This window comes from Cyprinus carpio, chromosome B23, assembly GCF_018340385.1.
Source record: "Cyprinus carpio isolate SPL01 chromosome B23, ASM1834038v1, whole genome shotgun sequence".
Taxonomy (NCBI): Eukaryota; Metazoa; Chordata; class Actinopteri; order Cypriniformes; family Cyprinidae; genus Cyprinus; species Cyprinus carpio.
In genome coordinates, this window is record NC_056619.1 from 6,413,042 (window position 1) to 6,485,130 (window position 72,089).

Here is a 72,089-nt window from a genome sequence, read left to right on the forward strand (position 1 = left end):
AGAAAAGCCTTGTGGGATGTGTAGTATTACCATTGTGCTGCCACCATTACAAAACATGTCATTGCACAAAAATGATCAGCATTGCTTTTGGTCTTAGTTACTTTTGACTTGAAATGGAAAATAAATGCATAAGCCTCACAGAACTTGAACTGGTAATTTTTTAAACCTTGTGTGAATCTCACTGGTAAGCTAAAGGGTGTCAGAAACAGGCTCAATTATTCATCATATAATCATGTAGTACAGAATGAAATTAATATCTGGATATCTTTTTTTCTCAAATTAGCCATATGTATTTTTCTGCCTTGACAGAGAAGGTGGGTCAAACTGTGTTTACTGTTTCCAGTTGCAGATTAATGGTGGATACTTCAGAGTTCATTAGATTATATCTCTCATTAGATTACTTTGTGTATGTGACCCTTCCGAGACACATGTCTGTGCTATTTTTGATCAAAGCAGCAGGGGCCTGCACAGTGTCTTGGTTAATTTACCTTCATTACCAAACGAGCCGGGCAGTCCCTAATCCAATCACAGAACAACTGTAATTTGTCTTTCAAAGCTCATATGTCTCAGTTTAGAACATTTAAAGCAGCATAGATTTTTTTTTTTAATATAGACCTAGTCAGGTAAACTGCATATTGAATTGTACGCAGACAAAAACAAGGCTGTGAGGGGCAGACTAACAGTCTATTCACCGTATATGTACAATATCACATTTTCATAAATTTCATTCATAACAGTATAAATGTTGGAATGTTTACAACAGTTACTGTAGGTTTTGTCAATGAATTTGATTTGTCGAGCATCATTCCAAGAAGACTGTCCCAGGTATGGAAATTGCCAAAAAAAAAAAAAAGTTACATTTAAACACACTATATATACACTTTTAGGGTGTTTTTTTTGAGGAGATATTGTTTTCGGAAATTAAATTTTTTTTTTTTATGTTATTATATATTTATATATAAGCTCTGTAAAACTTTGCACACTGGGTAATCAAATGGGAATCATGGTAATCATTCACAAGTAAAAGATTTCAAAAGCTGTCCCATTTTATCCTCTTCTTAAAACTGAATTAAATTAACTTCCCTAAAATCCCATTACCTTACAACCCCAGATTTCTGAAATTTTATAGAGAAATATTTAAAGAAAATAACAGTAGATGCTTTCTTTGTGTATCAGTGATTGTATGGTATTGTATAAATGCACTTATTTGTTTCTTTGTCATGTTGTCTTTAGCAGTTTTTGTTAAGGTTGTGTTTATTATAGGCCTGTAACTCTTAGATTTTGTTGACTTTTATCTCACCATAATGCCATCTTTCAGTTGTCTTTCTTTCTGATATTTAATAATAGTAACTATTATTAAATTGTAGTAAGATACGTTGTTTATTGGAAGAAAGCAGAGACCATTTCATAAAGGTGTTGGGCAGGCCCTCAGTGACTCTTTCTGCAGGATACGTCATTTAACCAGTAGAGGGGGACAAACTGTGAGTCATTTGAATCATTTACTCAAAAACCATAATTCATTCAGTAACTAAACAATTAAATATCTTTATGAATGAATAACTGAATAATTTTTTTCAACAATTTGTTCAGAAACACTGATTCATTTAAGATGCACTACTACTGGGGGCAGTCGTGGCCTAATGGATAGAGAGTCGGACTTGTAACCCAAAGGATTGCAGGTGGTGGGAGTGAATAACCAGCGCTCATTCCAAGGCATTGGACCCCCATTGCTCCAGGTGTTGGTTCACAGTGTGTGTTTGTGTTCACTACTGTGTGTGAGCACTTGGATGGTTTAACTTCAGAGCACAAATTCCAGGTATGGGATGTGCTGTTTCTACGTGTATTTTGCTTTGATTTGAAAGCAAACAGCACGTCCTTGTGGGGCGGATGATACAGAAGAGCATACACAGCATACAGTGATATAGAGAGACACAGAGGAGACTGGAATTGTTGAGGAGAAGGAATTGTTGAATAAAGTCATTCATTTTGTTTTCTTCGCTTACAAAAAGTTTTCTCGTCGCTTCATAATGAACAGTTGAATCACTGATGGCAGATGGAGTATTCTGACGATGTCTTTCATACTTTTCTGGACCTTGACACTGTTATTTATTTGGCAGTCTATGGGACAGTCACAAGCCTCCAGGTTTTCATCCAAAATATCTTAAATTGTGTTCTGAAGACGAACTGAGCTTTTACGGGTTTGGAACGACATGGGGGTAAGTGATTAATGACAAAATTTTCATTTTGGGATGGAGTAACCCTTTAATGACAGAATTTAAATTTTTGGGTGAATTAACCCTTTATTGTTGCAACACTTTTAATAATTAAGCCTCTCTATAATCATCAGTGGTTCCATGAAGAACCTACAACATCCATGAGACCTGTTCAATGTACAAAAGGTTCTTTATAATGGAAAAAAGGTTCTTTATATTATTAAAAAGTTCTTTACACTAAGAAAAGGATGTTTTTTCTTACTTATTTTCATACTTGTTTAAAGCCCTGCTAATAGATGTGTGTTAGCCTATATTGCTTTATTAACATGTTGTTTTATTTAGAGAACAAATGTATCATTCATTGTCACACACATCTCAGCCCTCATCCCAATAATCCAGAGGTCAGTGTGGCATCATCTCTCCGAAACAGATGGTGTCTGAAAAACACACGGTATCTCCTAAAATCACTGACCACTCAAGGTTGTTCTGTAGGTCCCACTGAAGTCTACTTACTTCTGTTGTGAACACTCATCCTAGAGTATGATGGGGCCGTATCCTGGCAACAGAAAAGCCATATCCTAGCAACCGCAGTGAGAGGGAGAGTGAGGGAGAGAGAGAGGGAAGACAGGGCATTAGTTGAGCTCATCCTTTGAGAATCACAGAAGAACAGACAATTAGCCATTAAGAGCTCTGCCTTTATTTCTGTAACAGAAGAGCCTAGAATACATTACAATGAGAGTAAATGGGGGTCATGGGAAGAAAAGGGAGGCTGTGAGGTGCTGTTGACCATTTACATAATCTCAGTGCACTAATTTATGCAAGATGAATTGAATTTGAAGCCAGAATACTAATATATATTTCCTATGTTGCCTTTCACTGTGAAGAAGAATGTTTGCATGTTTCTATAAGGAGGCTCTTGTCTCTTCTGGAACAACAGAACGATATGAGCAGATGTGCTGTTAACCCCTAGAGACTGGAAATAAGATAATCACATAATGACATGCTGCCGTGTGTGTGTGTGTGTGTGTGTGTGTGTGTGTGTGCTATTTTGTACCATCCTTTTTGTAGAGGACATTTCTCTTGGGTGGCACTCAGGGGTTCATTGATTGTCGAGACGAGACTGTTTTTAACTAACAAAAACTTCCTTTACAAGGAGAGTTCGCCCGCAAATACTGAAAATATTTACACATGAAATTTCGACTGGAAGAATATATAAATCTTCTGTGTATATAGTACATGAAGTGTTTGAAAACAGTTTCTCATATTAATTTATCAATGAAATACATGGGTTGATAACTCCCTTTATTAACAAAATTTAACAAAAAACTTCTCAGTGATTGTTCAGATGCGTTATAAATAAGTACTCTCAATATAGTAAAGTTAATTTGACAGTACATATACCCAAAATACACTTGAATTATGTTTAATTAAAATTTAGAGCAACTTTTGTGGATTGTGTTACTGTTGCCAGCTGACATATTAGAGACAGTGGTACAAAGAGAGATGAATCGGTTGTATCAGGGATATGTTGCTTTGCACAACCAGCTAATATGATTTTCTGGCCTGTTTTTAAGTGGTGTGCCGCCTGATTATAAAATAATAAAATGGTTTGTTTTATTTTGTTTTTTATAGTTTTGCTTTACAGTAACTGGAATTGGGTGAAATTTGTTTAATTGTCATAAAAATAATGAGCAAAAAAAAAAAAAAAGCCTTAATTTTCTTTTGAATTGTTGGGACACGTGAGATTGTTCTGTTGTTCTGTTATTTGACATTTAGAGACTGCATAGGTGTGTTTGACCACAAGATGGCGCACTTACTCTATTTACAGGAACTCACAGACTTCAAACTCTGATCAACAACACTGAGCAGCGAAACCGATATCACCAGCCAGACACCAGCTCAGTCACCTTACCACATGAAGGACTCCATTTCCCAGCATCCCGTCTGCTTCACACCTGCACCTGATGCCCAGTCAGTACACCTGCCACCATTCACCTCATCACCTACCACATTAGGGGAAGTTGTGGCCTAATGTTTAGAGAGTTTGACTCCTAACCCTAAGGTTGTGGGTTCGAGTCTCGGGCCGGCAATACCACGACTGAGGTGCCCTTGAACAACAAGGGCACCTGCAGCATAAATGGATGCCTACTGCTCCGGTTGTGTGGCGCGCGAGTGCGTGAGTGTGTGCGTGTGTGCGTGTGCGTGTGCGTGTGCGCGTGTGCACACTTTGGATGGGTTAAATGCAGAGCACGAATTCCGAGTATGGGTTACCATACTTGGCTGTATGCCACGTCACTTTTTAAAAGCAGTCGCCCTTCTCTCCCTTATTGTCTGGTCTTGTTGTTACTAGCCACTTACCTGCATTTCCCCAGTCATCATCTGTGTTTCTTGCAGAGAAAAGGGACAAGGAACAATTAGTCTCAAGCTAAGTCTATTGAACTGATCTTTATTTGAACTGCTTACCTGTTGCTTGCCTGCCTCCCATATCTACTGCTAATATATATATCTTAAGTTTAATAATAGCTATATATTTGCAGAAATTTACCAAACTGATACTATGTAACCCCGACCAGTGCACGAGTATAACAAACTTGTTAAAGTTACTCACACTTGAGGCATCTCAAGGAATGTCTGTCAGATCATTTCTCATATCTGATACAAGTCTTGGCATGACGTAATTCTAGTTTCAAGATATTCACAGGCAAAGAAAGTGAGAGTGGCACATGTGTTTTTGGCAGTCTTTATGCTATCTAATACCTGCTATTGTTGCGTGTGACACTGAAACTCTGACAGGGCCTGTGCAGCTGCAACACAACAGTCTTTCCAGTTCAACCACTCACTACGTTTCTGCACCTTTCTCTTTATTTTGAGCTCCCACGGCATGTTATTAATTACATCTGAGGTGCACATCAGTGTTTTGGCTTTTAATGGCTTTAATCCAGTTATAGTGACGTTGACACTGTAATTACTGCATAAGAAGCTGTTGAAGGAGCTTTGTTTGGCCTTTTCGCAGCAGTTTAGTACTTGTGTGTGAATAGTGCCTGTATGCTCTCGAGTCCAGTGACTTTATATTACACACGCAGTTATTAAATAATACTTATTCTTTACTCATTTTATAAATTTACATAGCATATTGGTACATTACAATAAGGTACTTTTTCTTAACATTGGTGACTACGTTAAACAGACAGTTCACCCAAAAATGAAATTTTGTCATCATTTACTCACCCTCAAGTTGCTTCAAACCTGTATGAGTTTCTTTCTTCTGTTGAACACAAACATGGATATTTTGTTGACCAAAAAATGTACACTAGCCATTGACTTCCATAGTATATATATTTTTTCATAGCATGGAAGCCATTGGCTACCGTCAACTGTTTGGTTTCCAACATTCTTTAAAATATCATCTTTTGTGTGATATATACATAACTAATATATAACATAACAATGTTAACAAATATAGTTAACTAATGTTAACAAATGGAACCTTATTTTGAAGTGTCGTCAATTAGATTCACATATATCTGTCAGTTATGTTATGTGAAACTTTAATAACAGTCTATTATAGAATTACATCAACACAATATACTATTTGTTCATTAATGTTTTTGTAAGAGCACAAATTAATTTTAACATGCATCTCAGTATATTATATATGCACACAATACACACTACAGTTCACAGTAATTACTATTGTAAATTTGGATTAAGTTAGATTTGTATTTTTATTATAAAATAAGTTATTACTTTTATTCAGCAAGGACACATTAAATTAATAAACTAATAATGATAAATCAACTGACAGTAATAATAAAATATCACTATTGTTTCATTTAACATAACAGTTATATATCAGTGGAATAAAAAAGCATTTGGCTGCCCCTGAAAAAGAACCACTGCTTTATATAAACCTTTTGGCATTATTTAAATTTTAATTGAGACATTAAGTCAAGCTGACCATTGGATGTTCCCACAGTGTAAGTGATCTTATGTTTTCTAATCATTAGGGGGACATTTGGTCCCCACCTGCCCCCCACACACTTATTCTCTCCCGTGGTCCTCTGTGTCTGTCTGAACTCTGTAACCAGAACACATAAACATCTTCTTGGACTGACAGAGGTTCAGTCAGGACACTCTCTCAAGAACCACCGCCAGGACTTTCATTAATTCACGATGCCCGTATGAGTTTCCAGATGCTGTGAAGCGTGCTCCTCACCACCGGCAACACAGCTGCTTTGCTTTACACACCATCTCCTTCACGGCTGGAGTTGCACTTACTAATGCTGATTTGTTTTATCCATTGTATATCTTCTGGAGGCGACCCGAGGACCCAGAGAGGGATTCTAGCCTGCGATCCAGGTCACTTTGCATGGCTGAGTGCCCTATGAGTTTAAGTTTTGTCTCATTTATTTGAGCTCTTTTTTATGATCCAACATGGTCTGGAAAGGAAAGAACACGAGGGATCCCAGCTAGTCCCTTAATAGCCTGTTCCAGACAATATATTCATCACTGAGCAGGAAACAGACAGCTGGATGCTTTTTTTGAGTGCCAACTCAACGTCAGTGGATGAACTTATGATCCACGATTGCACATCTGTCGACACCGAACAAGAAAACAGTTGTTGCTATGCATTATAAACAGCAACGCTCTTTAATTTTACATTGGATCACATATACTGTACATGAGATGTGTATTTGTCTTGCTAGGTCAGCTTTAAAAAAGGACATTAGCAAAAGCTGGTACTGTGATTTACATGGCATTTGCAGTAGTTCCCCAAATGAGGCATTATATTTTATATTCCAGTACTACTCAAATGAGAGTGTTTACGTTTTAGCCAAGTTGTTTAAAGATGACTAATGTTTTAGGTACCTGGAAGGCTAAGGCGATCTGCATTCTCATTCATCTCAATTGTTTCTTGGCTTGCACAAACAGTTCTGGAAGTATGTGACCTGGATTCTGTGATCGGTGCAGTGCAACAGCTTTGGTAGGGGCCAATGGCTAAAGCTTACAAACACTGACACCCTGGATCAGTTAGTGTGTTGCAAGGATGTAGAGGAAATAAGAATTTGTGGAATTGAATTCCTGTTTTTTTTTTAGACCAATAAGCAAGCCAAAACACATCTTTATATGTAACTTAATGTTGTTGTTTTTGAAATATGGTTAATGTGAACCAACAAGCATTTATAGTAACTAAAGTAGACTTCTATTTCTATTGAAACGTGTGTCATGTATTTAAATATGTTTGCAATCACACATTTGTAATGATAAAATTTTGTCATTTTGAACATTTAAAAAAGTAAATGAACTAATGTTAATATTAAATGTGTAATATTGACATGATTAGTATGATAGTTAAATCACATCAAAATTGTTCACATCAAAAAGTGTTCTTCTTTAAAGCACGACAAAAGATTATTAATACATATTGAATTAAAATGTACTTTGAAGTAAAGCATTTAATTTGACATTTTTTTCAAAGTGCGTTAAGAAACGGTCATGAAATTGAATCTTATTGGTCTTATGTTTTATTATTATTATATTATCTGAAAGTATTTTTTTTTTTTTCTAAATTATATACTTTCTAACACTGCATAGACAACAACACGACACATTTAAGGCCCAGGAACATAGTAAAGACATTGTTAAAATAGTCCATGTGACATCCATGGCTCAGATGTAATGTTTTGCCACTATGAGAATACTTTTTGTGAGCAACTAAAATAAAAATAACGGCTTCATTCAGCTATTTCTTCTCTTCTATTTCGGTCTTCGATGCGCGTTTGGTATGAACCCACATTCCGGACAAAAAGTGGCTTATAGAACTAAAACATATTGCGCTGTTAGAGCATTCAGCAGCAAGAATTAACAGAGCTAAACCTAGAACAATTAAGGCATGGTCAGAATTTATTGGGAAACTTTCTTATATAATTACTAGATAGACTAAAATATAGTGAAAGATAAATAGTTGGTATTTCAGACGTGTATAAATGTGGCTTGTCAACTCTAGAGTTTATATTTCTTTTTTTCTTCTTTCTTTTGATGCAAACCCTGGCTTGTATATAGTTATTGTAAGCCATGTATGCTGGCTTTGTTCTACAATAAATAAACAACAATAATAATAATAATAAAAAAAGAAAGCTCTCGGATTTCATCAAAAATATCTTAATTTGTGTTCCAAAGTTGAACGAGCGTCTTATCTTAAAATCTGGGGATGATTTGTGATAGTGCACTCAAATTTGATAAACAGATAAATGAAATCGTTAGAACGAGTTTTTTTAAATTGAGGATGATTTCCAAAATTAAGCCTTTTTTATCCCAGAAAGATCTGGAAAAATAATTCATACATTTATCACTTCGAGGTTAGACTATTGCAACTTGTTATATTATGGTGCCCAAAATAAAGTTTTAGATAGACTGCAGATGGTCCAGAATGCGGCTGCAAGACTGCTTACAAGCACTCACAAATTCGATCATATTACTCTGGTGTTAAAATCATTACATTGGTTGCCTTTCATTTTTAGGATTCATTTTAAAATCTTGTTATTTGTATTTAAATCTCTGCATGGTATAGCCCCATCTTATATTGCTGATCTAATCCAGGAACAAAAGTCAATGAGATCATTACGATCACAATCTCAGAAACGTCTTGTTGTTCCTCGGGTCTAAGATGAAGTCTAGAGGAGGATCGCGCATTTGCGGTCGCCGCCCCTAAATTATGGAACAGTTTAACTTTTTTTTTTGGGGGACTTTCTTTACTAAGTTAGTTTAGTTTAAATGTGATCTGAAAACATATTTATTTATGATAGCATTCGATCAAGATAAGTGTGAAGTGGTGTTATTTTTTTTTTTTTATAATATATGTTTTTTGACTGTTTTATGATGTTTACACTACCTATTTAGACTTATGGATATGCATTTTCTTTTATTTGTTGATTTATTTTTTTTTTTTCTTTGTTCATTGTTTTATTGCTTGTACAGCACTATGGTCAACTTTGTTGTTTTATTCAGTGCTTTATAAATAAATTTGAATTTGAATTTCTTATGGGTTTGGAACAACATGAGAGTGAGTAATTAATGACAGAATTTGCATTTTTGGGTGAACTACCCCTTTAAGGTACAAAAGCTAAAAGGTACATCTTTGTACATTTATTTACCCCTAAATGGTACTTAGAAGTACCGTACAGTACTTTAAAAATATTAATATGTACCTAACGTGTACATTTTGGTAACCTTTGGAAGGAAACCGCTCCAGTGACAGACTTGTACTTTTCTGAGAGTGATGTTATCCACAAAATCAAGGTTAAATGCAGCTCAGTTCTTTCAACACAGTGTTATGGAAATTGGTAACTATTTTATGTGTTGGTGAGTTAGTGGCTACCTATAATTCATATGAATTTAATCTCATTTCTACATCTTCGTATCTTTTGTTTGTTCTGCTTTTGTGGTTATGTTTGTTGGTTTTACTTCATCCTTGCTTTTTTCATACAAATAAATACAAAATTGCCACCTCGTAAAATAGTTACGTTTTCCACTGAGATCAGGTTGGCTCTTCATGCTAAACTGTGAGTGAGACTGAATGAGATCACGACAGAAGAAGTCTTGCATTGACATACTGAAGTGAGGTGTTTAATAAATAAGAGCATCAACAACACAACAAAAGCTTCCTTTATGTATACTGTATATACACATATATATTCATATTTATATTTATATTCTGACCGTATAAACTATATAAATATGTCATGCAGTCCTCATAACTTAAACGACCAATAATTTACAGAGTGAGGTAGGGTAGGAGGGGACTTGGGTTGCGATGTCATAGAGAGATCTGAAAAGGGGCGGAGTCTCAGATCACCAACGTTGGCAGTGCGGCTGTTGTTATTATTGATGGGTGGGAGGGGCTTACGACAGGAGGCTGCAGTGGATTGGCTGAAACAATATGTCAGTCAATGCCTCCATGAGTTGCGGCTGAGGACGCACACGCAAGCGGCGTTGATTCGGATGAACCTCCAGGCAATCTGGTTTTTGTAGGACGTTAACGCCCGCACAAAGGTGTGCACGTTGGTGCAATAAGAGTTCCAGTGCTTGTTGTCGATCCCACGACAGCTAGAGGTTCCTGCTTTAACGCCGCTGACTCCTTGACCCGGCTTGGGGGCCCCGACGGGCTTCGACACACGGCACGTGGTCTCGTAGAACATCTGCTTCTTCACCACGTTGTTGATGCGAACATGTGGCAGCACCGTGACTTCATTGCCCCGTAAGTCTGTGGCTTGGGTCAGGTTGCCAACCCAGTGCTCTTCGCTGTCACACACAGAGTACTCGCCGCGATGCAAGAAGTCGTTGGCCTTCCGCCGGACTCGCGGGCGCCTGGGGCTCCCCGTATCATTTTCCGTAGGGACCACGTCGCTGAACAGCACACGAGGCGAGCGGTAACGGCGCTTGTTGAAGAGTTTGGGGTCCACGTTGGGGATTAGGTCATCATATTGCGAGTCCTGCTTGGATTGGCCTCGAGGCCTGGGTGAGTGATGCGCTGCTGCGTGCTGATTGGCTGCCCCCTGCGCCTGGGTGTGGCCTCCCATGATGAGTGCAGCCTGGACGCTGAGCAGGACCAGCGTCAACGACCTCATGGGCACTCGTCCTGCTAGCAAAGAGACATTTAAGATAAGAAGACATGGAAATGTGCATCTGTCAAGTTTTTAGAAACAGTTTGCTTTCTGTCAGTAAGGTGGCCTGACTGTTTAAAATGGCAGCAGGAAAAAAAAAAACTGTTCATATGGAAGATATTACTGAGCTATGCATGAAGAATCTGACATCTGTATGAATTTCACAAAAGCTGTCGAAAACATGTCCAGGGCATATTTCAACCAAAAATCGAGAGGAAAAAAAAATGGTTATAGAAAATTAAGCCTCTTTTAAGTATAGTGTAATAATAATAATCTAGATATATTATTACAATTTAAAACAACAGTTTTCAATTTGAATATATTTTAATGTAATTTATTTCTGTGATCAAAGCTGAATTTTCAGCGTCATTACTCCAGTCTTCAGTGTCACATGATCCTTCAGAAATCATTCTACTATAACATTTTCTGTTGAAAACAATGATACACTGAATTTCAGGATTATTTGATTAATAGAAACAGAATATTTCATCTAGTATATTTCAAACAGAAATTTCTGTAAGAATGTAGGTGTCCAACCCAGTTTCATGGGAAATGTAACTATTTTACAAAGTCAATCTTGTATGAATTTGTAATCACACGAAAACACATGAAAAACATAATTTATAAAGGGGTGTTTCAAGCTTTCGAAAATGGGTTTCAAAGTGGAAGTTTTTGAAAATTATACCATCATCAACTGCATGCTACAAAAATGCAAATTTGTGAAAACGGTAATGTCATGCACATGCATGTTAAGTGTGCCCAGATTCGTAGTGTGACATCGCCAACTACTGGCCTGGCATGCATAATACAGCAATTTTAGTCAATTTCACGGATTGTTGAAAATTACAATCACTTTGACAACATTGTTGTCTGTATGCAGAACATTTTAAAAAGTGTGAAGGAAAAGTCTTTAGTCTTTAGTACATCTTTGCTGTGTAAATGTACTTTTTGTAATGAAGGTTGACCCCTAACCCCAACCCTAAAAACATGACCATCAGTGGGGCGTAAGCAGATCGTATAGAAACATATGAAAGAGATTTAATGAACTCATACGAATTACCCACCAATTTACCAAAACATAAAATAGTTACAAATTGAGACGAGGTGATGAAAAGTCCATACTGCCACTTTTGATCAATTTAAAGCATTGTTGCTGAATAACATTACTAATTTTTTTTTTTGTTAAAAAATGAATTTCAGATAGTGTGTGAGTGCATGGAGTATATCTCTGCTCACTGACCTGTGAAATGTTTAGAGTTGAAGTGAGGGCCCAGTGGGCTGCTAGAGCCGGAGTCCAGTGCAGGCTGACCCCCAAGCGCCTGCCATCAGGACTGGCCTGTGTGTCTGCTGCTTTCTGTAAAACACACACACACACATACCATGGCTCTTTAGGTACAACAATATCCAAATATATGCATTCAGCCGGCTGAACAGAATCTTCAAAGCTGCCTACATAAAAATAAATAAGGTCAATGACGCGTAAACTATACACATGCTGAAGTGTTTACAGTCTAGAACAAAAGTCTGAAAAACATTTTTTTCCCTCAGTATTCACATCAGAAATGCACTCTTTGCAGAGAAATTGTTTTTTAACAGTAATGCTGAGAATAAACCTTTCAAGAAAAGCTGAGGTTGTTAAATGATTATATATCGATTATATATGCATCAGTAGAAGTTAGACATTTTAGCTACTTAAATATATAAGTACATTTTTTAATATTGTGAATCACCTCTATTTATTTTTTTATTTTTAAGTCACAGTGCTGCCGTATGTTTGCATCAAATAAATGGAAAAAGTACTTCTTAAACCACAGAAAGGTCAGGGTTACGCTCTATTTACCCATGTACTGAGTCACTTCAGCTGCCTGCAACATTTAACCACCTAAAGTGTCATTCCATTAAACGTGTGATATTTGACACTTCATAATGAGACCTCTGCCCCATCTAAACCAGAAACTAAAAGTGTTTCATTAGAAACCATCCATCAGGCTGAGCTTTCTGAACTCGTATTAAAAAGCCACGTATTGAAGCGTTAATAGAGTTGGAAATAAACAAGGAATTAATTCCAAAAGAGAGCTCAGTAAGCAACAGACCTTATTACTGCATCACCAACAATAAATAAACTAAATTGGATTATGATTAACATTACCTGCACGGCTTAAAAGCAAAAACATCCAAAAGCAATTTCCAAAAGTAATACAAAGCAATTTAGTTCTAGTCCCAGCAAACATCAGCCTCTTCCATATTTACACCATGAATAAGAAACAGCCGTACAAAATTTATTGTGACAAAAGAAATGAAGTAAACAGGTTAATTTAAAGTCAATATTTATCAAATAATTCTTTAGAGACAGTCGCAGCACGATCCTGCTCACCCAGTGCCTATGATGACGTTTACTGTAAAATCCAGTACACTGTGAAACAGAGAGACAAGCCTGTTTCCAAACACTGCCACTCTATTTATAAGGTAAAGCAGTAAACAGGCGCAATGCCAAGTCTGTGCTGGCATAGTCTCGTAGTCTCCTTGAATGCAAATTTATAATGTTTATTGTGCACCAATAGTAATATTGATCAAAATGCATTGCACAATGTCTTTGCTCTTATGCAGCGTTCATAAAGGTTTGATGGTGGGATATTTTAAATGAAATGCAGTTTTCACATTTTTAAGCGTGGTCTGAAGATGCAGCCCTCAACTTTGATATTCAGAGAATAAGTGAGCAGATGGTCTGCAATCTGTACGCCGTGGCTTTCAGCTGATCACGCTTTGTGTGTGATTATATGACTGTGTGTGTACTTGTGTGAAAAAATTAAAACAGGCAAAAAATCATTATGCTTGTTTTATCTAAGCATCCTCCAAAAATATTACATATAATATAATATAATATAATATAATATAATTATATATTATTATTATTATTATTATTATTATGTAATATATATTATTTACACAAAGACCTCTCTTATGCTCACCATAAAATCTCAAATGTATCAAAAATATATTAAAACAGTAATACTGTGAAATATTTTCTCATATTTTCTTTAAATGTTTTCTATCTGAATATATTTTGAAATATAATTTATTCCTGTGATCAAAGCTGAATTTTCAGCATCATTACTCCAGTCTTCAGTGTCACATGATCCTTCAGAAATTATTCTAATATGCTGATTTGCTGCTCAAGAATCATTTCTGAGTATTATTATTATTAATGTTGAAAACAGTTTTTTCATATTTTTTGTGGAAACAAACAAACAAATTTGTGGATAATTTCCTCATGATTCTTTGATGAATAATGCACATCTTCTATATAATCTATGCATTTATGCATTTATTAGTAAAATGGGTTGTGTGTTTGTATTTTTGTTATATTTATTTAAAACAAGAGTCATGACATTACAAGACTATTTAAGGATCACAGTGCAGCCCCCCAAAACTTTTTTTTTTCATTTTAATCTACCAAACTTTGCCACTATCCTTCAAACCACTAGCTTTTACCCATTTGTCAGCAAGTTTTTAATCAATTACAATATAATAAAATTAAGTATGATAATTTATTCTTTTATATATTTTAATAAGTGCAGGTCAGAATAAGTAAGTTACATAAATATATGTATCTGTTACGCTGAATGATGATGGAGCATTATTTCACACATCAAACATATTTTAACATTATTCCAAAAGTTATTTGAAACATTAAGGCAGACACTTTTCTGATTGTGTGTTATGATAAATCTTCTTTAAGCATAAACTTATTTTATTTTTCCTAAATATATAATTGAAATAGTTAAGAAACCACAGATAGAAAAGTGCTTTATTCCCATTCACCACTAGAGAGCAAACCTGCACTAACATTTCATCCACACATCTGGGAGTAAATACAGGCCTTCATTGTCTCTGCACAAGACAGCAAGACATAGACTAAACTCTCAAGCAAACAAACAGGACGGAACCAGAGCTTAAAAACAATAAAGCCATGCAGCATAAGCACATACTGGCTCTCTTGCTGTGTATATGTTTGGCTGTATATGTTTTGCAGCTGAGGATCGGCTCTCAAACTGAGGCCACACCCGGTGTTTGCGTCTGGGGCCGCTCTCACACACACGATACTGCCCAGATGCCACCTAACCTGACCTGACCTAACCTAACCTAACCTAACCTAACCTAACCTAACCTAACCTAACCTAACCTAACCTAACACTGTTCTTTCACTTACACGACCGTCACACGCAGAGAAGAGAATGTGCTGCCTGGCATCTGGATTACACTGCATATGAATGCCAGCATTTTCAGAACTGTATCTAAATAATATAACAATTTAAAATTAACAATAATATTAATATTGAAAATCTTGTTTAGCAGTGTTGCAAACACATTGTATTGGCTGCTGTTTGTGTTTGAGAATTCAATACGAGGTTTTAAATCACACCTGGTAAGGAATATTCCAATATTCTTCTTTATGGAAAAGAAGTGTACATAATTGTACTGAATGTGCACTTGTTGTGTTCTTCAAACCTTAAACCTATATATTTTTTTAAAAAGCTACACTTGCAAATAACATACTATTAATGAAATAAAAAGACCACTTAAGTGCACTTAAAGAGAGTTCACTTTCAAGTCTGTTTCTTAACACACTTTCAAAAAAGTGCATTTTGTGATATCAAAATGTTACTATATTTGAACGTTTTAATAATCTTTGGACTTTTTAAAAGAAGTACACGTATTTAGATTTTTCGACTAACATACTAAAGCACATGTGAAGTACTTAATTATCATTTTAACTGAAGTGTTTTATGATAATACATTTAATATGTTTTAAAAGTACTAAATTTCGACTTGATTAAAAATGTGTAATTACAAATACATGTATATTTAAATAACATACAATTCATACAAAAGAAATCTACATTAAAGTTTACTTATTGCATATTAAATACATTTGAACTATATTTCAAAGACAACGGATGTAATTATGAAATTACATTACATGTAAAGATGTACTTAAATCCTACTTAAGTCAAAAAGCACTCTTAAGTTCAGCTAATTGCATTCAACATAACTTTTGCTAAACTATAACACTTTAATTTAATTGTACGTAACATGTACGTAACATGTGTTGAAAACATCACATTCAGTTCAGTATATTATATTCTTTTAATTCTAGTTAATGCAACCAGTTATAAACATTACAAATAAAATACATGTGTGTATATGTTTGTATATATATATGTGCACACACACACGTAAAATATGTGTATTAACATCCCATTAAAATTACAGGAAATATCTTATGGCTCAACTGATATACAGTTTAAAACCAATGTAATTATTAAATTACAAGCTTCACATTTCTGCTTTTAAATACTCCAAATATTGGTCCATGTTGCAGTTTTACATATAGCTTAATTTGTTTTGAAATTAAAACATTGCTTGAAAAGCACTGAAAATATTAAGCAAGTTCTCTCATAACCTTTATGTCACAGTTTGAAGAAACATTTTGACTCTGACCTAAACTTTTGACCCCAACACACTTTAAGTACCCTGATTATAAAATGTTTTGATTCTTATTTGGAAAGCTATGGAGCTGCTGCTCTCTAGTACTGGTACAAAGATCTCCATGAAGGGCCACGGCGCTCCTCACCAGCACATGTGCAGCATATATAAACACACACTCATCAAACTGATACACAGCCACTAGCCCTCTAGTCCTGCGGCTCGGAGTACACTTTGTTTCTGAATGCTACATAAATTAGCTCCGAACTCCCTTTGGTGAAACCTTTATAAACACACCGCGCAGCGCAGCCACCGAGGGTCAAAAGGGTTTACTGAAGACCTCCATCCTGCGCCGCTCTCAGTGCACTTTTTCTTCACTCGCAGACTTTCCTAACGTCTAACATTCATCACATGAGCGCAGATACAGGCTGGTACCTGAAACAGTCTCTGGCAGAAATTGGTGATGACAGGAGGGGTTTCTGAGAGATTACAGTGGTTTGAGGTTTGTGGTTGTTATCCATTCTGTTTATTTTAATGGTAAAAATAACACAAGGCATCATGGTCTACCTTCCTGTAGAGGGGAAAAAAAAGAGGGAAAGCTGAGAGGGAAGCTGATCTGCACATGTAAAAGCAGATATTTACTTTGTTTTCACTGCGAATAAACATAAAAAGTCACTCAAGATCCAAGCACATGTGGTGCTTTGTCTAAAAATATTTTCCCGCCAAAACACTTTCCTAATTATTATTCATGAGCTCATATTTCATTAAGCTACTTCTTTGATTATTTGCACTTAAAAAATTATAGCATAAATAAATATAGGCCAAATAAAGCTAATTAAAACACTCAAAAAAGTTAAAATATCCATTTTCCATACCTTTAATAGGAATTCCTGAAATCCTTCCGTCCCATTTAACTACAATAACGGCATGTTTTCATATGAGCTTTAATTTATGCTTAATGACTTGGGGAAAGCCACAAGTGAGCCTCATAAAACAAGGCTCTTAAATCTATTTTGAGCGATTCATCTCCATTAATGACCAGCAATGCTGAAGCAGACATTGTTCAATTCATTCTTTTTTACGAGTATAAACTTTGTGCTAATTAACGTTTAAGTATTTTGACATCATAGTTCTCACAGTAATGTCTGTTTGTTTTAGCGACACTTTGCTATATCTGTTTGTATGTAAAATGCCATAGAACAATCGAAACAATTGTGTTCATGTCAGATGATACATTTTCTGCCATGTAAGCTACAAGTACTGTGTTATGGCAAAAGTAGTATGCTAGTACACTTAAAAAAGAAAAGATGTTCAAAGAATTTTCACTCAGATCAATCGGCAAGTAACACATTGAATTAAAATTAATATTTTGAAGAAAGACTGATATGGTAGTTTCTTGTAAGATAGTAAAAAAAGATGTAAAATAATCTGTTTTGTTTACAACTTTGAAAAATCTTTTTTTTTTTTTTTACATTTCACAAGAATAATAACTGAGAAACTCTAACACATTGAATTGAAATGTGGAATTTTAGTAGAAAAATATAGACAACATAACATAAATAGCATTTTATTGTAAAACTTTAATGATATGTGTTATTTACAACTTTGATATTTCTTTTTTATTTTTACAGTATAGGTTTAGTTTCATACATTTTAAAATGGTACAGTATGTATTTTTTCTCTATGTATACAATATCTGGATGACTTAGTACACTTATCAAAATGTACAGTATACAACAGAGTATACTGCAGTAGGTACTGTGAAATTAATGTAGTAAGGGCATGTGACAAACATACAGTATGGTGTTTGAAAAGTCTAACATTACGTAATGTGCCCTATTATATTTTTTTGGATTGTTTTTGATATAGGTTAATGGATTAGTTTAGTGTGGTGGTAGCTTTTTTTTGCCTCTGGATATTAGGATAATTGGATTGGAATTTTTTAACGGAAATATAAATTAAGTATAAACTTTCAAAAAACAATAATAAATCAAATATTACAAGATGTCAAAGTTCTAAATAATCATAATAACATTGTCCCCCAACCCCAATCTTTTAGGCTTCTGTAGTATTTTAGATTGTATAATAATATAAAAACTAAAAAGGAAACAATATAATGAAGTGCATGATGAATTTGTAAATTACAAAATCACATTCTACACTATTTGCACTTGTGGTCCTTGAAATAAATAATGTAACATAGCATCAAGGGTAGATCAGACAAATTTCTTCTTTCTTTTTTACTGAATGCATGTCAGTAGGTTTAGTGACCAGTTCAAAGATTTGGTTGTGAGTGTCAGCATTGTGTTTTGTGAAAGCGCACAGCTCTTCTGAGGTGCTGACAACACATCACAGATAATGAAGCAGTGCTAAAGACAGACGGCCTCTTTTTATCAACAAATGACAAAAGAAGAGAGGGGGAGACAAAGAGAAACGGGGAGACTGACAGAAAGAGAGAGAAAGAGAATGAGATGAGATATAGCCGATGAGAAATAGCCAAGTATTTGTCCCACAGACTTCACAGAGTTATTCAAATACCAAATTACATTTCAGAGCTCTTGCTGGCACAGAACATTGTTTGTATCCTAACTAAATGCTGCAAATGCATGCGGTCTAGTATGTGTGTGTGTGTATATATATATATATATATATATATATATATATATATATATATATATATATATATATATATATATATATATATACTGTGTAGCAACAACAATATGTATTTTGCAATGCACATGCAGTATCATACACACTATACATGCATCTTAAGCTGGAATACTCCTAAATCTGTGTGAATGCAAATTGATCTGATTTCTGTTTTGATATTTAATCCTAGCAATCTTCTGTAATGATTGTAACAGCATTGCACAGCTGTTTTGGACTCAGCACAGTTTTCAGAGTTCTGTCATTTACACACATTCATGTTATTACTTTCTTTCTTTTGTGGAAAGAGAAATAAAAAGAGACAACAAAGCTTCAAAACTTCCAAAAAGCACAATTAAAAATTTCATTAATGTTGTTCATGTGCCTGTTGTTTATATTTTAAAGCAGGTCAGGAACTTCATGAGGATGAGTAAATACTAAAATTACTTTTATTCCCATTAATAAGTAATTGAACTAAAATAAATTAATTTAAGAAATTAAATTGTGAATTGTGAAGATGTGCACATACACACAGACAATTACAAGTGCATGATGATACTCTTTAAGCACAGGTTTTTTAACTGTCACCTGTGTGCTTTTACAACTTTTGTCTTCAGTATCTCACATTCTTGTGTAATGTTGTGCAACTCATCCTCTAATAATGACCTCTAATTGTGTCTTTTCTTGTTTCTTGGTTTTGCTTTTGGTATAAAATAGGATGGTCAAAATTGGTAAAACTGTAAAGTGGGGAAAGAAAGAATTAATGGGACATTATATAGTTTGCACTTGAAACTTCATCCCCACCAGAGTACCTCAGCTCTGAGAGTCTCTTTCCAAACACAATATATGTCACGCATCAAATCATGCTTGCTGTGCCTTGAGATGAACTTACTGATGATAATAAACTGAGCAAACAGAGTGGCAGCACAACAAGCACTGTCACAACAGTCTTTACTTCAAAGGAATAGTTTAAATCTTCCTCTAATCATGAACTGTAATTGTGGATAGTTTTTTCATGATTGAGCAATAATAAAGGAACAGTTATGTAGTAACAATGCAGCAAGATAAATAATATGTTATAGTCATTTAATATAGTAATAACATGGGAATATAAGGAATAGTTTTGCATTTGTATTTACATTTAGTCATTTAGCAGACACTTTTTTTGCTTTTTGTTAATTGTATAATAAATAAAAGAAAACAAATAGACAGAATAAAAAAGAATAGAGAAGCTAGGGTTTTTTTTTTTTTTAAGAAAACAAGCAATTAGTAAATGAATATAGTGCAAGTCTAAAAGGGGCAAGTTTTTTTATTTTTTTATTTTTTAGAATAGAGAGTGCTAGAGTTAGAGGGTCAAATAATGATGGAAGAGATGTGTTTTAGCTGATTCTTGAAGATGGCTAAGGCCTCAGCTGCTTGGATTGAGTTGGGCAGGTCATTCCACCAGGAGGGAACATTTAATTTAAAAGTCTGTGAAAGTGATTTTGTGTCTCTAAGAGATGGCACAATAAAGTGATATTCACTTGCAGAGCGCAAGCTTCTAGAGGCACATAAGTCTGTAGTAATGAATTTAGGTAAAGGGGTGCAGAGCCAGTGGTGGTTTTGTAGGCAAACATTAATGCCTTGAATTTTATGCGAGCAGCTATTGGTAGCCAGTGCAAATTGATGAACAGAGGTATGACGTGCGTTCTTTTCGGCTCATTAAAGATTAATCTTGCTGCCACGTTTTGGATTAATTGTAAAGGTTTGATAGAACTGGCTGGAAAACCTGCCAAGAGAGCATTGCTATAGTCAAGTTAGGGTTAGCCTGGACAGAACAAGAGCTTGAACAAGGAGTTGTGAAGCATGATCCGAAAGAAAGGGTCTGATCTTCTTGATGTTGAATAAAGCAAATCTGCAGGACCGGGCAGTTTTAGCAATGTGGTCTGAGAAATTCAGCTGATCATCATTCATAACTCCAAGGTTTCTGGCTGTTTTTGAAGGAGTTATGGTTGATGTGCCTAACTGGATGGTGTACTTGTGATGAAACAATGGGTTTAATGGAACCACAAGCAGTTCTGTCTTGGCAAGGTTGAGTTGAAGGTGATGCTCCTTCATCCAGCAAGAAATATCTGTTAGACAAGCTGACATGTGAGCAGCTATCGTCAGACCATCAGGATGGAATGAGAGGTAGTTTTGGGTGTTTTTGGAGTAGTTGTTGTTAATGTGGCTATGTTTGTTGATGGTGGTGGTAGTTATTCCATGTAGAAATGTTAGAGAAGATGTCCAAGAACTGAGCCCTGAGGCACCCCAGCAGTTAGATGATGTTTTAGCATAATTTTTACTCATGTCATTCTTAATCATTCTATATTTTTATTTATTCCACAGTGAACAAAAAATTTGAAAGGAATATTCTTTTTTCTAGAATGATACTTCATAGTGACAGTGTTTGGCAAGCTAAAAATTTATAAAACTGTATCATCCATCCATCCATCCATCCACCCACCCATCCATCCAATCTTGAGGAAAAAAACATAACGCATCTGTGGAAGCATGTAGATACCACAGAAAAGTGTTGCCCTAACCTGTGTCTGCACCATGATCTGAGGCAACCATCACACACTGCATAAAGTAAATCTTTCACGGTTATCTTTGGGAAATATGCATGAAAATGAGACTTCCGCACACAGAACTCATGAGAGATGTGTCTGAAAGCCACACTGAACTTGACGAGTGATTGTTTTTATTTCTGTTGAAGAGTTGAAGAATAACATTAGAGCCTCCAGATGGAATACCAACACTATTATGTTAATGATGAGTTGCACAAACACATATGGCCACAGATACATACAGTACGTATACACACATGGATGTCTGTACATCGTAAATTTGGCAAAAGACAAAGCTGCCATTGCGACATCTGTGAAATTGTATTTTAAACACAGCTGCTGTTTTATAGACAGTACAACAGTGGACAGGAAGTAGTGTGAAATTTGTTTAGGATGTGAGAGCACTGTGGTAAAAATCATTCTGCTCAAAAATTCTCATCGTCTGAAAACCGTTACCTGCAAATGTGTCCAGATGCCTTAGCTGAGAAAAATTACAAACTTTTTATTATTATTATTAATTTTTTTTGACTGGAAATTATATACATTTTTAAGATACAATAAATGAAACATAGAGTCAAAATGAATTGTATCAATTTCTGCTAAGTTTTAAGGTGACATTGGCTGTTTTTGTATGTGGCACATTCTTTGGCTCTGTCACATGATGTGATGGTTGTACAGGCTGTTGTCTTTGTCAGAGCTCACATGCATGAGAAATCACTTGAGGTGAGCTCTCCAATAGCTCACAGGACAGCCAGATGTTTCCCAAACAAACCTGAAGACTTCCTGGATAGGCTGACAGCTAAGATCATTTAGAGCCTTTCCTCCAAACAATTTAAACAGATGGAGGCGAATGGACAAGGGCTGTAAGTGAGCATTGTAAAACATTTGTGTCCCCTAAGTCTTGGTCAGAATTCAGTGCTGCTTTTAGAATTATATAACTGTTTCTTGATTGAATCTAAAACACCAGCACTGTTGCAATGCAAAACTCCCACTCTGAACAGTTGATTTTATATGGCTTTGAGCCTTGTGTTTGGTGCCAACACTAAATAATGGGAACATTAGTTCATTTGTTTTTACATTGTGCTGGAGCCAAATCGGCCCATTGCTTTTTGATTCTGATTTTAAATACTACTGATTATGTTACTGAAATCTACTGGTTGCTAGGGAATAACATTTAATTAATGAAGAAAATGACACATAAGTAATTAATAAAATAACACTGAAGTAGCTAATGCACAAATGAATCCTTGAATAAGCCAAATTTCCTCACTGGAGCTGCTTACTGAAGGCTGAAGCATTTCTCAAAGGTGATGTGTGTAATTTTGTTCAGTGCCAAAGTATGTTCTAATATCATAAGCTTAATATACAGAGACATATTCAAATAAGCAATTGGTAAGCTGACTACCTAAAAAGTATAAACACTGTGGTCTGTTTGTTTGATAATCCCGACCTGGGGTTCCTTTGCCAAAAGTATCGTTAGCCAGCTATGGGTGCATATTTTGTTATTGCTAACATAATTCAATGATTCTGCATTTCCTGAAAATGAACATTTGCTAACAGCAAACTTGTGTGGTTGAACTACAGTTCCCAATCTGTGGTTAGTATGATGTGGACTTAAATAGATCATGCTTTTGGACAAAATAAGCATGCTAACATGCAATTCATTCTATATATATATTTCTTTTTTTTGCATAATTTAATTTTGTATTGGTAATGTTACAGTTAAATACATATGTTAATATTTTCAGATTATAAATATATTAGCACAGAATATTTTTATGAAAACACTCTTAATCTTTCATTACATTAAGTAAATATACATTTTAGTCTATAAATTTGAGTGTTGACAATCAACGCTGTTTTTTAAAAGTATGCATGTGCTTACATATATGAAGTATGATGCAAGAAGGAGCAATGAATTAAATCAAATAAAAACAGTGAATTAGTTGTTGAATACCATGTTAACCTAGTGATGTCATGTAGACAGAGAAGAAAAGTGGTCCAAGAACTGAACCCTGAGGCACCCCAGTAGCTAGATGTTGTGACTTGGACACCTCACCCCTCCAAGGTACCTTGAAGGACCTATCTGATAGGTAAGACTCAAATGACTGGAGTGCAGTTCCTGAGATGCCAGTAGGTTTGACAGGAGGATCTGGTGTTTAACCATGTCAAAAGCAGCAGACAGATCCAGTAAACAAGGGAAGAGTTCCATAGGTTAAAACGTACAGCATACTTTTATTGTGCTTATTCCAGTGTTCTGAAGAGCAAGTAATTGGAAATGTAATGACTGGTTCTTCAATATTATTAGCTAGTGGATTATATATATATATATATATATATATATATATATATATATATATATATATATATATATATATATATATATATATATATATATTAACCATTTGCTAATTTGTAGACAAACTGCTGATTCCTATCAGGCAAATTAAATTACATGGTTTTCTAAATAAACGTTATGGTTTTCAAAGCTACTCCTTTTCCCACACTGTGTATACCTCTGATCTCATTTCAAGAGGAAATGTAGTCACTGGTGCCTAAGTTAAACATTTAGCATTGTTAGTTAGTGCGTATAAAAAGAACTTTTCCTTTTAAGGAAAGAAAATTCTACTAGAGCAGCAAGTCCTCTAAATTAACAAACCTGACTATCCCTATTCACCGAAGCTCTGAGAGGAAGCTGTAATTAGCAAAGGGTGAACAGTAGCGGCTGAATTAAACTCATAATGACAGACATTTTAAGCCCAAGGCAAATGTTTTATCAGTTTGTTTCAGGAGATTTTGGCATGTCTCGTTAAGAGGCTGTTATGTTGCTAATTGAAGTCTGAGTGATGTTGAGATTGTACGGTGGCATGAGGAAGTAGGAATCATTTTTCATTGACAACTCAATGAATATCACATTAAGTGCAATTATGCAAAGAAGACGAGCTAATCCAGCACGATTTAAAATATTATTCAAATGGTGGCTGATTGCTAACTATCTTTCCATACGGTACAGGACATTCAATCCGACTTGTGCTTCAGTCTCAATTGAGCCATGATATTTAGTTTCAAGCATGATTTTATGGTGCCTTAATGCCACTTCTGAATTAGCAGTAGTTGCTTTAGTGAGAACTCAGCTCACAAAACAACAAAAGTTTGGTATTAATTGACGTACACCAGGGCTTAAACACTCATACACTGGAGGAATTCAGTAAAAATGAATTACACCTGTTGATAACGTCATATATTTGCACTGTCTTGGAAGCAGCAGACTATCAATGGCCATTGATAATGACGCCACACTGTGTCATTGCTTTTAGTTGATTAAACTTGTTAAACTGGATTTCAGATGGTTAGTGAATAAGATGCAGGTGCAAAACCATGTGCAACTGTGAGTTCACTCCACTGAGCTGCCAAGTTTGTTTGATCCTTCAGCCTACTATTGCTAGAGATTTCTGGCTCGTGTTCTTTGGGAACACATTTGTTTGTCTCTCCTGTCCCATGTGGCTCATAATGTCTCAATGGCATGTGAATTTAAGAAGTGTGACGGTGTTTAAAGTTCTCCTAATGAACTCTCCCAAACTATCATTGGCAGTCAGGCCTTGAGAGACCTGAAAGAGACCAAAATTTTTTTTATTTTTTTTTACTGTTCGACATTCATAATTCTTCCACTTGTTTTTTTTTTCCAAGTCCTCAATGTTTGTTGGTGGGAAAACCTTGAACGTCTGTTTAACGGTTTTTCCATAACATTGGAGTTTTACAGCCTTGACATTCAACAATTTCTGCATGACACATGGCTATTTTTTAGTCAATGCTATGCTATATTTCCCCTCAGTTGGTGAGAATTGATTGTTCACTCTGGAATTAAAGATGGGCTTGCCAAGCACGAATTCTTGTCGTTACGCTGTTGGGAGGAGAGTTGTACTCGTTCCTCTTGACTTAGTCTCAATGGGTTTAACATCTTTCATTGTGGCCGTTCCTGTTCAAAACAGTTGCTTTAAACTTGACCTTCGGCTGTCTGCACTCATCTTAACATAATTTAGCATAGCTGACAGCCAACAAATATATATGGCTTCATGCATAGCCTTCTACCAGACGGCTGACAGAAAGATTTGTGGTCAAAGAACAGTTTTAAAAAGTTACTTGAAAGTGAAAGGTGTCTAACTACTACACTGCAATAGTTTCTTTTGCACCTTTACAACTCTTTGCTACTCATAGTGAAAATACTGCATATCCTCTTTATGTCAGTGGATAGAAAGATGTGATGCTTTTGAACAAAAATATGTCCCTGCATGATGATCTACTCCGTAAAAAAGATGCTTTGAAACAAGTGCAAAAAAATAATTTTCCCCCCACACTAAATTGTACGTTATTTGCAATTAAATGAAAATTTGTTATAGTTTGATTTTATAATTAATGCAATTAGTTGACTAAAGCACATGTAATGTCATAATTATTTCTATAGTATTTGAAATATGGTTAAAGTGTACTGCTGAATGTACTGACAAGCATTCTCGGCAAACTAAAATATATTTTAATGTCATTTCTATTAAAATTTGTATGTTATATCATTAAATATATTTGTAATTGCACATTTGTAATGGTAAATTTGCATTTTAGTACATTTAAAATATATAATCTTTAAAAGTAACAGTACTTTACATTTGCTTTACTATGTTAGTAAACACATCAAAATATGTGAAAAATATTATTAAAACAGTGATTTAAAATGTACTTAAAGTAAAAGTTTTATTTTGACATTATTACAAAGTGCCCATTTTAAAACCTAAGTGAACTGTAGATAAGTGTGTCGAGAAACAGTTACAAAAGCAAATGCTCTTCAAGTACAGGCCTTAAATTTCAATAATATTTGCAAATACAGTTTTTATTTTTATTCTTTCAAGAATGGAAGTATTAATACAATGAAGCACACTTCTTATTCACAAGGGCTGAACCCAGCTGTTCATACGTACCCCAACAAATATGAGATAAAGTGATGTGCAACAGATGTGCTAATTTCATCCTGGCTAATTCTTATCTTTATACACACATACAAATGTGATTAGATGTTAGATTGAGGTGTCAAAGATAATTGCATTCTTATGTTGATTGGAAAAGTCAGTTATATTCACACTCAAAATGATCGATCAGCCATGCAGTGGTTCACTGAAAGCAGTAAAAAAAAAGAAGAAAAAAATATATACAATAATTTTTATATATATATATATATATATATATATATATATATATATATATATATATATATATATATTAGTGCTGTGAAACGATTCATTGCAAATAATTGCATTCAAAATTATTATTTTTTTTGCTGTGCATATATATTATGTATATATACATACACTCACAGCATATATTTTGGAAATATGTACATGCATATACATTTATATATTTATATTCTTATATTTTATATAAATGTATTTAACATATAACATATTTTTTCTTAAATATATACATGCATTTTATTATTTATTTTTTTAAAGTGTAATTTTTCCAGCAAAAAAGGTACTTTTTCCCACAGTGTAGTGTTGTTGTTTTTTTTGTTTGTTTATTATTGCATGTGCAAATTTAAAATTTGCAGCTGAGTAAATAGAGTCCATAACTAAATATCCAAAACTGTCTTTTCCACTTCTCATATGTAGCTTTGTTAGAGAATTGGTTTGTTTGAATGCTTCATGTAATTGATTAACTTCCCAGTGTTTTTGGTTAAGAAATATTTAGACTAGAAATTAGATTAGATGTTTGGAAATGTCCATATGTTTTTGATTCAAATAAATGCATTGTGCTTTTGTGCAGACTCCTAAAAAAATGGTGCAGAATTTACTTTAAAACAGTATTCAATTAGAAATTAGTAGTAAATATAACAAATAATTACAAATACATGGCTAGAAACACATTGAAAGCAAGAACTCTTGAAGTAGGAAGACTGAAATAGAAGTTTCTTGTAAAACACACATCTGAAAATATTTTTTTTACAGTGTACATTACAACAACAACTCTGGAATGAGCTTCAAAAGGTGAAAAAAAGCCTATAAGATTTAGTCAAATCCTCAGAAATTGCATTTGTTATACTTGCTATACAGTTCCAAGTCATTATACAAACATAACTGACCAATCAGAATCAGGTATTCCAGAGTGCCACAATAACATCAAATAAGCAAACAAGATTTGATGTTCAAGCTGTAAGCAAGGATTATTGGTGCTTCAGAAAATCAAAATAAAAGTTAAGCTATAGATCTGTTTTACTGTGTATGTTATGAGTCATAAACCTGTTCTGTGACCAACCTGTCCAGACTAAACAATATCTAAACAATATCTGAGCATAGATAATGCATACATAACCCTGCTGTAGGAATGATCTCAGAGGAGAACACAAGATGAGGCTTTTTGGAATGAGGAGATTTTCCAGCTAGTGAAAACTAGCTAGTGAGCCGTTGGTTAGCGTGACTAACACCGTTCATTCAGGTCTTAACAAAACCAAAGCTCATCATTGCAACATCCGTTTGAGGGATTTAACATCAAACGTCTCTTCAAATTACGTGGAGCTGAGAGCAGGTAAGATGGCTTTGCATCGCCGTCTGCCAGTTGTTGCTAATGAGTGTTCATGGCTGCAGGAAATGGACTCTAAAGCCGTATTAGCATTCATGCTGAGCAGCTGTGAGTGCCAACAGAATGACTCTAACTAGAAGTTCACGCAGACACGACTGGCCAGACATGCTCTGGAGAGGTGCGTGATAATTCTTCTGAGGCCACACACAGCGGAAATGTGAGAGGTTGTACTAGATCCCATAGATCTCAAGGCTGTAAATCCAATGTGGAATTCATTTTGTGAGAAGTTACAGTACCAAGTGGTCACACATAAGCACAGACACTATGAAGGAAGTCTACCAGCTGACGAAAGCAATCGCAAATCCTAACCGAGAAAACCCACTCGCAGTTTGCAGTTTATGCTTTTGAACTTTTAAAAGCATGGATTAATTGAATGTCTAACAGTAGATACATAGACATTACAGGAGATCATTTTTAGTCTTATTTCTAAAAGTCATGAAATTTTTAATTTACAGAGTTATTTACATCACATCTGCATCTCAGATGATGTTTTTTTTTGGATACAAATCTGATGTGGAAATTAAAAGACCACCTCCTTTATCTTCCTAAGTCTAATTCATATAGCGCGTGGCATTTTTTGTGTCCTAAACACAGACAGTAGCATAGTAGTTTTACACTTTGCACTTTTGTTTCAGAAAATTACAGCTTTATTGGAAATGATGCAGCATAATATTATGTTATTTAAAGTTTTATTTACCTTGTTTTCCTTCAACGAACTTAAAACATCGACACCATGCCTCATATTTCATTTCAATCTCTTAACTAGAGGTCAACGTTAACTATTTAAAAAAGTTTTTAATTGTGGCAGAAATGATGCCACAATTTGGGTCAATTGTACATTTTTGTATATTAAAATAATAGAAATAATTTTCATACAAACACTAACATATTGTTCATTTTGTTTGGATTATCATATATATATTATATATATATATATATATATATATATATATATATATATATATATATATATATATATATATATATATATAATTTTTTTTTTTTTTTCATATTATACTTCATATTTTTCTTAGGATTTTTTTTTTTTTTTTAAGATCGAAAGTCTAGCTCTGGGACATAAGCATAATAATAATAATAATACGTCTGACAGTAAATAAATATAAATGATTATGGAATTGTAAAAAAAAAACAAAAAAAAAAAAAGAGAGCAAAAGTGACCTTACTTCCTTACTTTAGCAAAAAGAAAAGCTGAAATCTGTAAATTTTAATCTAATCTCTGGGTTATAAAAGTTTCGAAAATTGAAGAAACACTTAATTACTGGTCTTCTGGATGAGTTGTTTAGGATGCAAAAGATATATCATTTGATCATTTTATTAAACTGATGAACAACTTTTTAGTGAATTCGCAACTTAGTTTCCCACTGTCAAAATAATTTTATAATGGCATTTGTTTGCAATTTTCAATTTTATTAAGCAAATAAAACAAATTGCTAACATCATTCTTATGCACGCTTTTGCATTGATTTGAATGATCTGAATCATCCACAAGATTCAGTTTCACTGAAAGCATGATGGGAGCTTTTAAATAGGAAGTTCCGCTCAGTGGCAGATACGTAATTTTTGCATACTGAACTGATTTGAATTTAGCACAGGAAAGTGTGGGTGTTTGATATTGTCTGCGGCATCTTTTGTAATTATCATTATGCATTGAGTTTTCTGATCTCATATTAATTGGATGATTTGGACTTTTGTAATGTTTTATATTACTTTTAATATTTGTACTTTTAAAAATAAAAAAGTGAAAGTGATTAAAAATGGTCAAAAAGAACTAGTGACCAATTAAAAGACTCAAAATACACAAGTACATTCACATACTGTTTAAACCTAAAATCCTCATGTTGATAAAAAAACAATGTCCATGTCCATGTTATGCAATAGCTACAGTACCAGTGTGCACACTGAAAGCGAGCCATACATTAAGCCACACGGTAAAAGTAAATATTCTCACAGCTGTCTGAATCATCTATTAATCTTAAACATGAAATTACTTGTCTACTTACCCACCTGCAGTAGCAAAGGACAAAGTAGTAACGTAAAGTCAGGGCCCACAAGGGGAAAGTGGTTGCGGCAAGTTCAAAGCCCGCTGATTGTGTGTGTCTATTCTGTGTATGTTTTGGAGACAACCTCATGTAGAGACAAGCACTGCAAAACATGTCATCTGTCTATGAAATGCAAACAGAAATACAATGGGTGGGGTTCAGGTGAAGGCATCATGCTCTGCGGTCGAGCTGAAATTAGGGCATATCACATCTGTTAAGCAAACTTCTTCCAATTGTTATTTTAGTGGCGATTGTCGACCCGAAATGAGTCATTAGTCACTTGTGTACATAAGTCCAAAACCTCAGCTCTCAGGGATTGGATGAAACATGCTTGTTTGTTAGCTGAACGAAAGGGAAGATTCAGATGTGCAAGAGGCATAGATTTAACCTTGAATATACAGCAAGAAGAAAATGTTTGCAAACTATAAAAAGGACATAAAGTATAAACAGTGCATGGAGGTCTGAAAGCCTGAGGCCACATCGCAAAAATCTGGGATTTAAATTAGAATTTAAACATGGACTTTAGAGTTTAGAACTTTAAAACAAAGGAGTGTTGTGATGCAAAACAAATATTTCAGAATCTGTACAAGCAAAATGATGAAAGCGAAATTTAAGAATATGCACTATTTCTACATCACTAATTAAATATCTAAATTTGTGAATTAGGGCATGTGAATCATCTTTATAAAGAAAATAGATGTTCTTGATTCTTTGAATTCATGATGGATAAAAATCAAATGCCACCCGACACTACTTTAGCTGCCAATTGTTACATTCCAGCACTATTAAAACATTTACAAACTTTCTGCTGTTGTACACTCTAAAGTATCAGTCAGTACAACAATTGGATGTAAATTAATCCATCAAATCAAAGGGAATTCCATCAAAATAATAATTTGGATATTTCACACCAATCACGATTCAAAATTTACATTATGTGAAATTGCTTAAAAAAAAAAAAAAAAAAACTACCACAACTTTCATCTTATTGTAAAAAAAAAGTGATATTATTAATATATAGAAATGCGGAATATTTCACTGAATTTTCTGTGCAAATATATTATTTGTTAACACTTTAGTTTAGGGACCATTTCTCACTATTAACTATTAACTACGACTTAGTAAGGTAAAATATGGTCATGCAGAATAAGGCAATAATATGCATTTTATAATTAGTAATAAACAGCTAATATACAGTCATATGAATGCTAATAAGCAACTACTTACTAGTGAGAATTGGTCACTAAACTAAAGTGTTACCATCATTTTTAATATAGAAAGCAACAAGTATTTTCACTATGCTCAAACTTTTTAACCCCACTGTAAGTTGGAAAACAAAAATATGAGATCAGTTATATGATACAGAAAAAAGCTGTGTTTAAATTGTGTGATTCCTGCAAAAAAAAAAAAAAGAAAACAAAAAGTGCAAGTACTATCAACCTCTTTGGATGAAATCCATAGCTTGACAAAGAATTTTATGATGTATTTGGAACAGACGAATAATATTCTATAAACATTTCGACAGAAATCGCATCAGGGTTTTAAATGAGAAACAGATTTTTGGAGTGAGTTTATAGGTTTCTTACGAATGGTTTCAAGATTCATGAATACATTCTAGCATCTCTCTGGGCATGTAAACGGTCCTCTTCATCGTACAAATATTTTTATTTTTTTATTTTACATTTGCACATTATTGAACAATCTAACTGATCTCAGAGAAAGCGTTGGGGTTAAACCGTTCTATCAAAGATTAAAGAATTCTGGCATTGCAATGACCTACCAACAATTATGCTTAAACTTTTAATTTGCAGCAGTTGTCTGACTTCACCAATACCAACAGCACATGTTTTTGATATCTGTTAGCGTTTCTTTACTGACGTTGATATATTCCAGCATCGCACCTCATTTTACAGTCATTCAATTAATTTATCACTTTCACTTCCCTACTCAAATGTTGCTGAATTACCATGGGAACAATTTTCAAGCTCTTGTGTGGCCATAGGGGGCATTAAATTTTGCTCTCCGTCGAAGGTCGGTCTTCTCTGCACAAACAAACACAACTTATCCTAAACAGAAGCGCGCCGAAGCGAGCTCAAATACTCATAAAACTGTCTCGGCAGTGCATACAAGAGCCCCAGGGCTGTCCAAACTCTGAAAGCCATCTGAAGATGCTATATATTTCAGATCGTTTCAGCCAGGTGCCAGAGACAGTCAAACAGGACCCCGGAGTGCGTGTTTGTGTCGGGTTTCTGCAGAAGTATTTTGTGTGTGAACATGGAATGTTGAGTGAGTAAAACTAGATCCACTTCATCTATTTTGTTTGGCCAGATGGTCAGTGTGGTCTTATCGAGCCATATAGTCAACGGGTCATTTTATATATTAACAGTCAGTGCCCAGACTAAGCTATAGGCTCGAGTCGTCGGCCTGGGTAACTTAAACACCCAGGGGAGTTGCTGGCAGTGGCCCACCTGCCTCATTAGAAGCCCTCATTACCTCTCATTACCACAACGGCACGCTACGCTACGTGAGCACAGATCTACAGAGAGAAACCTTTAATTCAGGCTCAATGGGAAACCTGACCCTGCTCATGAATAATAATAGCCAACATCATTGTATGGAAGGAAAATAGCACTGTCCATCTGCCTCAGGACAAGAGAGCATCTGGGAATTTGAAAGGCTTCACTCACTCAGTGTCAAGTAAACGTTGGGTTCTATCCAAAGCGACTTCAAGAGGGCCCTCCACCTGAATTTGAAAAGGCAAGCATACGTATACAGTTCTGGAGGATGCATTATGCAGTACATAATCGCACCTAGGATTTTCTCATTTATATTCAGGTGACTTTATCTTTTACAGATGTTGACTGAATTGCCCAATCTGTACTGGACGGTATTCAGTTCCTTATGTGTTATAAAGCACATCTTATTTGTATATTCCAACTTTCCCGATCTATTACATCATTCTGCCAAATATTCATAAAATCCCTCTGCCTTCTCCCTCCCGTTTGCATATTCAGACTTCAACTTGAACCTGAAGCTGGCTGACATGCTAACCACAGCTCCTGCCCAGATGAAAATGATACAAATCTGTAACGCGTTCCATGTCTCGGAGAGGAATGAGGCAAAGATAGTGAGACCCTCTGGTTGTGTAACATGAGTGGTTTGACGGATAGATGGAAAGAAAAAAGAGGTTTGATGTTTTAGGGGTCTCCAAAGTCTGGTGGTCCCCAGAACCTAGCAGACCTCCAAGTTTATCTCTTCATGCTTCAACTACATGTTGTCTCACACCCCAGAACGCTTTAGTTTTCATAATACCACAAGTTATTCTTGTTCAAACCACACAATTTGGTTTGTAATTCATTCAGAAACAGTTTTGATTTTTCTTCTCTTTACTATTTTTGTAAAAAAAAAATTGGAGTGGATAAAATGAACTCCACTTCTTCTGGTCCTCTCCCCTCCAGATACCATCTAGTATATCACTCAAGTTATTTCTTTTCAGTGCATGCATTGCTTTTCTTGTCAACAGCACCTTTAGTCTTCCTGTCATAGGATACAGGCTCATTTCAGATTAAAAGCTTCCCTTTTGCTTGTTGACAGGTAGCAAGACCATTCACAAGCATTCCTCGCAACTCGTAATTCAAAACATCAGCACTCAGTGCTGCTTACCTCACAGCTGCTCTCCTCTCACGTTTGTGAAATGTCAAAACCCCAAGTTGGTTGTATTCCAGCTCTCAAACTCTCCACAGGTTTATCCCCAATGCCCGGTCCTGTTCGGCGTTACAAAATGCGAGTATCCAGGTCCTGTGCCATCCACTCCAGCCCTGCTCCCACTCTCTCTTAAGGGAAATTGATTGTTCTGAAAGTTCTGAAAGTCCCACAGCTACTCCCCTGACCTCCACTGCAGGAGCCAACAGGTCCTAGTGCCTCCCCTTTCCCGCCCTCTCTGCCCCTCCTTTCTCTCGTCACGTCTATAGGCTACAGAATCCGTTGCGTAGCGCTGAGAGTAACAGGAAAGTGGAGCTTTGTTTAGGCCCCATTCACGAGATGATTCACTGCCGTGATTTGCTTGGCCCGTATCAGCCATCTTCACATTTCCCTAGTCCTGTTAGTCATCGTTGGAATTACTTACCTCAATAGTTGTTTCAAACTCTTTTCTTAAACCATTCAGTCACGATCCATTTTGCTCTAGAAATGCAAGCGCCTCGGGTATTTGCATAAGAAAATATGAGGCGGCTGTATTGCAGATGCAGAAAATGAGAGGCAGAATAAAGGAATGACAGAAATGACGTTTCTTTTTTTAGAACAACTCCCACAAACAAGACCACAAAGGAGAATAAAAGCCAGCAGATGGAACCGCTTCGATTGGGGCTCCAGCTATAGAGGCCCTGAGTTGAATTGAATTTAAAGAAGAATTACGCTCACAGGAAGCGCAGTTGGCTGACTACACTAAGTGAGTATGACATGAAGAGTTTTCTCATATCGAACAAAAACCTGGCATTAATAATTTTGATGGGAAATTCCCACACAGAAATGTACATTTCTTCAAATTAAAGTTTGTCCAGTGGTTCTATTGTTTTATTCATGTCCCTGTTGGGTATTGAACTTAAAATGCAATTTGATATTTGATACACAAAGCTTTGAGCTTTGAAATTGGACTGATATATCTTAACAAGGGGTCTCATCTCATTTTTACCACTGTGTCTTTCCTTTACCTCTCTGACTTTAGTGAAAACAAGGTTCAAATACTCATCTGCCGCCTTGGTGCAAAGAATGCTATACTTTTAATGAAGTTGAAATTTTACTGCTGTACATTATTAAATTGAAATTGCCCTTGCTCGCTTCTTACATAAAACACTTCAACCCTGTTAAAACCTCCCTAAAGTGATTGCTTGTCCTTGCTGGCCACCAGGCTTGTTTCTACTTGTTGGACTGGTCTGGTTTGATGAATTTAGTGGTGTTTTTGTGCAATTTTTTAATCGTTAAGTGAAGACAGCCTCAAGCCGTTGTGGCGTGGTGCGACATGACAATGGTCACATCTGGTGTAGAATTGATGTAGGTGGAAATATGTATGGTGCTATTGAGAACATAACACTAATGATGCTGTCCTCTGAGACTATAAAACGCTCAGAGCTGAAGTCAATTAATAACAAATATACAAGAACGAGCACTTAAAAAATGCTGGTAAAACCTGGAGGTGCAGAGCCACAAGCTTTATGCATTGTCTTTCATGATTTGCATGTCCAAGGCAGTGTAGGGGAACTGTTCTGGGCTAAGCATTCAAAGATGTGTCTATTGCTTTGTCAGGGGCTGTCCTTACAAAACCAGTGTTGAGTTGGAATGCGACCTGGTAGCCACCCAGACCTCTTGACCCTTCTGACTGCTTCATGGATGGAGAGGTAGGAGAGAGCAAAGGTCAAGTTGTATTTCAGTTTTGCTGAAGCCATAACTGTGTGCAGTGCACCAGCTGCGGTTGAAGACTTCCAGCCATGATTTCTTTCACATTAAGGGCAATGATATAGTGCTTAACTTTGATAACCCGTCCAGGCATTACCAAGGTCTGTCTCCATAGTAATGGACCCAAGATGGCAAAACACACACTATTTATTTTAGCAAGCATTCTTGAACCAAACTGGTACTCTCATGTGGCTGACTTTTTTCTTTTCTTTTTTTTTTGGTAATCTAATGGCTTCATGTTAGAACATTTGGTGTGGACCCAAGTGTATTTTTTGTTAGAGTTCGGTTGGTTACATTCATGCATTTGGCAGATGCTTTATGCAAAGCAACTGAAGTTGCATTAAAGGTGTACATACATTGCATCCCCAAACCCTCTTGCTAGCTAGCACCGTGGTTTACTGTTTGAGTTAAAGGAAATGGGGTGTGCATTGAGGGGTGTAGAGTTCACTCGAATTCAAGTATGAGTTGCAGTTGTTATAAATGCAGTATGTTCTAAAAACAAACCACTATTGATGATATTTAATTTGCATCTTTGCAGTATAGTTTAATGCACTTCTCACATCAGAATATTTTAGAATAAATAGCACCCAGAGAGCAGCTCAAATTTTTTGCATCTTTTGCAATACCGTGGTTTGGACCCAAAAGTTCAGTGTGAAGACCAGTGGGACTAGTGGAAGGGGTGGAACTGAACTCAGGACTGGAAGTGTAAAAACAGTCTTACATGCAGATGGTCCATTAAAACATGGATGGAGATTCAATACACAGAAGCTTTATTGTCCAAAGTCTTATCATCCACTTAACTGCTATACCTCAAGGAGTATGTACTATATTCCCTGCGATGAGGGTTGTGGTTAATGGAAGTGGTTGGACGGGTTTTCCCGAATGATGTGGGCGATGCACATTGAAGTCTTCAGGGTATGTGATCCTGAATGCGCCCTTTTTTCACTATGTTGTCGAGCGTGCAAATTTGACAACCTGCCAATCATCTTTACTCTTGAACCTGGAGTTCTTTCTAGGGGGTTTACCTAGTATGTCACTGATTGTAGTCAAATACTGTAACTCCTGTAGGGCCATGAGGTGGAGTCACTGGCTGAGGTTGGAGCAGTTTGTAACGTCAATGGGGCGTGGAGGCACAAGCCCTCTGATTCAAGGAGCACTGCAGAGGGAGAGGCCCAAGGTGTTTTCATGTTTATGGCTTCCATGTGCTGGCTCTGTGCCCAGAAAGCTGGAGGCAACGAAAGGAAGATTCTGAGAAAAAGACGAGTCTGTGATGAAGATCTTTCACTCTCGATCAGATCTCCTGCAGTTCTTTCTGGGCTGATGTCGGCTCTGGAATCGTGATTGATTGTGAAAGAAACTCCTCTGTGGATGAACGAGCTAAAATGCAAAGATGTAGATAGCTTTCTAAGCAATGGCCGTTATCTTTTTCTTGCAGTATTTATTCTTCTGAGATATTCTGGTCTTTATATGGTTCTTTGCAAATGCTTGGCAGACATCATGTGAGCATGACATGAGATATAGTGCTGTCTGATTCTTTCTAGTTAAAAACAAGCATAAATAAATAAATATTAAAGTGCACTTTTACATGTAGAACGTATTGCGTTTTTATTTTTTATTTTTTATTTTTTTACACAATAGCCATAGTTTTCCTTCCTTATAAAGAAATGGGATGCTCCTTAAGGTAACTTAAAAATATATTAGATAATTTTGATAAAAAAGTGGAATAAAGGTTTAATTTGGTTTTGGACCAAAAATAGCTAAGCCCCATTGAATAATAATAATAACAATAATAATAACAATAATAATAATAATAATAGGGAATAATTATTTATTTATTGTTAGAAAATACCTTATATAATCAGGGATTCAAATTATGATATATTTTGGAATCAGGGCTGCAAACTTCTTAGAATGGCTACAAAATAATGACTGAAAATTATATGATGATTGTCACAGTGCTACTGTGCGGGAGCGAAGGAGAACGAAGATGAAGGAGTCTCACCAATAACAGTCTTTAATAATCCACAACCAGAGTAACACAGGGCAGGCAGGAACACACGTAGCACTTGTATAGAAGACACCGTACAAAGGAACCAAGGCACAGACAGCACTTTAAAAACAGAACTAAATGAGGATAATTAACGGGACACACCTGAATCAAATGACATAATGAAACATGAGGGAATACTATGTCACGGAGCACATGGGGAAGAAAAACCCACCAAAACAGGTCCATAATCCTGACAATGATATATTATATGAAGATACTGTATATGATTAATATGATTAATTTTACGTTAATTTAATTACTAAAACTGTTTCAATGGTTTAATGTCACCTTACTGTACCTTTACAGTGTAATTTCTCATCACTTTTTAGCAGAATCTACAAATGGTTTACTAATATGGCATAGATACAGAACATTTTAATGCTGAAGAATGCACACATGTCATCTCTAAAAGAATCAAATAGGAAACTGACATTTGTAGCAAGATAATTAGCAGGACTTTATCCCATATTGCAGTCCTGGGCTGTGCAGTGTAATTGAGTCAGGCCTCCTACAGTCATGGTTGGGTCAAGAGCTGACATATCGCTGCCTCCTCTTCACTCATTGACTCCTCATCTTCTTCATCCCACCACTCTGCGCTTCAGAAGCTCGCTATTGTCCCACCAAGGCCGGCAGCAGAGAACAAACACCCTCCTCCACACACCCATCCAGCTCTTCATATAATCGTCTGCTCTCCAGACACTGCCGGATAGAAGGATTAAGCCGAATAAACCAATACAACAAAGACAATAACAATCCTATTCGTTTTCTCCAAAGAGAAATACAGACATTCCATGAGATCTGAAGTTTTTAATCAATGGTATATGGCTTGTATTTTTAGATTTTAATTTGTTGTTGTTGTACAGTCTGTTCCATTGCCCCCATTATTTATTTATTAAGTTATTTATTTAAATAGCCTTTGATTTCTAACAAAGTTAGTAATGTTGTGATCTGTTTTAGAGTTTGGCGGTTTGGTTGAAGGCTTATAACTGTTTACAGATTTTTTTTTTTTTTAAATCCCTATGTAGAAAATGAATGGAAAGTATATTTCCATAACCAAGAAAAAATGGGCCATCTCCGTTGTGCTCTGTGACATCTAGGAATGACATTTCTTCATGGTTTTGAAGGTAACCACAAACAATTGCAGCGGAAATTAAACTTGTGTTTTTGGTTGCTATGGATTCAATACAGTGCAAGAATGAAGTTAGTTTATTCAAGTAGGCAGCACTTTACTGACAGAGCCAATTATGAATTCTCATTTTTTAAAATGATTGTAGACCATGAATTGTGAATTACAGTAGTTATTATCAGTTATTAAATGATAAGCTCTGCGTTACATACAGGGGTTTTGGCATATTTAACTGCTTCAGAACAGACAAGCCGAGTCAAAGTGACAGCAATTAGACGCATTCCTCAAATGCCGAGTCAGCCCACAATCCTGCGGGGCAAGTAGGGAGTTCTCATTCAGTACTGTGTGTGGTGCCATCACTGATTTACCCACTACCTAAAGTCTTCCCGTCAGAGGGATAATGCTTTTTTAAAGTCATGTATTTAAAAAAAAAGGCATGTAAAAAGCCTTTTTAGTCATACAATGCGGAATATTCATTGATTTAAAATAAATGGTTAATTGTACTATAAAAAATATTGTGTGAAATTCCTCTGCAGTGGAAAAGAGAACACATTAAGCTAAAAAAAAAAAAAAAGTGATTCTTTTTTAACTTTCCAGTATCAAATAAATGAATGAATCATTAATGAAAAAAATATATTTTTTTAAATTTTCAAGTTTTTGTTTTCTCATTAATTTTTTTCATTGTTAATATTTTTTTGTTTGCATTTACTTTTTTTTGAGTTTTTGGAAAAAGACCATAAATCAAATTGATGAACAACAAAGTAAACGAATGAATGAATGAATGAAAGAATTAATGAATCTCAATAAATTTTGATATAATGCTGCCTTCATGTGTATTCTGAAATGTCCTATTTCCCAATTATGAAGTCGTGATTACGAGCTTGTCATGTTCAAGTGCTTTAATGTCAGAAAGAATTAAATGTAGCATCCATTGGTTAACTATCATAAACATTTACCTTGCTACACATGCATTTTGCTAACAATTCTGGAATTTCGGTCACATACATTCGGTTCCCTCCACCATGTTTAAAAATTACTTGCCCAACTCGGAAACTCTGGTATCAAAATTATTTCAGAATTTCCCAGTTGTAAATACGAATTGAGAGGCATTCACATCTAATTTCCGATTAGGAAATTCGTATTTTACGATAATTCCGATAGCACGTGAAGGCAGCACTAATACTTTTTTTCAAGTTCATATTTTTCAGTGTGCATCCAGTTTTATTTCCATTCATAAATTGAAGAGAAAAATGACCTTTAATAACTAACTGAATGAATGAATCCCCAGATTTTCTTTTTGTCACATTGAGATTTTTCAGTGCACATATGCTGTTATTTCCATTCATAAAATTGCATGTTATGGCTGTCTGATAAAATTTCTGATTGTTTCTCAGCAGATGTTTCTCCATGAGACTATTATTGCTCCTATATTCCACCAGCAGGCAAATCTAAATGTGACGTTAATGCACTCTGGCTGTTTGTGTGTAGAATATGTTGGAAAAAAAGTAGAAGAAGATGGAATTTTCCATTCCATGAGCCTGTTTGCATCTGAGTCATTGTTTTTAAGGTGCAATCTTTAGGGTCTCACTCTCTTCACTTATTTATAAATGACAATAACAACTGCATAACAATAACAACAAAGCAACAGCATCAATAACATTCTCGTCACCAATGAAAGCAAAAGCTAACAACAAAAAAAGCACCCTGCAGAAATAAGGGAATCCAGTGACATCTTGGGTGAATTTGCTGGTTGGGCTCTTGTCAAGGAAATAGCAGGCCTCATAATTTTCTGCTTCTTTATGTGGTGTTTTGACAACGGAACGTTTTCAAAACATGAATGGAATATTACCAGACCTTTAATCCATCCCTGAGTTTTGACAGCTATTGGTGTGGTAAGGTAAAATATAACTTAAATTTATATTTTTTGAAAGTATGAAAGAATAACGAAGCAGTTTAACGGTTTTACATGTGCTTCATGGGCAGCGTGCAGCCTAACATGCTTCAACAACTTCATGAAAACCATTAAAGTGAGATTTGTCTGAGGCTTTGTTTACTTTGCCACACCTGCTATCAGGGAGAACCAGAGGAAATCCTGATGGTTTATCTCACGTCTGATTTAGACTGCTCATTTTTTTTTAATTATTTATTTCACATGCCCAACACAGCCAACCCAGATAGCAGATAGCACACATACATCTCCAAGATGTCTGTTGATGATCTGTTGAGTAGCATACTAAAGCACACATAACATTCTGAAGTGTGTTATTAGGGATAGTTCACCTGAAAATGAAAATTTGCTGTTAATTTGCTCACCCTCAGGCCATCAAAGATTTTTTTCTTCAGTAGAATAGTAAATAATTTTTTAGCTGAGACCGTGGTCCTTGGTGATTCATAAAATGCAAGTTAGCGGCTACCGTCACTTTTAGAGTCAAAAATGCATATTAATGAAGACAAAATTAATACCAGTGGCTCCTGACGATATATTGAGGTCTTATGAAGCGAAACAATCAGTCTGTGCAAAAAACTGAACATTATTTACAACATTATTATCTGTAATCCAGAGCCTCAGGCAAATGGTCCAGATTAATGTCTGGTTCACAAATGAATCATTCTTTTGAACCAGTTCTTTTTAGTGAACTGGATAAATCAGTTTAGCAAATCAGGCTAAACCATTAGAAACAGTTCACGACTTGAGCAGCACAGATATATACATTAAGTTACTCAATTCACCAACATCTTGGATGACCTGAGGGTGAATAAATTTGAACCAAATTTTCATTTTCATCACTTAAATTAATATACTGCAAATTTGTCATTAAAAAGGTGTAATTGCAAATTTATTTTCAAACATGACATGCACATTTCAATAGAAATAACATTCGATTATATGTTAGTTTACCATAAATACCATTGCATTCATCAGTACACGTCAACTATATTTCAAAGACAATAGAATTGTGTAAATAAATAAAAATGTGTACTTAAGTGGGTCAAAACACACTCTCATTTGCATTTAATATGTAATGTAAACTACAATACACTTTCATTTAATGGTAAACAACACACACCATTAAGTGTCTGAAAACGTTAAATTCTAAACATTTAATTCATTAAATATCTGTAAGAACTTTATTCAAAACTTCAAACACAAATTAAGATATTTTTGATAAATTCCGAGAGCTCTCTGACCCTCCATAGACAACAAGGTTACTACCACGGTCAAGGCACAGAAATGTAGCAAGGATGTCATTTAAATAATCCATGTGACATCAGTGGTTCAACCGAAATTTTATGAAGCTACAAGAATTTTTTTTGTGTGTGCAAAAAAACAAAAATAACAACTTTATTTAAAACTTCAGGGACCCGGGGTGCCACCATTTTGGAAAGTTTTGCGACGTATGTGGGTGCTTTCCTCTGCTCGTAAACAAGATGCAGTGCAACGTAAGCAGCATCTCGTGCATGCGTCATAAAACTCAAACGGGTTGAGGAGGACAAGAATTGTTGAATAAAGTTGTTATTTTTGTTTTCTTTGCAAAAGAAAGTATTTTCATAGCTTCGTAAAATTTCGGTTGAACCCCTGAAGTCACGTGAACTATTTTTACAACGTCTTTGCTGCGTTTCTGGGCCTTGATCATGGTAGTACCCTTGTTGTCTATGTAAGGTCAAAAAAATCTCTCGGATTTCATCAAAAATATCTTAATTTTTGTTCTGAAGATGATCGAAGGTCTTATGGGTTTGGAACAACATGAGGGTGAGTAATTAATAACATATTTTTCACTATCCATTTAATACTATTAGTATCTCTCTGTAGCCTAATACTGTAGCTTTCAAAGAACTGCATTGTAGGGTTTATGTTGAACGTCACCTGAACAAACCCAGAAAAGAGGTCTCATTGCTTCCGCTTGTCGGAGAACATGCTAACAGTCATAATAAATAATAGTGATATCTATGGACTTTTAAGATAATCATTTAAACTAGCTAGCTGTTTTTATTGTTGACATATTTTAATTATATATATAAATAAATAAATAAATAAATGTTAGTGAAAATAATAAAAATAAAAATAAAAACTTTTAGATGCCATTCCGCATATGTGATGGACATTGGTTATGATAATCATTGGTATCTACTTTGAAGGCATCTTGAGTAAAACTGCTTCATATTTAATGAAGCATATGCAAAACGCTTGAACCAGAAGCGGCAAGACCAGGTTGACAGAATATGAAAGTCTGTTGCGCTTAACCCCTATTATAATACATATTTAACAATAAGCATAGCTGACTTGCAGGTCTTACAGCGTGCAATTAAAGGCAGAGTGCAAGCATCAAGAAAAAAAAAAAAAACTTTTAAGATCAGTATCATGCTAAGATTATAACGTACTAAAAATGAATAAAAGAAATATTCATTGTGGGTTTTTTTTTGTTTTTTTTTGTCACAGGTATAGACAATTAAGAATTTTTTTTAATTTGACCCTTTTTGAGAATTTTATCTTCTACTTCTCACAATAAGGTGGAGACAGTCCACCTAGCACTAGCATGCTTTAATCTAATGATGTTTTAATCTAATGATGGAAAATGATCATACTGCTGAATCATAAACCATTGTCTTGCCTGCAAGTGCACACGTCCAGTTGATCTCTATACGTTTTATGTGAGTAGGCCTTAATCCTTCCCTTTACAATTCAGATGGAAGGCAACTGGGAGAAGTTCTGAACAACTGAAATACACAAATTACTGTTCATAAACATTTCTTACCATCCACAAAATAGTTATCTTTATAAAATGATATTTAGTTTGGTCCTAATGAAAATGTGTTAATTTGTTTTTTCTTCCTAAACCGCTCAGGCCATGGTGTAATTTGCAGCATTACTTGTCATAAAATATGAAAAAGACACATTGTGATTTTTTTTATAGTACTGTATATTTGTGTTTTGGTGGCTTCATGTGAGGTATATTCTCTATATGTGACTTTATAATGTAAAAGTCACCAGACACCTGGAGAGTAACTGTTTTATTTCCCCACTTAATCAATTTTTTTCTTGCATTTGGCTTTTGGCTGCAAGTAACCAAAAGGTTCACAGATGGAATGGCTTTAGATCTGGAAATGCTTATGCAAGGAGGTGCAGGGTTAAACACATACACACACACACACATGCACGCACGCACACACACACACACACACACACACACACACACACACACACACACACACACACACACACACACACACGCACACACACACACACACACACCAGTCAAATCAACTTAAGCAGTTGGACTATAAAACCAGCCATGTGGTTTTAAAAATGAAAGAGCTGAATCATCGGGTCTCCAACAAAGCAGTGAACATTCAGACAAATCTCTGCTCAAATCAGACATACTGTAACAGTAACATGATGATCTGTTCACACCCAATATTATGCTAAATTACAAAGAAAATGGTCTGTTCACACCAAAAATGTGGTGAATGAAAAACAAAACTGTTGAACTCTTACACATATTTTTCCTTATCTTAAAAAAGAAAAATCTTCAATATAATACATTAAATTATATCACCATATTTTAATATTTTGACAAACTTAAAATGTATTCGATAAAATTCTGGAAAAATTCTTCATAAGTTCTTATATGATCTTATTTTTTTTCCTAAGAAGATAAAGAAGTCTTCATCTGATTAAATAAATGGCTTTTCTTGATGAAGACTCACTGATAAACTAAAGGAAAACATTTCAAGGATTGTCTTTTTGCGCTACCTACAGATTTTCGTAATACCCATAATAAGCACACACAAAAATATAATAACAATTTGTTTGAAATAACCCAAATCCTTCTTACAATTTGGGATTTAAGAAAAGTCTGAGGTTCCCTTCCGGGGGAACTTCGAACTGTGTCCTCTAGGGGTCGCTAAGGGGGAACACTTTTGGCGTGACCGGTGTCTGAAGCATACTGCCCCGGCCAGGACGCGCTACTCATGTCTCGCCCCGAGGGGTCTCCTGAGATTTGAGTCATCCTCTCAACCATCATGCATGTAAAGGCTCCTCTCACTGAGGCGTTGAGGGGCCTAATACTCTTTTTCCACTCTGCAGTTGGATAGACGGTCAGGCCTGCGGGACCTGCGGGACCTCCGGGACCTCCCTGTCACACTCCCCTTATGGTCGAACCAGTGTATCGCCCTTTTGCGGAGTGGGCTTGAGTGCATTGCGTTCCCTGAGGTATGAGTGAGATGTGTTTCTGCGGAAACCCTTCGTGAGTGATTCGGCTCCAAGGAGCAGTAGTTCTTCATGCATGAATGTGTTAATGGGTTCTCATTGGACCCATTGAGAACCCAGATTGAGCAGCAGCCTCAGGTTGTTAGGCCTCTCTCGGCCACCCTGTTAGGCTGCTCTCTTTTTTGGTGGGTTTAGCAGTGCTCCCCTCACCTTAGAGGGTTACCTTTGAGTACACGACTCCCAATTGAGCGTCTGAGGTCCCCTCTCTTTGGGTCCTCCGCTCCTTGGAGCTCCATTCAGCAGCAGCCTCAGGCTTATAGGCCTCTTTCGGTCTCCCTGTTAGGCTGCTCTCTTTGTTGGTGAATTTAGCAGTACTCCCCTTACCTTAGAGGGTTACCTTTGAGCACGCCACTCCCAACTCAACATCTGAGGTCTCCTCTCATTGGGTCCTCCGCTCCTTGGAGCTCCATTGAGCAGCAGCCTCAGGTTGTTAGGCCTCCCTCGGCCTCCCTGTTAGGCTGATCTTTTTGTTGGTCGAGCTTAGCAGTGCTCCCCTCACTTAGAAGGTCATCTATGAGCATGCTGCTCCCAGTTTGAGGTGACTGCTTTTTTAGTTGAGTTGGTGATTCTCTCCTTACATAGAGGGTTTTTCTATGAGATGCACCTTTTTCTATCTACATGCGCTCTGAGCATGCAACCTCCTGCTTGAATTATTGTCACTCCTTGAGCAGTCCACAGTCACTTAGGGTCTAGGCCTGTTTAGGGGACAGGTTCTTGGTTACCCTTTAGTGACGGTGTTTCTAAATCCATGCTATGGTAAGTGCAAACGCTCAGCTTCTGTGCACTTTTAAAAAAAAACACATTGTGGTAAGTGTGCACACTAGAAATTTTGCGCACTTTCTAAAATCCTGTATTGTAAGGGTTATGCATTGTAGCCTCATTCCCTTTCTATGAGTTGGTTAGGCCCCAGTTTTCACCTTGGGCTCCATTTAACCGTTGGCTCATTACGGAATTTCTAAATCCATATCTATGGTAAGTGGTCACACTAGTTGGGTTTTGTGCGTTGCCGAGCCATATTCATGGCAGGTGTGCACGCCAGCCTTTGTGCACCTTCTTAAAAGCCTTTATGGTAAGGGTGACCTGCCTCGTCCCCTTTCTCTGAGCTGGCTCTGGCCCCGGTTACAGTGGGCCCCACTCTCTGCATATTCACTTTCTAGACAGGGTATTACTACTAAGTTTCCCTGGGTATATATATAGTATGTTGAGATCCTCAGTAGCTCATTCTTAGAGCAGGAGGTAGTCTCTGTTTGACAGGCCAGGATATGGGTTTGTAAGCAGTTCTGGTACTCAGCCTTATCCCCTTAAAAGAATCCTTTGTTATTTTTTGATTCCAGGCTTGAGCTTTGCCCTGGGCTCTGGCTTTATACAATCCAGCCCTTACAGGTAAGTTTGGTGCACAGCTCAGGTCTTTGGCCGTAGGGGCTCACTGACAGCTGTCAAACGCCCTAGGGGCAGCTCCTTTGACTTGTTGAGTTGGTACTTAGTGCTCGCCATGGTATTGGCATGCACTCCCCTCAGCATGGCAGCATGGGTATTATGTTCCCCATAACAACCCCTAGAGGACGCAGTTCGAAGTTCCCTTGGAAGGGAATGTCTCAGGGTATGTATAACAATGGTTCCCTGAAAAGGGAACAAGACACTGCATCCTTCAGTCTCCTCGCCATGCTTCGGACGTAAGCTTCAGACGTGTTCTACCAGTGCCCTTTTATACTGTGGTCGTGCCGGTAGTGACGTCATAGGCTGTAGCCGGCCAATATCATTGTCGTGTTTAGATGTATGCTCAAGACACCAGTCACGCCAAAAGTTTTCACCCATAATGACCCCTAGAGTACACAGTAGTTATAATTTTAAGAAGTTATATACAATGATTTTTTTAAGAATATTCTTTTCAAGAATTTAAATTATTCTTAAGTTTTATCTTCAGAACAATCTTAAGAAAAAAATAAGAATTTTTGGGAATATAAAATATCCTGAACTTTTTTCTTAAGTTAGAAAATAAGAGAATGGCAGTTAAGAAGAAATTTCTTCTTAAGAATATTTTGTGAATCCAGCCCCAGGAATCCATGTTCAACATTTTTTTTTTTTTTTTTGCCCTGAACATTTGCGCCATTTAGGGAATCTTCTTTTGAGATTTTGTCCGTACATCAGAAGTGAAACAGAAAATGGCAATGGTGTTAGAAAAAAGAACTCTGGCTAACAGAAGATGTGAAAGGGTGGAAGAGGCTGGTAATGAGAATATCTTTGACTACAGTGTTCTACTGTAGATCAACTGGACTCATGGACAGTAGACTCATGGAGGCTTGAAAGAGGCTGCTGCAGATTAGGAAGGAAATGAACAACTTCAGACGATTTTACAGTAATATGTTGTGACTGCTTATATCTAAATAACATTTACACCAGGCCAGTCAAACTGATGATTGTGTTGAATCTGCCAAGGAAATAATGTGTTGGAAATCTGGAAATCTGTTAAGTGTTGGATTATGCAAAGTTGGAAGGAAGATGTGACCTGATGGGTTTCTCCTAACTTCCACCTAATGTAGTTATTTCAGACAGTTGAAATTGATCAGAGTTACCACGGGTCATCATTGGGCCAGGCTAATATTCAGAAATATTAAATAAATAAATAAATAAAATTATAAAAGTAGAGATGTTAGCAGAAGTGATGTCATGCTTGACTCCATGATATAACAGTTAAACTGTAGCCGGGTTCCATCCAAAGTTGTGAAATTAACAATAATATCGCACAAAACATTTGCGAATAAGCATTGTTACCATCCAACAAGTCAAAGAGAACAAAATCATCACTTCCTGATAAACTGGCACTTTATATCACTAAGAAAAAGTAGGAGAAGCCAATGAATATAAGAAGTTTAATTTATAATAAATTACTTGCACTTAATAATAATTGTGGTCATTGCTTACGGAGGCAGATTCCTGCTGCTTGGGAATGCAGTCATGTAAGACAGTTCTGGGAGTCAATAATACAGAAATACTTTGATGACAGACTTTGCTTGGGCATTTCAGAATGACCATAACAACATTTCAGATGCTGTGGAATGAGATCGATCTGCTGGTTAGTCAGGTTTTGCCAGTCCATAGTCGCATAGTGCCAAGTCACATGACTTTTTTGTTGCACATGGAGGAATTTATTTGGCAAATACATTTCTATGTCCCATTATTCACATTAACCATTTTTCGCACAAGTAAAAAACCACCCCAAGACCGCATGAAAGCTTATTTGCAAGTTAAGGGATTTTTATTTAAAATTAGCTATTTCCATCACTTGTTTCTAATGCAATACTTCAAAATGCGCATAAAAACAGGGAGATGGAAACATACTGTAGCTAATAAGACTTGTCACAAGTCTCAGACACTTGGACGAGTTTTAGCTTCTCCAAGCAGCTCTGGGCCAGATGCACGAGGAAAGTCTATTTGACATGTTTTGCACTCACTCTGATTTAGATGACCAGCCCTTCCTATTGCATTAGGGTTGGTAAGGTTACTAGGGAGGTCTGGGCTTGGTCTTGTGAAGTACCTGACTTGAAATTGCTCACTCTGTTACTCTCTTTTCATCTGGTTGTCAAGACAGAGGGCTGGATCAGTAATGTTCTCAGGAACTGGCACAGAATTTATTGTGGTCGACTCAACCTTCAAAATCCACAGAAAGTGTTTAATAGTAAGGGGAAAAAAGTTGTGGTGGTTGTGGCTGTGTAGCCAATGTCTGGAACTCAACTACATATTTAGCCAAAATCCAACACCTCTGACGCAGGTTGAGAAGACACACTGAGCCCCTCCCTGGCTTTGGAAAGTGTGATTTAATGCTCTCGAGTTCTTCAATGAGACAATGATATCATACTGCTCCCAAACTGCAGTAGCACAGGCCAGTCCCTGTCAGTAGATGATATAATCCACCTTTTGACTGATTGTTGGGAAACTTGAACTCGACATTCAAAGGCTAAGATATACACTCTTGAAAATAAAGATTCCAAAAAGGGGTTTTCTCAACGAGACCATAGAAGAACCATTTTGATTCTCCAAAGAACATTTCAGTGAACAGTTCTTAAAAGATAAATTTTTCTGGAGCTAGTACCTGTAAAAACCTTTGGGTATAGTGGGTTGTGTTGGCTTGGCACCTACTGTATAGTGATCCCTCAGCCTAGACCTGAGGAGTCTTTGACATCTTTGTTGACCATTGTTAAGGTTTGTGGAATTTGTTAAATAGTCTCGGAGAGGCCTTGTAAAAGCTTATTTCGTCATAATCTGATGGAATACCTTTTCATGTCTGTCCATTGTTTCTTTAATCCTATGCATGTTTATAAACCAAACTTAGGTTTCAGTGTTGTTTGGAGTTTCCTCCCCTACAATGCAGTCCAACTTGCTAGGTTACCCAAAAGTTGACAGCCAGGGCTTAAAAAAGTTCTTTAATAACAAAGGGTTTCAAAGTTGCAAAGAAACATTAAACTCAATACCATGAAGTGAGCCAACAAAATCAAGAGAAATTAAACAGGGGAACTGGCAAGAACAAATTTAACACAGCTCTGCATGATAATTGATAACTCAAACAGGGCTGATAAACCACCATATTATGATCCATTGTTGTGGAAATGAACTAGCTAGTCATGATGTTTCACGAACACGGTCGCATCTCTGTCATTTCAACCACATTAGTTCAACAATATAGGGCCATTGTTAATGATGTAACATGCATGTGGTGGAGTAATAACTTCTGCTAATTAATTGATTTGAAATCTCTGACATGTTGTTGTATTGAACATGGCACCTGATGACTAATTTACTTTTTTTTTTGTTTGTTTGTTTGTTTCCAGTAATTTTGTTTTATTTGATCTTTGATTCATCACAGGTTCCGTCTTACAGTACTTCAAAAGCGGTGCTTGTTGAGGACGCACAAAAATATATTGATTAAAATGCATATACATTCATATAGAATGGAAGCTATAGATTGTACTGCATGGTTTCTTGCTTATTGTGCCCAAGAGCATAATTTATTTAAGCCTATGTCTTACAAACAAGAAACTATGCATTTAACTTGTAGTTTCAACCATGTAAGATTGCGATGCTGTTTGCGAATGTTCATTTGAACTATGATTTCGGCAAACACTGAATCATTGAACTATGTTGGTAAACAATGGCTAACATTACAATGCTTTTGGTAAACTCATGCCTGAACCGGAGCTAATGTCAATTAATCATCATTAACATCAACAACAACAACAACAACAACAAAACACTTACTCAAAACTGTGGCCTCTTGTGGCCTTCATTGAAAATTAGCTCTCTATTAATAATCATCACATTCTGTGCAGCCAGGTGTGAAGGATATAGTTAGAGAAGCTGTAGATAACATGAACGGAACAGAAAATTAGCAACTTAACCATTAAGTAAGTTTTGGCCAAGGCAAACAATCTTATAAGCTAAATCAAAGGTCTTCAACCCTGCTCTTGGAGACTCACTGTCCTGCAAAGTTCATTTCCATCCTGCTTTAACACAACCTGTGATTTTTTTCAAGCAATCCTGAGGACCTTGATTAGCTGGTGGAGGTGTATTTGATTTGAATTGGAGCTAGAATCTACAGGGCAGTGGGTCTCCAGGAGCAGAGTTGACATTTTAAACATGTGGGGATTAAAGAAGCAGCACATTTTATTATTGAACTGATATCTGTGATGTGTATAGACAAACTGAAAAATATAAATTATTATGCAACCTTACCCCCCCCCCTTTGTAAATGCCCAGGAATTCTATGTGGCATTGTGCCAGCAGTGCTTTGGGAAACAGGGTGACTCATTCTGTCATAAAGAAGTTTTGACTTTCTGCTCTATGTGACATTCCCTGAGGGCAAGAGAACTGATCCAGGGAAACCCTTTGGAGAACATCCTATTGAAAAACACTCACAGAAGCTATCCCCAATCCCAAACACTCAGACTGTAAAATAGCCTAATACGCAGACCATAGGAGTCTTGCCCAGATCTTGTCATGGAGCAAATCTTCCTATCTAGTGATTTTACATGTCCTTCCCATTTCCTTATGTTTGCTTCCTAAAAGGTCCTTCAGGATTTGAATGGAACTTTACAAGCTTAGTTTAACCACTTTTGCTATATTTTGCTATAATAATTGGTTTCCATTCATTTTATTAGCAATGCCATCAGCATTGAAGGGTGAATTGTGAACTTTACATACTGTATACGTTTGCAGGAATACATACAGGTTAAATGCATCTATTGATAGCGCATGTGTTCACTGTAGTAATTACCACTGAATAGCAGAGTTTTAAAATGACTAAACATATTTACAGTGGAAGAGTGTTCAAGATTCACATTGGAAAGATGTTTTGAAACATCAGGACATGTCTTGTTTTGTCTGTCCATCTGATGTCCTCAGCCACCCAGAGTGCTGTTTGGGTTTTAAAAAAGGAATTGCACAGGTTGTTTAAAATGGAAGCACAACACCCGCTTAACTGGAAGACTGTACTTGAAGGTTCAGACTAAATTTGAGAGCAAAATGATTAAATAAATCACTGGCATAAACACAGCACGACTGATGATATACAGGGCAAAATATACCGCACTGTTTAGTATCACCCACAAAACGTCACCACATCTTTGGCAGATGAAAAGCCTATGTGTCTATGTGGTTTGGAAATATCAGCCTGAGCTGCTTTAGCACCATTGTGCACCTTATTTCTTGAACGTATGCCTGAACAATGACATGAAGCTCTGCTGAAAAAATATGAAGCTTGGATGTTCAGAGCAGCATCTGTTTTACCAATCGTTGGCTCTTGGGGAAAAGACTTCAATGGGAGGAAAAACAGGACATGCTTCTTCTTCTTCTTCTTTTTTTTTTTTTTTTTTTTTTTTGCAGGGGAGTTTCTCATTTCTCCCTTTAGGACACCATTCTAAGAGAAACATCTCTTCCTTTCTGTCTGTTTCTCTGCCCCTCACTGCATGAGCCATAAACTGTCCACCCAGACTTCAAAGATCTCTGCCAGAGCAATGTAAGGGCAGATGGCTTTTGTTTGAGTCTTGGTGGCGTCATGGAAAAGCATTGCTTGAGTTCTAGCAAGTTCAGGGATGATCAGAGAGCAGTTCTTGACACCAACACTAGAGAATCATTCTAGTGACCCTGGATTTTGCAGGCCAATTGAGCAAGATAATACTCCTAAATACATCTAAATTGGCTTGTCCCAAGAGTTAGAGATCTTTTTCCCAGATTACCTTTTAACTACATTGGCTTGACCCAATTGATATTACTCTTCTCAGAATTCCAGTTCTAATTTATTATACACATCTAAGCAGTTTGAAAAGACAGCTTTTTTTGTCAGCATACAACGATGCAGAGACCAAATATTATAGCGACAAGGACTGACTATATCAAAGTCTAAAGCAATTCCACAACTGTCACAAAATCTCCAGTTTCTTCAATTACTGTGACAATTTTCCAGAATGAGATCACTGTCTGATTCACATTTACAGGACATGTCAATCAGTGGAACATCCAGCGTGGGTTATGTTTCTGTGTAGCATCAACAACAACAAAAATAATAATAATAATAATAATAATAATAATAAATAAATAAATAAAAAATTCTTGGAGGGAAAGTTATTTTTTTTTATTAAATTTTACCATAAAAAATAAATGCACATCGACTGTGTTGAAGAAATCAGACCATAATAACCATTATTGTGTTTGTAAGAAAAATGGCAATTCCCAAAGCAGTCATGCTGGCCAAAAACAACAGAGCTTTGGGTTTTTCAAAATACCACTTGATAACTTGCCTGAATATTTGAAATATGGTCAAAGTTACTCTGAAAGAGGTATAACTGAATAAACCAAATTAAATGATTGTCATTGTACTTGGATTTAATAAGCATAGCATTGGTGTCCAAGTGTGAAGCTACGAGCCAAGATAGTAGGACGGTTGCCACACACAAATAGAATGAGTGTTTTGGAACTCCTAACTGAAAGGAAAGACGAACAGTTGCCACGCTATTGACATTACAATCATAACCATTTACGTTCTTGTGGTTCAAAACATGATACGTGCTCCTTTCCACATGCCCACAAGAACTTTATCTTGGATTTCCAACAGCAGACTATCCTTAATTGTTCTGGTCTCCACGTGGGAGATCAGCAAGGGAAAGCTACAGAACTCCTGAGTCACTCTATCCTGAAATTAAGCAGTCACACATCATACAGGAATTGAAGTCTACTGTGGGTTTTAAATTCCCCCGCAAATAATGGCTATGCAAAAACCTCTACAGTCTGTTTCTACTTAATATTAATATTCCTTTGTCTCTGCAGTGAGGAGAGAAAATTGCTTGTTGTACCACATGACCTCAGTAAGCATTTTCACACAGACTTTATGGAACACATGAACTTTAACAGTAATTGCTTTGAGTGATTCCACACTGAGGCTCTCTATTCTACTGGCTGAGCTTTACTCTCACACTCACTGGGTTTTTGATGACTGGGCTAAAACCAGCACCGTCAAAGACTTTGGCGAGACATTGAATTATGGACAATTGCTTGCTGAGAGGGATTTGGACAACAGGTATTCTAATCAATCCAAACAAACCCCATTAATCATCAACCTTTTAACTCCTTGAGGATTTGCTATTTGGCTGTCACCTCACTAGTTAAGTTTTTTAATGTAATAATTCACAAAAAAAAAAAAAGAAAAATGTCTTCATTTACAAACTTTCATGCTGTTCCAAACTATGGTTTTCTTTTTTTCTTATGAATGCAAAAGAAGATATTTTAAAGAATCTTTAGTTGTTTTTGTCCATACTTTAAAGCTGGTTATACACGGGGCAAACCTTTGAGCTATTATGCTGGGCAACTTTGGGAAATGTTGCCTTTAATGGACAACCAGATGAGACACAGAGCCCGTGACCAGTCTAAAGTATCCAGATTGACCCCCCCCCCCCATTCTTAATGGGAAAGTGCCCAAGCAACATTGCTCAAAAAAAAGCTGCCCGGCAAAATTACTCAAAAATTTGCCCCTTGTATCATCAGCCTTATAATCATCAATTCCAGCGTCTTTTGCTCATTTTTGCCCATTCTTAATGTTGGATTGGATTTTCGGAGGTCAGCAGTAAAGACATTGGCTAATAAAATGGGATTAAATACATAAATGTTATGTGTTAACATATTTAATTATGTTTGCATTTCACTGTAATGAAATGCATTACTTTACTAGTTTACTTACTAGAGAAAAAAAAAACAATCTGATTATGTTACTTGTTTTACTTGTAATGTGTTGCCCCTGACACTGCTTCTGAAGTGATATGGGTATCAGTGGAAATTAAATTGCATATTGCAAAGGAAAAACATAATATAATTGATTTGATAGTCAGCTTAAGACAAACTTATTAAGAGCATTAGTAAGCAAAGCCTGGAGGAAAGGTAAAAACAATGGATGGGAAAAAAAGGAAGGGCGATGGGTTTACAAAGTCGAAGGAAAGGGGGAGAGATGAGATATGTGGGAAGGAACAGAAGAGATAACAGATTTTGACACAAGACTAAACAGAGCACTATCAAAATAGGAAATAATACGGTAGATGTGAATGATGAGGGCAAGAAGAAACAGTGAGACATGTTATGCTCCACTGTCAGAAATCTGAGGCTGAAAGAAGGAATTTGATCCAAAACATAAGGAAGATAAGCTGATAGGATCAGGAAATGACTGTTATTGAATCCCATTTCATTTTCCTTAGATAATGAAATTTGATTGAAGATATAAAAATTTGATTGAAGATATTCATTTGATTGAAGATATAAAAAGGCAAAGAGAGTAAAAAGAAATGAACGCTTGAATACTTCAAATACCAGATGTCTTGAGCCACACTCCACTCCACAGTCCATTTAATGCACAATTTTTTTCTGCATACTGCCAATAAAAATTAAAAACCACCGATGATGGTTGCGCCCTTCAGAAGCTTGCTTTCTGCAAGTGAACGGCGCCTTGTGGTGCCACCCCAAAGAGGTTCAAAATCACTCTCACGGACCTTTTCCTGGACTGTGCCCGGCTGGTGGAATGACCTTCCAATCTCAATTCGAACATCCGAGTCTTTACTAATTTTCAAAAAACATCTAAAGACTCATCTTTTTCACCAGCACTTGACCAACTAATACTAGTATTTACGTTTTCTTTTCTTGTCTATCCTATTCTTGGAAAAAACAAAAAAACAAAACAAACAACAACAACAACAACAACAACAACAAGTTCTGTGATTTATTTGCTGGGATTTGTGATAGTTGTTGTATAATTTTTTTACTGTTGTTGTTCTCTCGTTGGTCTGATTGCTTCTATTGTTCTCATTTGGATAAAAGCGTCTGCTCAATGATTAAATGTAATGTAAATTATATAATTGACATGATACCATATTTGATTTGGCCATGAGTTGATCAATATATTATAATATTGTTTTTTTAAAAACTTTGATTAAACCAGCAAAGTTGCATATTTGCTTTTGTACTTTATGTTCTTTATGGAGTGTGAAATGTTTGGACGTGTGTATGCACTTTCAAGTAGCCAGATTCGCAAGTGTGAGTATTAGGACAGGCCCTCTGTACATGCAGATTTCAGTAGGAGCCAAGTCAAGTCAAGTCAAGTCTGATTTATTGTCAATTCTTCCACATGTACAGTACATACATACAGAGAATTGAAATTGCGTTACTCTCAGACCCTTGGTGCATACAGATAACACTAACAGTAGAACATTAAATACAGATAATAAAATATAAAGTACAACTATACAAATTTACAAATAGGTCATGTAAAATAGAAAGATAAGTAAAGCAGCACAAGGCACGTGGTAGATAGAGTGCAAACCAGAAAAGTAAACAGTGCAGATATATTAGTTATAGTGCAAAAGTGCTTATTCAGTCTGATTAAAGTGTCAAAAATCTCAGAGAGCATTTCTTTATTTAAACTGATAGAAGAGGTGGTTGAATGAGGTCAGTTAACTGCTGAATGAGGTAGAGAGCAAACTAATGCTGTGCAAAGTGTCTGGTGCATGTCCCAGTGTGTTAGTGGGAGCTGGGGGCGGGGGGGTAGGGACTGAGGTTCAGAGTTCAGTGGTGCATGGGGACAAAGAGGGGAGGGGGGGCAAGGTCAGGAGGGAGTTCAGCTTCCTGACAGCCTGATGAATGAAGCTGTCCTTCAGTCTGCTGGTCCTGGCCTGGAGACTCCGCAGTCTCCTCCCTGATGGCAGCAGACTGAAGAAGCTGTGTGACGGGTGTGTGGGATCACCTGGGATGCAGATGGCTTTACGGGTGAGACGGGTTCCATAAATGTCCTGGAGGGAGGGGAGGGAGACACCAACGATCTTCTCAGCTGCTCTCACTATGCGTTGAAGGGTCTTCCGGCAGGACGCGTTGCAGGCGCCATACCACACAGTGATGCAACTTGTCAGAATGCTCTCGATGGTGCCTCTGTAGAAAGTGCACATGATGGGGGCCGGAGCTCTGGCTCTTCTCAGTTTGCGGAGGAAGTAGAGACGCTGCTGTGCTGCAGTGTTTTCAGTCCAGGAGAGGTCCTCTGTGATGTGCACACCCAGGAACTTGGTGCTGCTCACTCTCTCCACAGACACACCATTGATGGTCAGAGGAGCCTGCTGAGTGTGCACTCTCCTGAAGTCAACAACAATCTCCTTCGTCTTCTCCACATTCAGAGAGAGATCGTTGTCACTGCACCACTAGGCCAGGCGGCTGACCTCGCTCCTGTAATTTGTCTCATCTCTGTTGCTAATGAGACCCACCACAGTCGTGTCATCTGCAAACTTAATGAAGAGGTTGGAGTTGTGTGACGGTGTGCAGTCGTGGGTCAGCAGTGAAGCAGTGAAGAGGAAGGGGCTAAGGACACAAACCTTGGGGGGGCCCAGTGTTCAGTGTGATGGTGCTGGATGTGTTGCTGTCGGCCCGTACTGCCTGAGGTCTTCCAGTCAGTAAGTCCAACAGCCAGTTGCACAGCGAAGTGTTGAGCCCTAGCTGGACCAGTTTGTGAATGAGCTGTTGAGGGATGATTGTGTTGAATGCTGAACTGAAGTCAATGAACAGCATTCTGACTTACAGTATGAGTCTTTTTTCTCTAGATGTGTGAGTGCTGAGTGGAGGGTAGTTGAGATGGCATCATCGGTCGAGCGGTTGGACCGATATGCAAACTGGAAGTGGTCCAGGGAGGGGGAGGGCAGACATGATGTGTTGCATGACTAGCCGTTCAAAGCACTTCATGAGAATAGGGGTAAGTGCAACTGGACGGTAGTCATTGATGCAGGAAGGACATGGCTTCTTCGAGACTGGAATGATGGTGATAGCTTTGAAGCATGTGGGGACATCAGCCTGACTAAGTGAGATGTTAAAAATGTCTGTGAAGACATCAGTGGGTTCCGCTGCACAGTCTCTCAGTACACGCCCAGGGATGTTGTCAGGACCCGGAGCTTTTAGTGCGTAGCTCCTGCTGAGGGATCTCCTCACGCTGTCTGAGGACAGTGTCATCACCTGGTCGCTGGGAGGGGGAGGAGGTGGAGTCTTCTGTGCAGTGGAGCTGTTTTGTGCCTCAAAGCGAGCGAAGAAGGCATTCAGCTTGTTCAGCAGGGAGATGGTTCTGTCACAGGTACGCGGTGGGGGCCTGTTGCCCGTAATGGTCTGTATCCCCTGCCACAGGCTCCAAGTGTCTCTGCTGTTGCTGAATCGATGGACTATCCTCCTGGAGTACTGTCTTTTAGCCTCTCTGATGCCGCGGGACAGGTTGGCCCTGGCTGTCCTCAGGCCCACCTCATCTCTAGCTCTGAAGGCAGCGTTCCACGTCTTCAGGAGTCTGTAGACCTCCCCTGTCATCCACGGCTTCTGGTTGGCCTGGACAGTGATGGTCTTTGTGACTGTTACATCATCAATACACTTGTTGATGTAGGCAGTGACAGTCTCTGAGTACTCTTGGAAGTCTGTGGTGTTATTGTATGTGGCTGCCTGTTTAAACATATTCCAGTCAGTGGTGTCAAAACAGTCTTGAAGAGCCTCAGACAACCCTTCTGGCCATACTTGAATTTGTTTGTGAACTGGTTTGGTGACTTTAATGAGCGGTCTGTATTCAGGCATTAGCATGACAGTGATGTGGTCTGAGGCACCGAGGTGGGGGAGGGGGGGGGGGGGCTTTGTAAGCTCCTCTCTGTGTGGTATAAACAAGGTCCAAAATGTTTTTACCTCTTGTTGGAAAATTAATGTGTTGGTGTATTTTTGGGAACAGACTCTTTAAGTCTGCGTGGTTGAAATCCCCAGCCAAGATGAGAAAACCATCAGGGTGGACTGTCTGCTGCTCACTGATGTGCTGGTACAGTTCATTCAGTGCCTCACTCCTGTTGTTGTTGGAGCTGGGGGGAACGTAAACAGCAACAAGCAGTATGGCTGAATATTCCCTCGGCAGATAGAACAGCCGGCACTGGTGGTAGGATGCTGTGGCACTCAAAAAGGCACTGTACACAAAAAAAAAAAACTGTACACAAACTTGATGTCATATGGACAGTTATGTGATTGGTTAAAAAACAGTTACTGACGGCAGATTTTTTTTTTTTTGTTGAATGAACCAGTCCTTTAAATTAAAACAATTCTTATGTAATACTATAAACATGGGAAGCAAAGCTCCAAGTGGTCATCACACAGGGAGGCCCTAGCTTAGCAATGATGCTTATAACAACCAAAACCTTTGTGGCATGTCTTTCATAACATTCAGCAAATCACAGTAACACTGAGCAACAGCAAGTGTAAACAAAATGCATAATAACAATTAATTGTGTGACCTTTAACTGTTCACTGCTCACACCTACCTCCACCATTAATGATGACATGATAAATGGTTTTCAAATGATGCATAATTACATTTTGTGAGAGTTATTTGCTTTTATTTTTAGTTTAGAAAAGGAAATTTCCTAGTAACTATTTATAACCATAACATTTTGTGTTTTTTTTTTCTTACAATGGAGAAATTCTCCATCCACTTTTCACCTTCCATGAAGGATGGATTGTCAGGATTTATTTTTTATCATCCTATAAATTCAGCTGTGCTACACACCAAAAATGTTTTCATTCCCTCGTTTTATAGGCTTGTAAAGATTTTTGCACTGAGAATTTTAAAAGCCAATGACAGTCGGTTGTCCAAGAGATTTAATCACTGGAGTTTTACAGCAGTGCAAATCTAAGAACAAAGCTGTATGTTTGACCTCTTTTGACATGCACAAGTGTGCATTGTAATGCTTAATGAGTTTGTAGACCTAAAATAGCTTGTGGGTGCCTCAGCCAACCACAGAACCACAAACTAATCTCTCTTCCCTCTTGCATTCTTATCAGCTGAATGTTATGCATCATTTTCCATTTTTGTGACATCATTGTGACTTTCTCAGTCCTTCAGGGGTGTGAGTCACTGATTCTGTAGTTTCTTTCAATGACATTTTAATGGGACATGTTAGACAAAAAATATATGCATAGACAAGTTAAACATGGCTTTTGTGGTGAAGAAATCATTCAAATTTGGTGGTGATTCTGGAAGCAAAAAAAAAACATAAAAATCGTCTTGGTTACGTTTGTAACCCTCATTCCCTGAAGGAGGGAACAGCGATGTCATTTCGGTGGCCGACGAATTGGGATCTCGCTTCGAGAGACCAATCTACTTCGACTGTAACTAAACAAGCCATTGCACATTGGCATGCGATGATTGCATCCAGCTGCCGCTGATCACAGCGTGAGCATAAAAAGGCAGCAGGTGCAATGCAAACCATGTTTTCACTGAGGAGCCTAGCCGGTGACCTGGCCGCTTAGCGGTGGTACAGCATTCGTGGCAATGGGACGTGACGTCTCCGTTCCCTGATTCAGGGTTACATACATAACAGAGATGTTCCCTTTCAGTCTGTCACTCTCAACGACATGTCGGTGTCTGACAAATTGGGATCCCTACCAAAGCGGCATGGATGCTGCCCCTTTCAGTGTCCTGTGCGAGCCGCCTGCACCTCTTTTTAGTGTAGGCTGGGGCTTGCAACAAGAAGACCAGTCACTGTTGTCATAGCACTACCTACTCAGTGTGATTGGATAACACTGGGAAGACGTACCCATTCCTCTGGGTACAGGAATGTTGTGGAAGCCCCATCCTTCCCGAAGGAGGTTTTGGAAGCACTTACACGTGAACATCTGTTTAGGTGCATATGGAAGATTAGAGGCGATTGTTACCCTCTTGGAAAAGGCAGAAGTCTGCGGTGGAAACACAGGCTCTGAGGCTATACTGTGGACTTTACACATTTGGGATCCACTTAGGTCTCTATATATGGAACCCGGCATTCTACCGGTTCTTAAGGATTCAGCGGGGCCTGGCTCTGGACGTTCGGCCATGTATGGTTGCCAAGGGGACGGAGGAGCTTGACAGGGCCTACAGTAAGGAACCTCTAGAGCAGTTTTCGCAAGCCAACACTAAACAAGGGCCTCTCAGTGCCACTACCCATTTGAGGTGAGAACACAGGAGGATACTGGCTCCAGACAAAGGCTATAGAATCTAGCGAATGTGTTGGGGGTCGCCCAGCTCGCAGCTCTACAAATATCTGTCAGCGAGGTGCCACGAGCCAGCGCCCAGGAGGATACAACACTTCTAGTAGAGTGGGCTGGGCACACCCCGTGCCTGACAAGCCAGGGTGATGGCTTCCACAATCCAGTGGGCCATCCTCTGCTTAGAGACAGCATTCAAATTCTGTCGGCCTCCGTAACAGACAAATAGCTGGTCTGAGGTCCTAAAGCTTTGTGTCCGGTCTACGTAGTAGTGGACGGGAAAGAGCAAAGCTAGGGCTGTGTCTGTCTCACCTGGGGGCAGCGCTTGCAGGCTCACCACCTGATCCCTGAAGGGAGTAGTGGGAACCTTGGGCACATAGCCGGGCTGGGGCCTCAGGATTATCTGGGGGTCAGCCAACCCAAACTCTAGGCACGAATCGCTGAACGAAAATGCATGCAGGTTCCCTACTCTCTTGATGGAGGCCAGTGCAAGCAGGAGCAGAGTTTTCTTTGAAAGAAACTTTAGCACAACTGACTGCAAAAGCTCAAATGGGCCCTGCTGTAGTGTTTCAAACTCCAGAGACAGGTCCCAAGAGGGTATAGAGGAGGGCCGTGAGGATTTAACCGTCTCTCCCCCCTAAGGAACCCGATGACCAGGTCATGTTTCCCTACCGACTTCCTTTCCACAGGGGGTAGTACAGCCAGAAGTGTGCAACCCACTCGACACAGGAACGACCACAGCTGAAGCACCGTCCGCCAACACAGAAAGCTTCCAAGAGCGCGTTGAACTCGTAGTTCACTGAAGACACTGGTATGCGTTGCACCTCCTGCCTTTTTATGCTCACACTGTGATCAGCGGCAGCTGGATGCAATCATCGCATGCCAATGTGCATTTGCTTGTTTAGTTACAGTCGAAGTAGATTGGTCTCTCCAAGTGAGATCCCAATTCATTGGTCACCGACGTGACGTCGAGAGTGACCGACTGAAAGGGAACTTTTTTGATAGTACTACAGCACATTTATCGAGACCCAATATAGAAACAAATAAAATAGATATACCTAAATATATACCTTAATATAAATATAATAAATAAAAAAATATCACCTCACTTGTGCAATTTTGTACGATTTCTGTGAGGGGTAAGTTTAGGGGTGGGGATAGGGTTAGTACTTCATACAAGTTCTTACGAATACATACGATTTTTCACAAATCTTGCAAATCCATACGACCTCACTTGTACAAATTCATCCAATTTGTGAAAAATTAGCCATATAGTAAAATATGTAGGAGTTGCTGTGAAGACCGGGTTTTAAGTTATTGAAAAGTGTTAGTAAATTGGAAAATCTCAGGGTCTTCAAGTAAACATTTTAGTTTAAAAGGGTTTGGCCGAGAAAAAAAAAAAAAAAAAAAAAAGTTTACAGTATAAACCTTTGCATTACATGAAACAGCAATGATGTTACACATCCTAAATTTTCCAGGTCTTAAATATTTTTGTCCTGATTAATAATTAGTGAAGATCCCCAATATTTCACAGCTATATGTCAGGAGTAGTAACTAGTAATTTGTATAATTATAAATCTCATACAATGTCTAACTGCTTTCATCCACAAATTTAGAAGTGTGGATCACAGATAAATTCTCATGTTATTTAAACGGCCATTCTATAGCCATAGACACAGTAAGAATTTTTAAAAAGGAGAGAAAAAAGAAGATTGACTTAGAATCAGTACATGGTGAATAATTTACTGCCATTGTGTAATCAATAAAAAAGTAACTGTAGTCTGATTACAAGTATATTAAAACACAACAATCTAATAACAAGTACTTACTTTTTTTAATATAATCAGTTATTACCCAGCAGGAATGATTTATATTTTAACTCACTGTGTATTAAGATTATATTTATTAGGCGTGGGTGGTATGACCAAAGTCATTTTTATTACAGTAACTATAGAACATTTGGCCACAGAATAAAATGCCTGAACAATCAAAATGAAGTATTACTGAGTGCCAAGTAATGACAGAGATAGTATTAAGAAGTCCTAGTACACTCATTTTTCTTCCATATAAAGTTGATTATCTATAGAATTCTGTCATCTATCAGAGAATTCTTACATCTGTTGCACATTTTTGACAATGAAAGTCTGTTTGAAAATCAAAGAAAAGCTTTTTTGTCATTTAATGTTTACGAGAAAAATTACTTTCAGAGATGAAAAAATATGATGATAAATGGCGTAAAATGTATGTACTTAAGCATGTTAAAGTAAAGTACAACACTGTTACTTAGTACAATGTGTTTTGTGTTAAATCAGGATTAATGAAGACGGTTGCATGAGTGAAAAACAGTGAGACATCAAAGCGGCAGTGTGTTCTTCTCCTCCACAGCTGCTTCCCGGAACACTTCATATGTGTCTAACATGGTCAGTATGTGGTGCTGGTTCCATTTAACATACAGTAAATAAACCCACATCAGGCAAATATTCCTTTTAACAAAGTCATTTCGACCTTCTGGTTTGATTAGATGTTATTTGCTGACGCAGTCAAAAAGTCATGATCATTGTTGCTGTGTTGTCCAGAGATTCAACTAAATGTTTATCATCCATTAAATGTACTTTGACTGTGTTTGAGGTAAAGAACATCAAGCGACAGCATTTGAAAGCTTTAGACGTAAGCATGGCTCATGCTTTGAGAATGATCCAAAGAGCATCTTGCGCTTCAATGAAAGCAAGAACTTTGTTCCAGTTTCCTTTTATTTCCAGCTTAAGATTTCAAATCAGCGATTCTCAATGAAGCCTGATGCAGCTTTCTGCTCGAGTTTTCCTGAAATCAGACATTACATCACTTGAAATCATCCGGTAGTCTGACTGTCTCTGAGTCCAGCTGGACTCCTTCAGACAAGCACTATGAAAGACAGAGATAGTGATTTTAACCCTCAGAGTGCCTCCATATACTCATCATCCACAAACTAACAGCAAACCGGTCTAGTAGAGTAGTTCTTAATCATAATTTCTATAGATTTCTATTGAGAGTGAAACTCTCTCCACATAGCATGTTGCAATATTACAAAATGTGTCTTCATTCAAGAGGCTGCCTGACCATAATAGCAGCAACTGTTAGGCCGTTAGTGGTGGCCCAACAACAAATCCTGACAGAGCAATCAAGTTGCCATTTACTTCTGTGGTAAATCCCTTCATTTTTTGCCAACATGTAATGCAAGCAATTACAGACTGTCTACACAATGGCTGCTTTGTTTTCACAGCTCTAATTTTCTCTGAAAATGATACACTCAAGTGTACCAGACAGAGGTACAGTATAGCATACTACTCTATATTTCTGCATCATATGTAGGGTTTATACTGTTCATAGTAAGCAAATATTATGTTTTATGCATAGAATATCCAATTAACCTAGTATATTTATAATAATGTGCAGTAGTCAACCAGGCAGTGGAAGCAATGGAATTTCTCATGTAACATTGCAATTTTTGACTCAATATTTGATGAAACTGCCAAATGTTAAGATATTTTACACAAAATGCAAGTAAGGGATAATGTACATCCAGCCGGTTTTTTATAACAGTGTGAATGTACATTATTCTGCTTATGGCTAAGTAAATATTTGGATGCAGAATACTGATTTGAGTTTAAATATTTTATTAGCAAGCGGCTTTTAGCCAAGACAAATGAACAAGTTTAAACTGGACAAATAGTTAATGAATATAGTAGTCATAGCAATTATTATACTTTTTTTTTTTTGTAATTGTGCATGAGAACAAGAGAAATTGATTTGAGAAGAAACTGTCTTAAAGTCCAACCTGTTATAATCCACCTTATAAACCATTACACTTTACAAAACAATCATCTTGGCAAGAAGATGAACACAGCAGCAATATTACATTACATTACTATTAATACAGAAGTCCTCCAATGTATTTTCAATATAATCGATAAATATATATATATATATATATATATATATATATATATATATATATATATATATATATATATATATATATTTCCGGAACCAGCACCACTGAAAAAGTGGGCGGGTAATATTGTTCTCTATAGCACATCCACCTTGGAATGTTGCAACTGACCAGTCAGAATCAAGTATTACAGAGAGTCATAGGATATCAAAAATAGGATATAATCATTATTATTACCAAGATGATAACTGGATGCATGAAATGTGATGAGGTAATGTGACAATTGCAAACTATGGGTAAAACTCCTATGAAAAATCCATACAGAAAATTTCTTTATATTATCATGGTGTATAGCCCATATGATTTTATATTTGAGATACAGTACTATTAAAATAATAGTAATAATAAACCACTTCAAACTAAAGACAGTCTTGTCTCATGTCAAATTCTTGATACTGTCAGCTGAGGATGATTTGGAGGAGTTTTCTCATGTGAACCACTATTTGACAATAATAATATACAGCTGTGGGAAACCTCAGCACAGTGCCAAACCCAAGGCCTTGAACTTCTGTAAAGTAAACATGGGATTTTTCCCAATCAGGCAATGTAGCATTGAATATCTGGCAAACCTAATAAAACTCTGTCTACTTGTCTTTGAGTAGTTACAAACGCAAGTGATTTCAAAGCGTAAATCAGAAGTGAATAAGGGTGAAAGACAGACTATCGTCGCCTTGGATTAGTAGTTGTGTGATTAGTAGGTAGAGCTACAAGGATGATTACATCAATTTTCTCATAATAAAGGTAAAACTGAAAATCATTATCAGCTGTGGAATATCAAACATAAAGGTTAAGGGCTTAAATGTGTCTGTGGCACAGTCATAAACAGTTAAATTGCCAACATGTGTCTAATTAGATTCAGCACTGTTTAAGGAAAAATATCCTTTGATTATTCTTCAAAAAAAAAAAAAAAAAAACAGTTTTTGATGTTTGAACGCTGCTCTAAGATCATAATATCTTGGGAAGTTTACCTAATAAAATATCTTTTAAAACACATGCTATCAATGAAGTTTTTGTTCATATGCAATGTGAAAACACATAAGAGTTTGTGTACGCGACATTCAAACCTGTTTGTTTTCTGGCCCAAAGATATACACACCACAAATGATAAATACTGTGGAACTGTTGCATTATAAATAAACTCTTTGCAATGACAAATTACTAGTTGTTACCAGCAAGCGCATTTTCTACCAGGCCACCACTTGCCGCTAAAAGTGTAAACTGTTCACAAGAACTGCATTAAAAGGGCACATCCTCTGCCTCTAGTTTAAATTGCTAGAAAACTAGTTGTATTTCACCACTGTCTTTATTTTAAACCAGCTGACTGAAAATTAGTCTAGCGTGTTTACAGAAGTAAGGTCATGCTCAAATTGATCCCTCATTTGTCAAAAAGGATTTGCCAAAGCACACTAGCAAGAAAGAGATAATGGACTTTAAAGAGATGCTGCATGTACAGCCCATTACTGTAATTTACCGGCCTTTCTCTTTGAAGACCACTGCTTCTCCATGAAGTCATGCATAATTTATATCTCTCGTAAGGAATTATGCTTTGGGTGATGCCACAAATGGATAGCTGTAGGGAAGAGTACGGCTGTGAATCTTTGGGTAGACAGCGATTCGATTCACGATTCATAGGGTTTCGATTCGATTCAAGAATGATTTTTGCGAATTTAGAACGATTAGATTCGATTTGATTCACAATTAAATTTGATTCGATTCGATTATAATGATTCGATTCATTAAGTGCATTCACAGGATTATTTAAATGCTTCCCCTAAATTATTTAAATGCATAGTCAGGGAGCAAATTACGCAGCAGCCTTTAAGGTTACAGAACCATAGGTTAAAAAAACAAACACTTTTGTCGATCGTTAGATGCTAATGATGCTATGATATGACATGGCATATGTAAAAAAATTATGTAAGCCAAGATTTAAAAAAAAGGGGGGGGCGCTTTAAAAGTATTATGCATAAGCTAATCATTTCAGAAGTGATAGAAATGTCAAATACTATTATTTTAGGTATGTTTTTTTTTTTTTTTTTTTTTTTTTACAAGGAATTCTTTTCTAATCTCTTACTTTGACTTTGCTAAAATAAATCAAATAGACTATTGGACAATAATCAATCATTTGTAATCTATAATTTTTTCCCTAATGACAATTTTATGATTGTTTTATGTACTATGAACAATTATTTCAATTTTCTGCACAGAATATGGTAGAAAATATACTTTATAGTTTCTGTACTGTAATAAATTATGTCAATTAGCACTGCATCATTCATAAATTTGATTTATTTATTTATTGTCTGAATGTTTCAGTTCATTCTGCTTTTTATTCAGTTTAGCTGCAGATATCTGGCAAGTCTTAAGTTATTTGAGTGTGATATCACTTCTCTTTCATTTCGAAAACTTCTCATTTTCATAAAATAAAATGCTATAGTATTTAACTTTTCCTCTCCATTGGCGAATGATGATTCTGAAAGAACGTGCGCCCGATATCTGTTTGCTGTAGCAACAAACCCTCATGCATCTGATTATCAGATAAACCTCGCGCTCTTATTTCAAGGTTGTTGTTAGTGCTGTGGTTATTTTAACAGCTCTTCGTACATTCGGTTCAACAGCACTGTTAAAACACATCTAACATTTCTGCTCCGTCCATGCAATGAATACGCAGCTTTCGACTGCTCAGGTAATGCCGTCGGTAGGATGCCGAGAGCCATTGAAAAACTACAGAAAAGTAAAACTACTTCACTTTAGCATTACAGGCCACGAGTCCTAAGGGGAGATCACACATCAGCTGCTCAAAAAAAGTGTCTGTAGTGAGACGAACGGAGCATGAGAGCAATCCTGTGACAGTCTCGAGCAGCAAGTAGTGGAGCGCGTGAAGGAGAGATGCGAGGCACAAACACTGTTCAAGGTCTCCATTAATTCGTGTTTGTAATTTAATGTGTATATACAGTATTTTGAAAGCATTGAATCGCTATAGAAATCTCGATTCATTCGATTCTTAGCGTTTTAAATCGGTTACTGTACGAAATCTGCGATTTACGATTCAGAAATCATGTTTCAAGATCGATGCATATGCATCGTCAGCGTTTGTAATCGATGGATCGATAAAACGAGTGAATTGTTACACCCCTAGAAGACAGAAATGTCATCAGGTTGGCTGAACTGAAGACATGGGAAAAATGAATTAAAAGCTGGTTTTGTTTCTCAGCCGGCCCCTATAAAACAATGGTTCCCAATTGGTGGGTCGCAACCTAAAAATGTGTCTAAGGTCTGTTTAATAGAGTCAGAGGTAAAAAAAAAAAAAACCTTAATTTATAATGACCTGTAATTTGATAAATAGTCTTATCAACTTTTAAGAGGAAGGAGAAAACGCTTCAAATATCAATATTGCTACTGTCATTAAATATTGTGAATTCAATTAAAGGGAAAAAGGTTAGCATGTTAAAATAGTAATATATAATTTATTATTATCAGTAGTATTAGTAGCATTATGTAGACCTTGTATATTCTGTACTTACTGCTTATTGCACTTCTGGTTAGATGCTAACTGCATTTCGTTGCCTTGTACCTTACATGTGCAGTGACAATAAAGTTGAATCTAATCTAATCTAATTATTATTAAATAATTTATAAAGTTGTGGTTTAAAACATTTACTGAATTTGTAATTGTTACTGCTTGATTTAATTTTCTAAAGATGGATATGAGATTAAAATTTTTATATATCATTCTATTGACAGGCCTATTTTTTTAAGGTAATAAAAACTAAATTTGTTTTTAAAGGTTTATCCATCTAATATTATAGTGAGTACATAAAAGTCAAAATTCAAAGTACTATTCTATTAATTAATATTCTTAACTGAAACTAGTAAGCAGACTATTATTGTCAACTTTGACGATGAGCTATACGAAAATGATATACAGTATAGCAGACTGATTAATAATTTATAAACCAATTTACAATACATATACATTTTTAATGAAAAATATGTATTGTACAAAAAACAAATATTGACTGCTTGATTGCCACTTGAAGTTTGATGTAAAATCCGGAATCCAGTTGAGAAGCACTGCTAGACATCTATTTTACGGCAAATCAGGTCATCACTTTTTAAACCAATTAATCAAAATGTTATCTTTTAAGTATGTGGCAGTCTATGTGGTTGTTTTAAAAGCTAGCCCGCACTCATCCATCACTGGCCTTTCAACAATGAGTAGCTTGATTTCATCCCAGCGTCTCGCTTGGATAAGTTTTGACAGTCGTAGATTCATCTTTGAAAAGTAGGTGCAAACAATTCATTTTAAAGGGCTCTGATTTTCTGGGATGCCATGGAACTGAAATTGGCACCAACTGCTAAATCCCTATGCCTTGTCGACACATACCTTCATCAACAGCTTATTGACTCCATGGTCTCTTTACCCTGTGAAGGTTTGCAACCGTACCAGTGATTGCTGAGGCACTCGGTTGTATTTTGAAAGGCAGACACACAACTCAAGAACTGAGGATGTTTGGCCATAGAGCAATTATTAATGGCTTGCTGAAGCAGATATTGTTTATTTGGCTTTTACGATAGTCACAAATTGCAGAATTTCCTCATCTCCTCTTAAGAGTTTAAAGGAAAAATAGATTGCTAGTCCTCAGAATGGGATTAGCTTAATGCTTCAAATCTCTGTGAGGAGGTCACTGGATGGTCGCTTTTGGTGTTTTAAAGGTTTCCTGGTGTAATTTATGACTGGGGGAACATGACAGCAGCTCTGACTCATCTTCTCGTGTTACGAGTATGCCCAGACAGAGATTTTCAGTGGCCTTACAGAACACAGTCAAACAGAGCAACTGAAATGGACAAAGTCAGATTAGCCATCTGTCAGCCTGGCAGGCATCTTAAAAATATAAGCCTTTAATCGTATGAGATGTCTTGTTAAGGGAAATTATATTTAGCTTTTGCTGCAATTGTACAGTTTGGGGTCAGTTCCAAATAACTTGGCAACAAGTATAAGTTAATCATTTTGGTTTCATATGGTTTTCAATAAAAGTATATATTTAATTTAAAAATCATGCAGTGTAACCAATTAAAAGTTGTATTTTTTTATTTTTAAACAATAGTTTTTATTTATTTTTTTTAATTTGAAATAATAATAAAAAAATGTTCAGACTTCATCTTCGTTGTATGAAGTTTGTATAGATGAAGGGAATTTGCTAAGTAGTTCAGGAGTACTGCAGAGGGGCTGAACTACAATGATGTGGCTCTCAAGGACCTGTTTTCCTATGCCCTTGATGAACCTCTTCACAAGGGGGGCCCAAGGCGTTTGAGGCGTTTGTTAGTTTCCAGTTTGAGGGATCCACCTCTATTGTCAGTGCGAACAGCTGGCATTACTTCTCGGGGGTCTCTAGTCCAGTGGTCCTGGAGGACCCAACTCTGGTGGTCCCTAGTCCAGTGTCCCTGGCGGACCTGACTCAGGTGGTCCTATGTTTGGTGGTTTCTGAAGTCACTGAGCATCCCGCTCTCCTTGTCTCAGCCATGGAGGCCACTTCAGAGCTGCCCGATTTCACTGCTGCCACCACGATGGCCATCACTGAGCAGCCCAATCTCCTTATCTCTACCATGGAGGCCACTACAGAGTCCACTCCAGAACCTGCTCCAGTCTGGGAGCCTTCAAAAACCACTCAAGAGTCCGCTCCAGTCCAGGAGCCTTCAGAGTCTACTCCAAAACCTGCTCCAGTCCAGGAGCTCTCATAGTTAAGTGATGTGCTTTTTTTGTTTCAGCCATGGAGGCCGCTACCTCAGGGATCCACTCCAGTTCACAAGTCCACTCCAGAGTCTACTCCTACCTATGAGTCTGCTCAACCATAGTGGTCAAGAAATCTGCCAGCGCTGCCTTGGTGGTCTACAACACCACCGTGGTGGTCTTCAGCCCCACTGCACCAATGGTGGTTGCCAGCTCCACCTGATCCACCATGGGGATCTTCAGTCATGCCTGCTCTGCTGTGGTGGTCTTCTGCACCACCGTGGAGGTCTTCAGCCTTCTCTGAGAGCCATGCTCTGCCCTGGTGGGCTTCAGCTCTGAATGCTCACTTTTGACCGAAGAATTTTACATTTTTAATATTTAAAAACTGTAGCTTCATCGGAATGGTATGAAACTTGGTGACTTTTATGGCACTTGGTATGTGAACATACAAAAAATCGAGGGCATTATTGGAAAAAAGTTAATTTTTTATTAAAAAAAAAAATAGTCACACTCATGGTCTTCAGTCAAAAATGACCAACATAGAAAATGAATGGGAAATCGCAATAAATGAAAAATACAGAATTTTTTGTGTGTGTACAATCTACAAACCCCCACGATGCAGAAAAAAAAATGCACAGCAATGAAGGGGTGAAACTCTAAAATATCTAGAGTGCAAAATCAACACACTCACTCACTCACTCACGCACGCACGGACACACACACACACACACTTGTACACACACACCCCTATGAACTGGTGTGCCTGTAACACAACAACTATGTAAAATAAAATCAATAATTCAACTACAATTTAGTAAAAAAGTGGACAGCAAGGAAGGATTTACACTCTAAAACATCAAGAGTGAAAACAGACACATCCACTCACTCACACACACTCACTTACAGACACACACACACACACACACACACACACACACACACAATTTAATTGGTATGGCTATAACCATATAGACAAAATTAGTCAGAAAACTGAAATAAGAGGTTAAAATCAGATCAGGCCTAGAAGGATTAAGCTCTGATAAAGCATTCCTGTTTATTTCTGTTACATTTTTGTAAAATTTTTATGTTTTTTATAACAAAATGCTTTCTGTATTCAGGTTTGACTGTAGTAATAATAGTTCAAAAACTACCACTTCAAATCAAACAAAAAACAACAAAAAATATAAACCTTGACAAAAAGTAGTGTTTGAGAATGCCTTAATATACATTTAAATCCATAACCTAATAAAAGTAAACAATTATGTCTAAAAATAACCAGGGAATTCAAAGGCCTCTCTATAGATTCCTATACAGGCATCTAGTTGTTACACCATAAAATTATGTTTTTCTTTCTTTGCTTTTACCAGGAAGTGCTACTATGCCTTAAAATAATATTTTAAAAGCCTAGTCTCTATTTTAATCAGAGATAATGCATTGATTGAAAAATTATTTAAAAAAAATAGAGAGAACAAATTTCCCCTCTGAGTAGTTTTTGTTGTTGTTTTATTTTATTAAAAGACCCATTCTTCCTACACCTTGAGTCCTTGCTGTTTGCATGCACCTGACTCCTGACAGCACTAACATAGGCCTATATTAAAATCTTTTTAAACTACTCATGACCACCTTTACTAGAACTTATTACATTTTATTG

General features: G+C 36.9%; 1 protein-coding gene across 2 annotated transcripts; it reads right to left on the bottom strand.

The window, feature by feature from the left end:
• Positions 1–9,821: 9,821 nt before the first annotated feature.
• On the bottom strand, positions 9,822–34,359 carry LOC109104926 (neurotrophin-7). 2 transcript variants are annotated; one of them, XM_042750927.1, is made up of 3 exons: positions 33,948–34,359; positions 12,117–12,230; positions 9,822–10,854 (listed from the first exon to the last, which is right to left on the bottom strand). In XM_042750927.1, the coding sequence occupies exon 3, from the start codon at positions 10,838–10,840 to the stop codon at positions 10,160–10,162; it is 681 nt and encodes a 226-aa protein (XP_042606861.1). In that variant the 5' UTR covers positions 10,841–10,854; positions 12,117–12,230; positions 33,948–34,359; the 3' UTR covers positions 9,822–10,159. The 2 variants fall into 2 exon arrangements, with proteins under 2 accessions (XP_042606861.1, XP_018973797.1); XM_019118252.2 differs by having other exon boundaries at positions 9,822–10,851; positions 33,948–34,357.
• Positions 34,360–72,089: the final 37,730 nt, after the last annotated feature.

Bases quoted from the DNA above. Each gene is read 5' to 3' on its own strand.
- LOC109104926 (XM_042750927.1), bottom strand. From the start codon at position 10,840: ATGAGGTCGTTGACGCTGGTCCTGCTCAGCGTCCAGGCTGCACTCATC.